Source organism: Argiope bruennichi, chromosome 6 (genome assembly GCF_947563725.1).
Source record: "Argiope bruennichi chromosome 6, qqArgBrue1.1, whole genome shotgun sequence".
NCBI classification, from domain to species: Eukaryota; Metazoa; Arthropoda; class Arachnida; order Araneae; family Araneidae; genus Argiope; species Argiope bruennichi.
In genome coordinates, this window is record NC_079156.1 from 132220982 (window position 1) to 132281929 (window position 60948).

General features: G+C 28.8%; 3 protein-coding genes across 3 annotated transcripts; 2 read left to right on the plus strand and 1 right to left on the minus strand.

The window, feature by feature from the left end:
* The first annotated feature begins 6190 nt into the window (after positions 1 to 6190).
* On the plus strand, positions 6191 to 31891 carry LOC129972070 (myosin-14-like). The gene is made up of 10 exons (XM_056086051.1): positions 6191 to 6226; positions 8227 to 8483; positions 15485 to 15756; positions 17316 to 17469; positions 18056 to 18323; positions 19669 to 19785; positions 20421 to 20585; positions 24749 to 24873; positions 27267 to 27367; positions 28413 to 31891. The coding sequence occupies exons 1-10, from the start codon at positions 6191 to 6193 to the stop codon at positions 28427 to 28429; spliced, it is 1512 nt and encodes a 503-aa protein (XP_055942026.1). The 3' UTR covers positions 28430 to 31891.
* A 148-nt stretch (positions 31892 to 32039) lies between these two features.
* Positions 32040 to 59354, minus strand: LOC129972685 (zinc finger CCCH-type with G patch domain-containing protein-like). The gene is made up of 14 exons (XM_056086906.1): positions 59030 to 59354; positions 52778 to 52880; positions 50411 to 50487; positions 48196 to 48420; positions 47374 to 47468; positions 46476 to 46538; positions 43194 to 43351; positions 41908 to 42086; positions 40920 to 40963; positions 40770 to 40834; positions 38310 to 38486; positions 36039 to 36148; positions 34339 to 34421; positions 32040 to 32182 (listed from the first exon to the last, which is right to left on the minus strand). Exons 1-14 carry the CDS (start codon positions 59075 to 59077, stop codon positions 32044 to 32046), a joined length of 1566 nt encoding a protein of 521 aa, XP_055942881.1. The 5' UTR covers positions 59078 to 59354; the 3' UTR covers positions 32040 to 32043.
* Positions 59355 to 59703: 349 nt separating this feature from the next.
* LOC129972401 (homologous-pairing protein 2 homolog) lies at positions 59704 to 60626 on the plus strand. Its single transcript, XM_056086525.1, has one exon. It carries the CDS (start codon positions 59864 to 59866, stop codon positions 60485 to 60487), a length of 624 nt encoding a protein of 207 aa, XP_055942500.1. The 5' UTR covers positions 59704 to 59863; the 3' UTR covers positions 60488 to 60626.
* Positions 60627 to 60948: the final 322 nt, after the last annotated feature.

Below are 60948 nucleotides of genomic sequence, written 5' to 3' on the forward strand. Positions count from 1 at the left end.
AAGAACAAAAAAGATTATACAAATTCAACACAACACATTTAAATCATAATACACAAATGCTCTCATGAAAATACCTTGGATTCCTGGCGTATATTGTTTTGTATTTTAGAACAATTAAAATGTCAGCCTTGAATATAAATGAATAAACACATAATTATGATCATCCATGCGACACTCAACGTAATTTTACTTTTGTCACAATACGCAGTATCACTGGGTGTCGTATTAATTTACCATTAGTCATGCAGTGAGTGCAACGGAAATCTAAACACTTTTTAATAGTTCTAGGCTGAAAATAATTCCTTCTTTATATTCAAATTCAAAAAATAACCCTGTCAAAAGAGCACTTTGGCGTAGATAAATTAAGGGACCGAGTTGGTCTATCTTGTTATTCGTATTTCATTTCTCGTAACCTTGCAATTGTTGTCCTTCTACAACAATTTCGTTTTTCTTTTTCTTCTCTATTTCAATGTCACCTGTAGTGGTCTGAGATCTGTAGAAAGATTTGGTTTTGTTGGATAATGAATCAGATTAATTCATCTGCTCTGCATGAATTCTTCAGGATATCTTGCCCATGACCTTTCGAAATTTTGATGCGTCAAATAAGTACGTTTTGTGTTTAATGAGTGGAAAACTATCGTAATTTTATTGTTGCATTTGATGTAACAATAATATTATTTTTGAAATAATTCAACAATATTATTAATTATTGAAATTAAGAATGAAACATTAGTAATTGAAATTAATGCAATGATAAACGTTAAGTAATAATGGTATTTAGGCCGTGGCATATAATTTTAAATATACGTACTGGCTCATGAAAGTCAAAATATAAATCCCAATTTTTGAATATGTTTGAAGATTTATTTGATATAATTTGTCTGCTAAATTTCTAATGGCACGATGCTAAAATGTGAAGTGATAAGGAGGAACAGGAGATGCATCTTTATGGCGGGCAACAAAATGAGTTATTTTATTTTTTAATTTTAATTACTTTAAAACATTTTATTCATTTCATACATTTTAATTACTTATTTATTACATACATTTCTAACTACTACATTCTTATATTTTTCTACAATTTTGATAATACTTCTTTTCACATTTAGAAATAGTTTGCATTTTCTTTCATTCATCTTTTGGAATTTCATGAGCTGATATAATTTCATTTTAGAGCTAAAAATGAATAGTGTCGCGTTTCTTATTTCTTTTTGAAATTCATAATCAATTTCAAATTTTTTTGTCAAAGATTCTTCATTTGAATAACATTTTAACTAACAAAAGTCCTGGTTACCAACTTCATATATTTAAAAGATAAGTAATGAAAAACAAGCAATGTACTTTTATTCTTGATATATATTGAGATTTTAAACTATTTCTTTCTGAACTTTTATTCCCTACATTTTCAGTTTTCTTAAATGTCTCTGAATTTCATTCTGCCTTGTTTCCAGCCCAGGTAATTTTGAATGATTATTAGAATTATTCCATTTTGTAATACTAATAAATATTTTTAAACGCATTTCATAAATTTGAGTTCAATGGTTTTGATAAAATTTTCTGATCTCAAAGTACTTGAAAAAAAAGTATAAATGAGAACGGGAGGACAGTTGAAAATATTTTTTAATAAGTTTCACTTAGATGAGCAAATATATTTATATACAAACACCTTTTTTAAAAAATTAAATTCATAGATGATTCAGAGCTATCCAAATAAATAAAATTATCCTTATATTTTGCGAAATATTTTTTTTTTCTTCTAAAATATATTTTTGAGGGGGAAATTTCAAAATGTCTCATCAGATCTTTAAAAGTTCTTCTTCCTTATCTTCCAAAAGAACGTGATGAAATCAAACATTTGATATGCCCAATCATTACTACTTTTATTATCTTGCATTTTTAGATCAGAATTTAATTATTCTCTTTTTATTGAATTCCTTTTGTTAATACATCTCTTAATAAAAAATGTAATTACCTTCTTTTCAGGATACAAAAAGAATACAAAGTTTGGTGCAACATATACTACTCTCATTATCTTGCAGAATTAAAAAATAAAATAATAAATAATTTTGTTTATTGATTGTTACAATATTTTTCACGAGTAATTTGGATTAATCATTCAGATTATATTAACTATAATGCTGTCAAAACACTACGTTGCGTTCGCTATTATTTAGTTACTAGCATATTTGTATCTTACTTCATTAATTTCCTTCGATCCGAAATCCCAATTTAATTAATTTACGTTTTTCTACCGATCTAACAATAAGATATATAATATTTAACTGAAAACATTTATATAAAGATATAAGCTATTCAGATCAATCAGAAAAATGTTTCAAGGAAATCAAAAATTTTCTTGAGGGAGTTACTATGGAAACAAAGAGCAATCAAACACTGAAAACCAATTTCCTTCTTCGTTCTGAATTCTTTCCCAAAGAAGATCTTGGAAAAGATAGTCTTCGTTTAAATTCGTTTAACAAAATATTCGTTTAAAAGTATTGGATTTAGACTTTTAACTCTATTGATTCACTATTAACTGTACAATAATACCTTTGGTATTTAGTCAGTGAGCAGTCCGTTTGTCTTGAAACAGTTAAACTGATAGGATTCAAAACAATCTTTCTCTGGCGACTGTGCGCGAAAATATCTAGGTAAGTATCATTGTTTTTTAAAGAAATTATATATTGATATTTAAGAACAATAAGGAAACAGAAAATAATTGCTGTAAAATTTTACATGTATGTAACAAATTTTACATGATTACATATAATATTACAATTTTAAAATCGGCTGCATTTGATTTGGTTTTAAATATATATGCAGCATGAAAAGTTTTTGTCGTATATTGAAAGTATTTTTTTCGCTTAAAACTCGGATTTTTTTTTCGAGTATGGTTTAGAGTCTTATCCCCTTTTTTCAATGTTAGCATGATACTTAAGAGAAAAGCTTAATGTTTTTAAATTTGAATTATGTACCAAATATTGTTGGTTTCTTATGTCAAAATAAAAAGGCGAGTATAAATGTAAAATTAAATCGTTCTTCTTCCTTATGTAATGTTGATGGTTACTTATATGGAATTTCTGTGATGGCAAATTTTTTTTTCGAAGTCTGCAAGTTGAAATGTCAGATTAATCTTAATTTATATCAGGGTTCAAATTAGAAAGATGTTAAGATGTGATATTTTTTATTTTGAAATAAAAATTATGCTTCTAAAATGTATACAATTAATACAATTTTCATTATGTGAATTTTTTATATTTCATCATTTGCATTAGCAGAAAATAATGAAATTTCCGCTGATATAAACAAATCCAAAGTAAAAACTGCCAAGAGTAACCCGACAGTTTAGAGGTTATTTCCATTCTTTAAAAATGTTTTAAGCGAGTGTTAGTTGAAGCAAATGAATTTTTAACAAATATATTTATTAACTTTGACAATTTCAATAGTAGCAACTTCAGCAATATAGAACAACACCAGTTCTCATTCATATTCTATTAAAAATTCATGTATTATATTTGTATGCAATTTTGTCAAAATTTACTAACTAGCTACAATATTTTTTTTAAATTCATTCCTAATCATAACCTATAACTGCAACATTCCCAAATCAAAATTTGCTGCCATTTCGCGAAATTTCATTTAGAATCAAAGTTAAAAGATTCTCAAGTAATATTCGCTGCAACCTAAAACCGGTAAAAAAAATTTGATCCGTGTATATATTGGAATAATGTATAAGAAGGTAAGAAAAGAAACGGTATCATCGGAGTTTCAAAGATAAGTAGAGTTACCAGCCTTAGTGAAGAAATTCAGAAATTGGAACTTTTCCGATCTCTGCCTTGATTTTAATGGATTCATTTTGATCCATCAATTAAAACACTGATTTGATTCAATCTTTTAATTTATTGATTTATTAATCAGATAGATGATTGATTCATTGATTAATCAGATAGATGATTGATTCATTGATTGATCAGATAGATGATTGATTGATTGGTTGATCAGATAGATTAATGATTGATTGGTAACGAATAAACAAACAGATAGATAAGATTTTAGGAATCTTTTCCTCAGAGGGGAAAAAATGAGAAGTTTGAATTATTTTTTAAAGCAACTAGATCAGGATTAAATAGATATTAAATTAAAAATAAAATTGTTGTTAAATTGTATAAAATTGTAAAATCTGATACTGAATTTAAAAGTATAAGGTTAGTAGAACAGCACTGCTCGTTTCGGAATTGGCAAATCCTTATTGAACAATTTACGTTTCGTTTATGCATGTCACTTTAATCCTTATCACTTCAGTCAACTGTTAATTATTTTTATCATGAACTATTTAAATTTCTAGATGCATTTATTACACTTTCATCTAACTAAACTCAGTGGCACGACAGCCCATGTGGACTAAGGCCTACAGTGCCCATATCTGCTTTCTTGACCGCTGGCTCTGGGGAGTCCCGGTTTGGTAGGCAGCCTAACGCGGAACCACCAGTGCTTAGTTCCCAAGTATGCTTGGTCCTCAGTTTATCGACCCACTGAAGAAATGAAAGGCTGAGACGCTTTCTTCTAATAATTTGTTATTTACCATGGTTTATATTTTTAACTTATAGTAATGATTTCTATGAATTTACTGTTTTGTAAGTCCTTATAGCTTTTTTTTAACTAATAAATCTTTCACGAATGGATACGCGACGTGACAATGTTTTAAAATACGAAATTTTAACAAACACAAAACTACATTTTTATCCATTTCTTAACATTAATTATGATAAAATAAATGACTTTATGATCTATTTTTAATTAGTTGTTAGATTTGTAAACTTTTGTTAAGAAAGGCGTTCCCTTTTTTGTTTCCTTGCATATAACATGCAAGAAAAAAAGTCACAAAATTCGACCTGGAGACTTTGGATGACTTCCATTAAGTCTCGAAAATTCTTTTTGGAATGTTCTGAATCTTTTATAGTCATAACAACTCATGAATACAACAAACTTGACATTGGTACAAAAAATTACAGACTTCTGTCCAATTTCGAATGAAATTTGTGCATGGAAATTGTATCTGCCCCTCCATCTACGCCCATGTGTGTACGATATTTCAAAAACGCAAATAACTAGGTGGATGAAATTAAGATATATCATTAGAATGTAGTATAGAAGCAATCCAAGCAAATAGCTTTGAGTAGAATTTTATATTTTAAACCAACGCTTTGAGCAGAATTCTTATCTTTGGATCAGTATTTTAAAGATACGCTTTATTCGATCATAGTAGATAACAAGCAAAATAAATTTAATTTCAAGGACATCATCGAAATTAGAAGTTCACTACCCTTGATGAAATAGGATCTAGGCAAAAGGTCAACTCTTTCCTTATTTGACCTTCAACTACTTTATAAAATGTGGTCAAAAGTCAATCGTGCCCATTTCAGCAAAGATGAGCCACTTTCAGAAACCAGATCGGCCTTGCAGATAGCTGCTCCTCAATCGGAAATTTAACTAGAATCAGATGTTGGAAAAAAGAGAGATAGAATGCAGTTATCATTAGCTAACTATAATCAATCATGCTCTAAGTTGAAGGGAAGTTACTCAAGAATTTTCCCATCTGAATAGTTACGTTATAGTGATATCTCCAATAGCATTATATAGATCTCCAGGTGCAAACAATCCAGAGGAGAATTCAAGTATTTTAAAATTCCATCTTTTGTGTCTGTAGTAAAAAGCAATTAACAATTATTTAAAGAATAGCAAATAACATGAACGCGCAGATGAAATCCTATGAAATACTTCGAATAATCTAAAATTGATTATTTAAAGAGGCCATTCAGGAAACATTATCAATTTTATTTTGTCTAAAAAGCAAGATTTTTAAACCTTGTGATGCATACACTTGCAATACTTGCTTACTCCAAAAAACTATATTGCTATCCTAAAATTAGTAATAAATAATAATAAAAATTCAACAATTAAAGAAAATTCAGTTTGAAACAGTTATTTAAGTCCACAAACGACATCCTGGATTCACAACGAGACAGAATTCATTGTTCTCATCCAGCTTTATGTAAAGAGGAGTCAGCTTGACTGTTTGCCAGAATCTTGTAGCTTTTTGATTTTATTTCACTTCGCATTTCTTATTTGCCATATATATTTAATTTCAAGAGAAATCATGTAAACTATAAGGTGTCTGAAGGTTATAAAGATGGCGCTGTTAATGCAGCCACTTGGAGGTTTGAACGTTAGTCAATGTGATGCATAACATTGCGCAAATCTGAATTAGTCCTAAAAGAAGCCTGCAAAGGAGGAAGTCTACGATTGCTTGTCTTTCAGAATAGTCTTTCTTATTTTGATCGCGTAAAAATTGCCTTTTACCGAATAATTTTTGAAATGAAGAAACGTAATGAAGAATTGAAGATGATAGGACTTTTAATGCCCTTTAATAATATGTGAAGAATTTGCTCAATGTATTTAAGATTCTTGCATTAATTAAGAGAGAACCTAACTGTAGTGAAATGACGGCCTATTTGGCATTATACTTGCATGTTTTTATTCCTACAAAATTCAAGAACTTTTTATTTAAATCTAAATCATTTCCCTACTCTATTTCATTTCCTGTTTTTTTTTTAGGGGAAAGAGTGTAAAGGTTTAAAATTTTTTGAATTTTGAAAAAAATTTAGGAAAGTTTTTGATTTATTTCAGAATTTTTTATTTTCATTTCAAATCGAAATAATTTATTTATCATCAAAAAGCGATGGAATTGTGCTTTTATATTGTTTTTTTTCCTGCTTAATTCGGAGAAAACTTTATAATGAATTTACTAATGAAAAGGCGAAAAGGATCTAATCACTTTCATCTGCCCCATAACTTTAAAAAAAGAAGGTGTTCCGCGGAATTTTAAATTTGGAAGAGAAAATAAAAAAATGAAAGTGAAGATTCTTTTTAAATAAAACTAACTTCCGCATGTTTCTGATTTTTTAAAATTAATATAATCACTACAATCTTGGTTTGAAATAAGAGCAACAGTATTTAATGCCTTGTAAGTTTTCATTTTCGTTCAATGAAAACATCGAAAGGAATGGGGACTTTAGAATGAGAAGAAATATTATCCTGCTTCCAAATGAAATAACTGTTTAATGAGTAACAGGACAACAACTAAATTCTGACACCGATTTTAGCTGTATTTTTTTACTGCTTTATTTGTATTTTCACCATAATTAATTTTAAAAAAATTTATAAATATTTAAATAATTTTAAATAAATATTTACGTAGTTTAACATTAACTGCTCTTTTCTTTTGAGCCAATACTTTAAGAGAAATATTTTCATAAACTTAACATTTAAAAAAAAAAAGCAAAGAACTTTTCGCCATAAAATTGTTTAATGTCTAGCATTGCGATAATATACATTTTTTGATTTTTTTACATGATAATATATTAATAATTTTATATATCTATTGCCATATTTTTGTTAAACTTCTTTACCTAAAATCATTTTCTTTAAAGATTATGCTGATTATTTGTACAAATAATAACAAAAAAAATCCATTTTTGAAGTTGCAACCTTTCAAAAATGATAATATAATATTTAATTATAATTTAATTTTAATTTGCTTTTGCTTTTAATTTTTAATAAATTAGCTTTTTTAACAATCCTTAGATTCCTCTTTAACAATATATTGGGTGTTTGCTTTTGTCTTTAAAATCACCAACTCATCGCTATTGTGCCTAACCTATTATTTTGCAACCAAAAATATTATTCTTTTAACTCGAGTATTTTTTTTAAAAAATGTTAAAAATCATAAATAAAAATATATGATGAGAAAAATTCCCTTGCAAAAATGCGATTTATTCAAAAGTTGTTCATATATACAAAATATAAATCTTTAATATATACAATATATATATTAAAGTTATTTATTTATATATATATATATATATATATATATATATATATATATATATATATATATATATATATATATATATATATATATATATATATATATATATATATATATATATATATATATATATATATATATATATATATATATATATATATATATATATATATATATGTATGTATGTATAGTGTGTGTGTGTGTGTTACTCCATTAATAAGCGGGACAATGAATCAAGCGGAGCAATGAAGCAGTCTGAAACGTTTGTAAAATAATTTGTTTACGTTCACTCTTGCCATTCAGCAATAAGTAAGTAATAAGAGCCATTTTTGTTTTAGACGATGGAATCCAAGGAAACTCCAAAAGATGAAGAAATACAACCCAAAAGTCGTACGAGCAAAAGGGCTGGTCGTATGAAGAGCCTTTCTGTTCAGCAGAAGAGCAGCTCGGAACAAAAGAGCCTGGAAGGCACCGGCACCCTCAAATCAGAATGGTCGAAGAGGGAGAGCACCTTCATCGAATCCGCGGAAGCAGAGGGCAACCCCAGGGACATCCTGAATTCCAGGGTCGAAGAACTGGAACAACAACTCAAAGAGTGAGGGCATTTTCAAAACACCTTCGCAGCAAACTATTTCTATCAACTAACCATTCCCCTAAAAAAAATGGCAATTTCAAAACACTACGGGATGGACAGATTCAAAGGAAAAATTTTCTAATTTGTAAAATTCGGATATAAATAGTTGCTAAGTCGAAATTTTTGAAAAAGATTAAGGGATGTTCTTTTCTGTGCACAAAAACAGTATTGTAATTGTCGAAAAATTCTATCCCTAGATGATGAATATCCATGAGTCCTCAAAGACAAATTGGGGATGGGGATTATGTTCTATTCGTTAATCTTTCTGTCTATCCCTAAACACGATAGCTGAAAAACGAAACGAAACAGATCAATGAATTAAGGATATAATCGTGACACCAAGATTGTTGATAATTGGACTTTGAACCAAACAACAACTATACATTGCTCAGTTTCGTACCAAACATTAAGAAAAATTTGTCTTCCCTTCTACATGACAATGACTCAAGCCGGTAACAAGCTATATAGATGAATTTTTGCATATGATTTTATCATTATAATTGAAGATCTCTATCAAACTTTAAGCCCAATCAGTCAACTGACTGTCTTATAATCTTTCTGTTTGTGCTTATGTGAGCAGGAAAATTCAAAAACACGTCAAGTTAGATAAATTAAATTAAGTATGTGGTCCCAACAACAAAATTGTACTTATGTATCGAATTTCAACCCATTTATTAAAATGGAAGAATTCCGAAACTCATACTCGACATCAAGTACAGTACAGACCCGAGTATCTGATTCGCGACTATCCGGCTTCCGTACTTTAAGGACTTTTTCAAAACCTTAAAACTGTAAGTTTTGACTCTTATCTTAGGGTGACCTTTTCACCCTAAGATTTCAGTCAATTTTCTTAAGAACTAGGCATACGATTTACTTTAACGTTTTGTTTGTTTCCTGCATTTAAATTAGGCATCACAGAATTTATGTTAAAATGTGAGGAGTTTATATGCTTGAACTTACTGTAATAAATTCGTGAAATCTTGCAGTACATTATACAAACATATATAAACTGCCAGTACAGAACATCCTACTTTAATTCGACACGTTACCGGCAACTGTTTGTGATAAATGGAGGGCTCAGTACTCAATAAGAAGTGAGACAACACGTATTATAACAGTGAGTTTGGTGTAAAAACTTTGTCTTCTGGTATGAGTGGGCAAAGAAATGAATTCATAGAACTATGGCCTATCCGGCTGTTTTGTAATCCGGTCTGGGCTTCCGCCATTTTAGATCGGATACTCGGTAGTGTGTTGTATTTAAATTCAAAACATATTCCATCTGGTTATTTCAAACACATATATTAAACTTTCCATTTCATTCACCTAAGTACAAAAAGGAAATCCGAAATCGGTATGCACATGAGCAATGCAGTAGCAAATATGGATTTCTGATATTTTTTTATGCTATACTTTATCATACTCTTACACAAAAAATTCACTTAAAAAAACAATAATAAGAAATTATGATATTTTTTTCAAATATAATAATATAATCTAAGAGTGCACCAAACAATTGCGTGAATAACTATAAAAAATGTAATGGTCAGATCTCCTAGGACTACTTGTATTATTCCAGCCAACAAGTAACAATATTACGTTTCAAACAAATAAACTGATGACGTCACTGCCGAATGCTTATAGTCGACAGTAATGTTTCTTCCTGTACTGTCAAAAAAAGAGGAGAGAAAAAAAAAGAAAATGTCTTATGAGCCTTCATTTGTAGTCAAAAGGGAGCGAGTAATTCGTCCTCTAAAACTCTTCAGCCTTGAATCACAATAGATAGTGTAGAATAATTTTTAAAATGGAGACTCTATTTTTTATACATATGTGGTACAGGAGATAAGATGCACATAATATGTTAGCATTAGCTATATTCCTTTTCTATGCCATAAAAGTTATCACAAAATAACTATGATATAATATATTATGATTTTTTGTTGTTGTTTTTTTATCATTCTGAACAGTTACTTTTTTAAAAAAATTCTTTTATTTAATTTAACTAATTTCGTACTTGTAAAGAAGAATTTTGAAATAGATATTTCACTCACTTCCTGGTGCGTTAAAAGATTCAGATTTTATACACTTGTGTATTCTGAATGAAAATACCCTATTATAATGTCTTTTAGAATATAATTATCAGTTAACGATTAATTAATTAAATTTTGATTCCATAACAGTTCTATAACATACTATCTTGTTGTAGCGCTTTGAAGAATAATAAATCTCAAAACGAAAGAGAATGAAATAGTTAAAATTTAAAAAATTGCCTTTTATTACCTAATAAAAGTTTATTATTGGAAATGTTTTCTAATTAAATTTATTATTAATTCTTTGCTTTCATGGTGATTTCTTTTATACATGTAGATGGTTATTGTAGATATTTCTTCTCTAGTACATTACTTTTGAACGCAATACCAACTTCCAAATATCATTACAAGTTTGGATTTTCTTAATTAAGAGCTTCTTCTCTCAATTTTATTAATGACTGAATAATTAAAACTATTTAGAGAGTTGATATAGAGACTAGTTGAACTATTTAAAATATTGAATGAAATCTAATTGAACTATTTGAATATTTTAATTGAAACTATTTAGAATAATTGAAACTATTTAGATAGTTTTTTTGGTAGTCAATCAGAGTGTTCTTAATAAATTTTGAGAATCTATTTTCATCTTCTAATGCATTCTTTTTAAGAAGGAATATATTAAAAAAGAATATATATTAAGAATACATTAAGAAAAACCATTATATTGAAAAAATATTTTTTAAAAAAAAAATAGCATCATAATCGTCAAAATATTAGATCTCAAGAATTTAATGAATCTCCAGTTTTCAAGTCTCCCCGAATCTGAAAAAAATTATTTTTGAAATTATATCTATCAGCCATTCGATCTTTCTATCTTTCTATGAGTATAGTTACTCAAAAGCTGGATTTCATCAATCTAGCTGGAAAACTGAATTAATGAAATTTGTGGATTGATCTTTACAGCTAAATTTTTATGTATGTATTATTAAGTTGAAAAAGAGAATGGATTTTTCAAAATGATAGAAATCCTTCTTTTTGGTCGTCCCTAAATTAAAAATACAAAGAGATATATAAATGCAATTTGGCATATAGACTCATGTGCATAAATTAAGGATAATTCCGAGTCACTCGGAAATCGAACTCTAAAATACATATATCAGCCGTAAAATGACTAGACACATCTTCAAAAATCATATTCAAATTGCAGGAACCCACCAGATGACGCCGATAGTACCTTATAATGACGAGAGTATCAAAGGGTAATATATAAGGAATACAGGCAAAGAAGTAAAATTGTTCGCAAACGTTTTATAAGCCTTTCAGTGCAATAACCGCATAGTTATGACACAAAGGACACATTTGGATGATTTTTTACGTGGTAGAGGTCCGAGGAACTTGGAATTGCGCAGAGTGCCATCTCCAAGCTTTGGCAACGATTCCAAGATGATGGTAAAGTGAGTAGATGTTACAGCACAGGTCCCCCCCGAGTTACAATGCCGAATGAGGACCGGTATTTGGCAGTTACTTCCAAAAGAAACAGACGAAGCGCAGCATCAGACTTGTCTCGTCAGCGCTCTTCAGCCACTGGTACGGCAGTTTCAAGGCAGACCGTGTACAGACGCTTAGGGCAGATTGGTCTATATTCTCGTAGGCATGTCAGATGTGTTCCACTTACTGCAACTCACTGTCGCCTGCGGTTAACCTGGAGTAGAGAGCATTCATTGTGGACACCCCAAAAGTGGGCTTGTGTGATGTCTTCCGACGAGTCCAGGTTTAGCTTGCAGTCTGATTCTCGCCGAGCTTTCATATGGAGAGCGCCAGGTAACACCAAGCGTACATCATTGATCCGGGTCATCATTGAACATCATTACCGCCAAGAGAACATCATTGAACATCATTACCACCAAGAGAACATCATTGAACATCATTACCACCAAGAGAACATCATTGAACGACACCGTTAAGGTGGTGCAGTATTGCTCGTTTGGGAGGAATTATTCTGGGTTCCAGAACTGACCTGCATGTTCAAATTGGAACCTTGGCAGGCCAAATATATTGGGACGTCATTTTGGACCAACATGTGTGTTTGTTTCGGGGCGCCATGGGCGCAGAATGCGTGTTTATGGATGACAAAGCCCGTCCTCCCCGTGCAAACATCGTAAACGAATGTCTTCGATCTGAGGATATCACCCGTATGGATTGGCCAACATTCTCACCGGACTTGAATCCAGTAGAGCATGGGTGGGACATGCTTAGCCGACTAGGTGCAGCCAGGCAACCACCTCCTATATATCTACCGGAACTTCGGAGAGCATTGCTTGATGAGTGGTGTAATATTCCCCAAGATCAGATCGATAATTTGATACTCAGCATGTCTAGGCGTTGGACGGACTGTATTGCATCGTCTGGGAGACATACTATGTATAACCATCATACCAACCATGTAATATTGGTTTTTGTAAATAGGATTTTTTTGTAATTTGCTCCAGGGAGCAAAAAATCGCAATTTTTATTAATGATATCAAACATATAGCATCTTTTTTGCTCTTTACATTTTGTTTAATAATTAGGCTTTACAAATAAGTCACATTTGTTTTGCTTCTAACTCCTTCTTTTCCTGAATTTGCATTATCCTTAATTTACGGACAAGAGTATAGTTTGATCAAAACAAATCTAAAATCTCATTCAACTGACTGGTTGTCTGGATGTCTATTCGTATATGATTTTCAGAAGAACAGTAGTTAAAAAGAGAAATTTTATTATATGAAAGAAACGAACTTGATAAATAAAATTGAGAATCTGATCTTTAAACTAAAGTTGTAAATCTATGTCAAATTTTCAATTAAATCTAATTAAGGGAAAGAGATTCAAATATATACTCAATTCTCTAGATTATACTACGAAACTTTTTATAAATTGCACTAGATTGTATTAACCCATAACTGGAGACGGGAGTCAAAATGACTCAAAGTTTTTTTTTAGCTGTGATTAAAGTGTGTTTTATTGTCCTTGAATACAGTCATCTCATCAGTACCTTCAAGTAGTACTTTTAGCAGTATATTGGCAGAAGTCCAAGTTTGAACGCATGCCCATAACTGAGTTATTCTTTTTTAAAGTTTTCTTGCTATTTACGGAATCATTGACTCCACATCTCTGAAACTGTGAGAGGAAAAATACATATAACGCACCAGTTAATTTCTACATATTTCGCATTGCAATCTGTATTGTATTCTTAATTTTTATTAGTTAAATCCTAACTTTAGTGTCATCCCGTAATAATTAAACGAAGTAAGTACTCATCAAAAGATTATTTAGGTTTTTCTTATAATATTTCTTATAATTTTTCTTAATATACTTTTCTTTAATAATAATATATTTTTTAATATTTTTGGTAATTACATGATTTTTAGAGTATATTGTGTTTTGAAAATAAATTCCAATGCTGTTTATAAAAGACAAAAAAGAAAAATTACGAGGAAATCTTTTTGACTCCATGTCTCTGACCGCGTGAGGAAATTCCTGTCTCCATTTACAGGTTAAAAAAATGTCGAAGGTCAAAAATTCTCTCCAATTCAAACATTCGGTATCGGCACATCAATCAAATGAGCATTTCAAGTAAGCTGAAATATTAACAACGATCATGTGATTAAAGTTATTAATTCTTTGAAAATTGCGTCTTTCATTCTCCATTGCGTTCCTAAACCAGCAACTGCGCAACCGTATAGCTTATTTCAAACTAAAAATTACAAATTCTTATTTTTCTCTTACAGAGCTGATTTTATTTTCTTCTTAAAACAAGAAGGAGCCAGATACAATCTAAGTCCCTTTGTGAAGTCGCTAAGGCGCATTAAACGTTGGTATCTGAAAGTTAAACCTCACTTTTGAAAGTCAAAGCTGCATCATAAATTCCGATTACACATTTCATTTTTGATATCAAATGACTAATGATTCATCTTTGGATAAGACGAAGGAAAATCCAAAAACTCGTTTTTCTTGCTCTTCCTATAAAGTATATGAAAAAAGAAGTTGGAAAACAGAATTCAGCGAACTTGTATAGCTATGGATAAGAAGCCTTTGGATAAATTTTTCCATTTTTTTTTTTTTTTCTGAAGATAAAGAGTTTGATTTTAAGTTCAATGATAAAGAATTTTGAATTCGTACACTGTCTTTGGCAGTGCAACGAATTTATTTAAATATATTTATCCAATTCAATATATTTAAAAGCGATACCAAATTTTTAATAGATTCAAATTTTTGAAGATTACATCACTCTCTTGCTAAATATTTTAAACTAAATGTGTATTTTTAATTTTTTTCAATAACAAATCTTTTAAAAGCATTACCCCACTCTCATATCCATTTCGGTTGCACACGTATTTCAGAATTAGAATGAAAATATTTTTCTTAATCCTAAATACCCATATAGTAAGAAACTATAGAACAGTGAAGTATTAATAATGCACAAAAAGAGATTTAATTAAATATATTTAGTTGCGCAATCTTAATAAAATGCTCTGAATCAAGTTCTGTGTGAGATTTTAATTTCAGTCTTTTGGGGAAAATGCCCCCAAAACGCAAAAATTCGCCAAGAATAACACGATATATTCAGTAAAAATGCTAAATTAACGCCAAAGGTAAATATTTGGTAACTATTGCACACCAATGCCATGAGAGGAGTTATCTGGGATAACACCTTTATTAGAGAATATGAAAGAAAGTTTTAGGGAGACCATTCACGCTGGTTGATTATCATGTTCAGAGACAGACATGGGGGCAAAACGGTCTTTTAACCCTCAGGAACGTTTGAATAGAGGAGGAACTATTTTTTTTTAAGATTCAAACAAAAAAAATTTCCAAATACATATTTACTCTATATAACAAAGTATGTGAGAAAATGAATATGACGCTGTAGAGGTTTTTCCCTTCCTGTTGCAGAACAGAGGAACGGTATAAACAGCTGACAGAAGAAACTCGTTGCGCCAAAGAACTGTATGAGGCTGAGAAAGGGGAGTGCGAAGATGTAGTTTTCGTGGCCAGGAGGAACGTGAAGAGGCTGGTGAACCAAATCCTCGAGCGGCAGCAGCGCAAGAGGGAGCTCGCCCTCAGCATAGAAAAAGCCGATCAGGACGCCAAGACGGAGGAGCGACAAAGGAGCCAGCAGAGGGCATTAGAAGAGGAAACCCTCACTAGGAACGTGGTTTTATTGCGTAAGCGTTCCCTTTCTGTTGTATACTCCAGCGTTACTTACTTTATGGGTTTCAATCCCAAATAACATCCTTTACATTAATTTTAAGGCTGCAGAAACGCAGGCAATGAGATGGGTGGACTATTTATTTCTTCAACATGAGCAAACAAAGATAGCTCAAAGGCTATCTTTAATTGGAATATTTTAAAAACCCTTTGAAAAAAACCACCTTATAAAGTGAATTGAACTTGGCATGATGAGGCAAATGGGTTGAAAATGTGTTATCATGATGTTTAGTGTACAGTTACATGCAGTAAGTAAAGGACAGTAAAGACATAGTTCATGACTTAATCATTATCTGGTGGCAACAAAACGACTACTAATCTTTACTGAAATATCAGGAAGTTCCATTTGTGTGCAAGAAAATCATGCTGATATATTCCCACATATAATTAAGACACCAGTTGGTGGTAACCTCCTCTCCCCCCCCTAAAAAAACTGACTTTTACTGTCTGCTGTCAGTAAGATCAAACTCGACTCATTTTATGATGTACAATAAATTATCTTTATTTATCATTAATTAATGCTTCCAATTAATAATTACTAATCAATATTTTACTATCCTGTTTATCCTTAAGATTAAGTATTGTATATATTTAAAGTCTCAAAGAATCTAATAATCAAACATAGATGGCCATTGCAAAAATTTTTATAACAGAAAGAACACCGAGAATGGAAAGAGTTCAAAAAAATCTTGATGGAATTTATAAGAAGTCTCGTTGTTTGGTTAATTAGACGTGCTAAAGAATTTGCTATTCCCAGATAGATTTCACATTTGATATTTAGACAATATTAACCTTGTTGGCAAGTTCAGTAATATGGAAGCACAACTTACTCATCACATAAGCAATTCATTTGTTAATGCATATAACATAGCAATGAAAATCACTTTCATGGAACTTAGCTAATTAAAAGGTGAAAAACTATAATTCAGTAAAAAAAATTAATCAAAAATACAATCATTAGGAAATTTAATTAAAAATAATTTTTTTCTGACCCAAACTAATAAAAGATACAATGTATTTAGAGAGCGCTAATGCTGCTACCACTAAAACACAGATGAACTTAACCAAATTACAAATAAATATTAATGCAAAAAGAATCAAAAAGAAAGAAAGAAAGAATTCGGCCTGGACTTTTTCAAGGGTCACCTTCAGGCAGGGATTCAAACTAGGGATTTTTTCTGTGAGGGGTCTGATTTTCGTCCAAAAATATTGACCCCTCGTGACCCGAAAATACCTAGAAATTGAGGCCTTAGAGATAAAACCAGTATCACAAAAATAAAAAACAATAAATGATACAATATCAAGTAAATTATTACTTCCAAATTCAAGCAAAACCACAATAGAACGAACACAAACTACAAAAGACCACTCAATCATAAAACCAACAAATATCATTAAAATATGAATGAGACCTGCCTGAGGGTGACCCTTGAGAAAGTCTTCAGACCGGATTCATCATTTGGATAATTCAGTAAACATTCTATTGTAATAAGAATTGTTTTTGCTTTTTTTCAAGAGACAAAATTGCTTATTCTGGAAGGAAAACGTTACGAGAGAGACCGTCTTGTCAAGAAAATACAAGAAGCAGAGAAAGAAGTGAGTGCCTTAGACAAAAGGCATGAGGAGGCGATGCTAAAAGCCCGAGAAGAAATGAGGGCCAAATATGAAAGGTAAGCATTAAAAATGCATTGGTTCCATTAAAAAGTTTAAAATTTCCTTTTTTGTTATTGTAGTTATTAACTAAGTAAAAGCGTGACATGGTTTATAAATCTTATTTAATGATTGCTTGATGAAAACAATTGATTGAAAGATACTGCTCAGTCGTCCTTGTCATCTTATCCAAATTCTAAACTAAGAGGTGCGTCTTAAACCACTTTTTTATAACTTAAAAAAGAGAGGCGTTAACCATAGACATCCATACCAACCTACCCGAAGGCACACGGATAAATCTAAATTACCTTATGCCACGACAGTATTAGCGGGAACTAAGGTCGAGTCCTCAGACCTATCACTGGCCATGGTAAAAGATCTGCCGTCGGAGGCACGTCCCTTCATCATAGGGGAAACACCATTTCTAGGTGGCCAGAACCAACCACCTTACCAGAGCCACTTCATCCCCAAGTCTGAGGTGCCCCCGGTGGGAGAAATGGAGCACTTTCGATGGGGGGACAGATAAATAATTTCTTGTTTGTTTGCTGTGTAAATTGGGTGATCCCCAAACAATTTAATGAATCACGTATTTTCTGCTTCAAACAGGTTACATGCCACTCTGGTACCTTGCGTTCGTGCATTGTCTGAAAGCGTGTGGGAACTGTCGCGCGCCCAGCAGTTCGCGTCCCTCAGCGAGCGCCAGAGGAGCATTGTGGAGACACAGGGGCGTTACCGAAAAGTAGTGCAGCTCTCCCTGCAGCTACGGGACAAAAAGAAGAAATTACGAGAGCAGAGAGACGCCCTGCACAGAGAGATGCAAGTGGAAGTGTCACTAGCAAAAGCCCTTGCAGCTAGAGCTGAAGTAGCTAGACAGGTAAGTCATTTTTGCATCTTATAGTTATTATTTCATAATTAATTAAAAGTATGGAGTGCTAATATGGTGACAAATTCAGGGAATTGTAAGTAGACAATACATGATTTTTTTTTAAATCTTTACTTGCATAAAAAATAAGGTAGCATTTCTTATATATCTAAAAATAAAGTACGCTTAAACACCTCAAATGTTTCGACTGATCCAGGATTTGATGTTGTAATAATCTAAAATACTGGTATTTTTCATGATATATTTTACTTTACAATAATGAAGTCAAAAATTCCCAATATTTAATTTTTGCAATAAAAAGGAAGATAATATTTTTCAATTCGCGATGTGCATATATCACTTTGAGAAATTTTAAAAATAAGGTATTTATTCAACTGATAATTTAATTTACTTTAATTTATGCATGGTAAAATGTTTTGTTGAATGAATTATTTTTGAAGTATTGACAAAAAAAAAGAGGAAAAGTCCAGAAATATAAAGGTTTTGAGGGATACTCCACCTACAACATAAATAGCAAATTGGTGCAAACTTCAAATAATTATACTCACATGTAATTAAAGCAATTAAAACAGTTTTCATAATGTTGCTATTTTTTTTATCTTGCGTAACTATTTCTTGCACAAGATGTCTTACACTTGAAAAATAATAAGTTTCGATGGAATCATTTAAAATTTAATTTTAATCATATATGGAGAATGGTCTCGGTATTTGGTTAAATCTATAAAACAAGTAAAACCACCATTGTGTAAATGATATACTTTAAAAATTTCGGTCAATTTTTCTTCTCAAATTCTGTCAATAAGCATATGTAACTCAAAATGTTGAAAATTGGTTTTAGACTGAAAATGACATTTCTTTGTTAAAGCAATACGGAATTTCATATAAGCGTCATCGACAATTTTTTTAACATAACGAAAAGCTCATAATCGTTCGATCGGATATAAAAATAGATTATAATGTGGCATTTTAATCATGACCAAATCTTAATTTTGTTTTGATTTTTCGTGCTTTTTTTAAGGGTTTCGTTAAGCAAGCAAATTTAGAAGATTATAAATGACATATTGTCAGATATCTTCAAGAAAGTATGGAAGGAATTTGAATAGTATGTTAACTAAATAAGTGAAATGGGCAGAAAATGCAAAATTTAGCTAACATGTCGAAATTTGATGATACTCTAAGCATTTTCAAATTGGCAAATATGTATATGTTAATTTTTGATATTTATTATTTGAAAACGACAAAAAAATTTTCAATGCACCTTATTTAAGATTATAAAATGAAATTAGGTCTTGCATGGAATCTTTTCAATGAATTTGTAAAATATTTTTCTTTTAAGGAAATTTTGACAGCTGTTGGCAAAATGCATCATGAAACAATAGAAGAAGATGACAGAGAGCCTGTAGTTAACCGACGAGAAGAATTCGAAGCCCTCATCAAAGAACTGGAAAATGAAGTAAGAAACAATTTATACCTGACGAAGGAAATGTTTGTATCAAAGATTATGTTGATAGTCCAGAAGAAGTTAAAAGATAGTGTTGGGATGATTGCTGTATCACCATTAGCAATCTCATCTGTCCGATCATATCATCCGTTTTTTCCTCCTAGATCGAGAGAGTAATTCGGTTGTTGTTGTTTTTGTGCGTGCGTATGTCTAATTCTCATAATTTTCCAGAAATCAATTTCGATTAAAAAAAAAGAGGCTTGATTTATTTCAAGTGTAGTTTAGTTATATTAACGTCCCGTTTTAAAGCAGCACTTGGGCTGTTTTGGGACGGACTAATTTTGAACCCTGACCAGATAATGAGGACGACACCCGAGCGGGAACACCTTCTGCAAGCTTCAATATCACATTAGCGAGAGGATGTTTGACCTGGACGGATTTAAAGTGCACCAAACCCGCTTAGACGTCAATTCTTCGGTGGAATGGGGTCTCGAACCTGAAACCCACCGGTTCCGAAGCCAAAATCTTACCAACAGGTCACCGTGGCCTTGATTTATTTCAAAATACACTGCCAGTATTTACAGATATGTTATTTAAAAGCAATGCATAAAATTTCAAACATGCTCTTTCCTTTTTTTTTCTTGCAGGTATTTCACAAAAAAGATATAAAGAAAGAGCTGAAATTGATCGCAAAGGACCAGGTAAAATACAAAAGGACTCTGGACGAGGAAGAAAAGAAAAAGAAAATGCTGCGAGAGAAACTGCTCAGCATGGCGCAGGTGGCAGAGATGGTACTTGGTAGAAAAGCCAAGGTAACTTGGTTTACTTTGCCATATATGTAGTATAGAGAAAATACAGTAATCAAAAGTTCAAACTCCAGATTTTCGCTATATCCGCATTTTAGACCTCCCAGAATTCAAAAAACACTTTTTTTGAAAATGTCCGTCTGTCTGTCTGTGACAAAGATAACTCAAAATTATTTTCAGCAAGACGGTTTAAATTTAGTATGCCGACCTTTATGGCAAAGACGGTCTTTACACAACTTTGTATATTTCTATCAAATTTTGATAAAAATCTGTTCAGAGAAAGTCCGTTTGTCTGACTGGTACGAATATCATTTAACACGATAACTACAAAACGAAGGGAGCTAGAGGAATAAAATTCGGTTCACTTATTTCACATCCATACTGTAAACACCTGTCACATTTTGAGCAAAATCCAACTATGGGTTGACCGTTTGTCGGTTTGTATTTCCAGAAACGTATAAACGCGATACTTCAAAAGCTCACTGATTTAAATATATTAAATTTGGTATGGAATTTTGTGGCTACAAGTGCAGCTTTGTACCAAATTTTGTTTTCAATCAGTTGACAAAAACATCTCTAAACTACAAATTCATTTTTTCGGTACTATTAATACATGTCAGGGATTAATCGCCAAATAATTCTCCAAGGAGAGCGAGATAAATTCATTAAAAATGCTAAATTTCAGCGAAAAGTTAATATTTTGTAAGTATGGTAGAGTATTGCTATATAAGGCATGACAAGTTTATTAAAGAATATGCGGGAAAGTTTTGAGGAGATCACTTCCACTGGCTTTAAACCAGTCACCTCTACTAAAAAAATGAATGGAGACCAAGAACTCCATCACGGTAAATCCGATCAATTTTTATCTTTTACTTCCTCGTATACGAAGAGCAGAGGAAATAGTGTAATCGTCAAAAAAATTCGAACTCTAGATTATGACGTATCTCCACGTTTTAGATCTACCCGTGTTCGAAAAACACATTTTTTGGCATTACGTCTGTCTGTGAAAAAGGTAACTCAAAAATACTTTGAGCTAAACGGATGAAATTCGGCATAGTGTCTTTACATCATATTTGTTGATTTCTTTCAACTTCTGAGCAAAACCCATTGAGAGTAAGTCTGCTGATTCGGCTGTTCGAATACAAGTTAACACGATAATTACAGAAAAAAAGGAAGCTAGATGGATAAAATTCAGTACACAGACTTCAATCTATAGTGCAGACACCTATCCTATTTTGAGTCAAAGTCAACAAGGGACTGACTGTCTGTGGGTGGTCTGGACCTTTAGGATGATGTAATCGTGAGAACTCAAAAACACAGTGACTTAAATATGAGAAATTTGGTTTATGATTGTGTGACTACAAATGTCGTTCTAAGTCAAACTTTTGTTTCAATAGGTTGTGAAAAACATGTCTCAAACAGAATTTCGATTTTAGGATGCTATTAACTGCATGCCAGGAATTAAATTTCAAAATACTTGCCAAGGATTACGTAATAGATTCGGTAAAAATATTAAAGTCACACCAAAGGTAAATATTTTGTAGCTATTGTACGCCAATGCAATGCAACGCATAGGTATTCTGGGATTACACCTTTATGACAGAGAATGCGAAGAAATTTTAAGAAGACCACTTCGACTGGTTTGAATATAAATTGCATGTAAGATGTCCGAGAGTCTCAATTACAAACTTTCAGTGCAAGAGCAATTGAATATGAGCAAACTTGCAGGTGTAAGAGCAATTTGAATATGAATTGCATTCATTTTAGCAGTAGAACATGAGTTTGAAAGTATAATAACCAACCTTTATAGCGTGTTGTTTGCAAGTAAATTCATTATAAAAAGGAACATACCAGATAAAACGTACAGCATAAATGTTTAAAAAAAAAACATAGTTTATATTATTGAAGGAAGCCATCGCTCCAGTATAATGTTTTAAATTCTCCCAACAATATTAGAACTGTGAGCAAGCAACTTTGCTTTCTACAAACAGCTATTGTACGTCAAGGCAATGCAAGGCGTACTCTGGGATTACACCTTTATCAGAGAGAATGCGAGGAAATTTTAAAAAGTCCACTTCCACTGATTTGAATATGAATTCCATGTAAGATATCCGAAAATCTCAATTACAAACTTTAAGTGTAAATCAAGTATGCAGATGCAAGAGCAATTTGAGTATGAATTGCATTCATTTTAACAGTAGAACAGGGGATAGAAAGTATAAAAAGTAGTATAAAAATATAAGAACCTGTTTGCAAGTGAATTGATTAAAAAAGGAACACACCAAATAAAACGTACAGCATAAATGTTAATAATAATAAAAATTAAAAAGTTCATATTATTGAAGGAAGGCATCGCTCCAGTATAATGTTTTAAATTCTCCCAACAATATTAGACCTGTGAGCAAGCAACTTTGCTTTCTTGGTTTGCCAGGCATGACACCTTCCTCGAGCCGATTTTGCCGAACTTCCGTTTTATTAAACTTTTATCCTTTTTAAAATTCTTCTTGTCCCTTTTTTTATATATTGATTTATTCACAGCTCATCTCCAAATTCTTCATTTTTGTTATGTATTTTAAAGTTTTAATTTTCATCTACAATCACTGTCTTAACTGTAACTGCAGCTGTTTGGTATTATTCTCTCAACATTACAAGATTTACAGTTTAAGAACTTCAAGTTCATGGGCTCCGCAATGAATCCCCCAGATCGGCAACCAATTCATGATATTATTACAGAGCTTACTGATAAGTCTGTAAAATCAACATGTTCAATCGTAGTACGTGTATAGTATAACTCAATCAACAGGCCTAAGTAACAAACCACGACTTTTATTAACATGAAGACACCGACAAAAAAATAAACAGCCGGGACGCACACAAGTAATATACAGCAGCCCAGAAGTAGTAATCGGAGCTAACAACAATTACAACACACAAAGCGGCCAAACAGAATTCACCGGAAGGAAGGAATATACGTACCTACTCTCTATGGTCTCTCCAAACCTCTGCAATTCTCCACTGTCTCCTTACTTTATCTGTATTCAACTGCTGACTCACTACTACATGATTGGCTATTCTACACACTACTCGATGCTGTTTCTATAATAATTTCCAGGATTCGGCACACAGCTCAATTCACCAATCACTTAAGCTCCACCCCATGCTTACGTTTCGCTGGATTGATCCAACTATTCCACCATTAACTCGCTATATGACTCCAAAACCTCTACAACGACTCTATACCCGACTGTCTTCGGCTTGGACTACCGGTATTTTATAGCTCCAGGAACAGGGTAGAGAATGAATGAGAGAATGTTCTGGGACAATCAAGAAAATCTCGGTTTCTATTCGTAGTTATTATCTATTTTGTCACCAAAGTTTCTAAATTCGTCACCAAATCGCCAAATATTCGCCAAGCCCTGGGATCATTTATCCGGCATGCGATCAGCATCCAACAGAGTTGATCGTAAAACGGTCTTTCCAGTAATTGAACTAATCGTGCTGGGAAACAACAATACAGTTTTGTAACAATATATTAGTTTCCGAGATGATGCGCACGTTCAGATTTCCGTATTTTTCACTCTCACTGGTAAATGTTGTTGTTGCAGTTTTCTCACCAATTTCGAACCTTTCTAACATTCAATATTTTCTTTTTACAGAAAACTGTAAGATTCTGGAGTTTTCCTTTCTTTCACTTGAAGGAAAATATATTTCCTTTTTTCACCCATCATAACATAGTATCAAAATAGTATATCCTTTAAATCTATTAAATCTATATCCTTTAAATCTATTAAATCTATATCCTTTAAATCTATTAAATCTATATCCTTTAAATCTAGGCTAACGATTCTAATTCTTCATAACCACGACAATTATTAGTCGAACTGCAATCGCTACTGCAGTTCGACTAATCATTTAGCAGTAAAATTACATATTATCTTAACAAATAGTTCTTACTCTGGGAATAAGGCTTATAATGCAAGTACCTTAAAAAATTTATAGCTGAAAAAAAAAGAGAGATTTGATTTGTGGAAATGTAATATTTGTCACTCATGAAATAAATAATTTTAACAGACCTGAATAAACTTATATCGTGCCACTCTGAAACATTAAATAAATAACCAATGAAAAAAAAAGAACAAACGATTATTTAGTTTTTCCACATATTTTAGACCCGAGAGTCAACAATTTCCTCCTCGACCACTTCAGAACAGTCGGAATTCCTGGAGAAGATGTCCACCATTCTCCTGGAGACAACAAAGGCGGAGGGTGAGCCAGAATCCGAGAGAGATTTCAGGTGAGTAGCTCGAAAACATGAAATTATTAAAGTATCAGAAGAAATGAAATAACGTTTTAAAACGTTTTAATGAAAAGGAAATAACACTGAGTTATTCGATGCTTCGCTTCAAAGGTTCTCAACCTGTAGCATGATTTCCTTATCTGATAATAAACAACCTAAAACATAAAGAATTAAAACAAAAATAATAAGTTATAATATTGTGTTGCTGTTATTTATGGAAGTGTTGCCTCTTCCCAAGGATCCAGGAGGAAAATTTAGAGAATGATTCGTCATCTCGAAGACAATCAAGATCTGTTCAGATTTAAAAAACTCTCTTTCCAAGAGTAGTAATATATACATTTATATTTACATCCCACTATTTTTGTATTCGTAGCACTTATTTGTATTTGTATTTTGTTTTCATTTTTGTATGTGTCCTGCTCTTTTTTTATATCTGACCTCATTTCTAGCAGCCTTAGTTTGCAAACAATTTTATTATTATTATTATTATTTCCTGAATTTTGTTATCACAAACAAACTATGTCTCTTTACGTAAAATAGAATAAGTTTTCGGTTTCCTGTTGATATTTTGTTTACAAAACCACTACCATTTCTCATTTGAATTTTTACCAGCTCATTGACCTCGGTTTTGTTTACCTAATGTTAAAATCCCCTTATCAAATTTTAATGTCAGGCATCGAACAATTTGAGTGATAATCACAGCGATGGATAGTACAGGAGCGTCTTCCGATGTCTTTCCCACTTTATTTTCATCACACTGTTTAAATAAGCAGTAGGTTATAGCTGCAGGGTCAAAAAGGATAAAAAGAAAATTATACAACTTTGAAAGCTGTGAAAGAAGATGATGAACGTTCCGTTAAAGAAAAATCATTGAATGCATTTCATGAATATATAACTTGCTGAAATATCATATTCGTCTTGCGCGGTTATTAACAACAAGTATTGAAATGAAAATGCAGTTCCAGAAAGCGATTGAATCTATTTTTATTTGCAATTTTATTACATTTATTGCATTTGTCTTTATTTCGATGAAACTCAATTCTTTGAAGTAAACTCAAAGACTGCATTGCAATTGTCTTTCATTTAGATAGTTGATTACCGTGACGAGTAATTATTAGTTTTAAATTATAAATGAATGCGAAATTATTTCGTTGTTTCCGTACGTTTTGACTTGGTATCAATACTATAATAAAAATGGAATAAAATATGAAATAAAAAATTAATCATATTAATATTATTTGATTAATTCGATTCATTTGTCTTTTAATTTAATTTAAGCCTTTATCATTATTAATAAAAACTTCTTCGAGTGGAGGTATTATTGGCTAGGAAGGGGATAGGCGAAGTACATAACAGTACTTGATTCTCAAAAATAAAGATTTATCATGGCATGGATAAGGTTGGTATATTATATTTTGCGACCTCTATTCTATTTTATTTACAGAAGGGAAGAATTCATTTCATCCAAGATTCTTTCTCATTATTTTTAGCTGTCACTTTATTTTATTTTTTCTTTATTGTATATAAAGAATGCGAAAAGAATGTAATTTATTCGTAAGAAAATCTGTCCGCTAGGTATTGATTAATCTCCCCAATTTAAACCTCTTTTAATTCTAAACACATTTTTAAAATTTTGCTTATAAACACAAAAATAGAGAAATGGAATGAAATTGACAAATCATATTTCATATTAAAGTCTTTTATTCTGTGCTGGTACACCAAATGAGGTGTGACTTTTATACCAAAGCGGAATCTGTTAAAACGAAGCTTATCTCTCTATTTATGAGTGTGATATCACAATAATTCAAAACGCAACGAATGAACAGGTAGAAATTTGAACATATAATCTATTTATCCCAATTGCAGGTCTATTAAATTTTGAAAAAGAAAAACACCTATGCTTTATGTTCCGAAATTTTATTACATCAGCAAAGAATTGACTGTCTTTCGATCTATTTATTTATGCGCATGAAACAACAATAATTTAATAAGAAAAGCGCAGAGTTAGATGAATGAATTTTGGAAATATATTAGTATGTGTCAAATTTTGTACAAAATTATAGATCACCAAAATTATAGAGATGTATCAAATTTTGTATCAAAAAGACTCAAAGTGCCTACTCGATTTTCCTCTCTATATGAAGAAATTAAACACAGAATGAGACATAATGCTTCCACTTGCGCTATCCCTGCTTATCCATCCCTCCCTCCAACCTTTAAGTGTGTCATCCAACCTCCTGAGCAGCTACCAGGTTGCAATAAATTCGTTAAAAGTATCCGAAAACAAGGCACCTTTTTATAATATTTTTTTAACTAAATTGAAAGTTGAACAAAATGTCTTCACATGTGCAAACAAACATCTTTATATGATATAATTGTTAATCTTACAGAGGCGAACGTGGAGTTCCATACATAAAGGGTCTCCTAGGTCTGGTTCCAAGAGACAGCCCCAGAGAATTCCATGAAGGTTCGGTTAGGACCGGATCTATTCGTAAGTAAGATTTCCACTATGTTATACTGAATGAAACATAAGATTAGGGATCTGTATGTTGCAATGAATAATTGCCTAGTCTCAGGGTTTAAAACCGAGATTACGAGTCTTTGAAAAAGATTAAAGTACGAATAAAATGTCTGTAGAACTTTTCTTTATAAGCATTCATTTTACTCTCTTGTATTCGAAATAGAAAGTTATGTCATTATTAATATATATATATATATATATATATATATATATATATATATATATATATATATATATATTATTATTATTATTAATATTAGAAATGTTCTGGAAATTTTCGCCGAGTCATCAAAAAGGACATTTAATCAGAAAAAAGAAAATATTAAAAAAATCAAGTAGGTTTCGAACAGAAAGTTTAATCGAGTCCAAAAATAGACTTAATCGTCGCCAAATTAATAATAGTTATGACTTGCCAAAGAAAATTAATATCTTTATCTTCCAAAACAATTATCATACAAAAACATGCTTTATAACATCTTAAGACTCAAAAAATATTTTTTTAATGATATCAAGTTCATTTCCATAGAATTTCGCCCTTAATTTTAATATTATTTTTATTCAATTTAATGCATTATGTGGAACAATGTTTTAAAATGCTATGATTGAAACTCATCCATCAAAACATTCAACTGTGTGTTTTTGCCAATCATTAATTCCGTAATAGGATTTTCATTTATTTTATTTTGCAATTTATAAAACTTTTTAATTTGCAGTAAGCTGATTCAATTGAATTCATATATTTCAATCATATCGAATAACACAGTCATTTTAAAAAATACATTCTATAAATTATGTGACAATCTAACAAGATAATCTGAGCTAACAAAATAGTCGCCAAAGACGGCTTTCTGTATTTTAAAATTCTCCAAGTTTAAAAAGAATATTTTAGAATTTTTTGAACTCATGAAATATGAAATCTTTACTTTACATATACTTAGAGAGTTTCACTTTGTTTTTGCTTTTAATTCTAAAAGCGTTTCTGTGAAAAATAATAATATTCTTTTTCTTCCATCAGTAACATCAGGATTGTAGTCTGGTTTAGTCAACAGAAGTATCCAGGCAATCAACAGATGTCTTCTCCGGCAGAAAAAAAAATGAAAAATCCATTCATCCTTCACCTTTGGAATTTAGAACATTCATTCTTTTTTTACTTGTAGCGCACTCTACCTATTCATTGAATGAGTTAGGTTTTAAGACCTGAAATGAAAAATATTGTAAAATTGTCAGCACATTATTACCCCCCCCCATCAAATAATGCTTTTCATGCTTCAGGTCGGATGTTTCCATAGGAAGGAGGATCGAACAGAAAGGATCGATTCAAAAGAAGGATCGTCAATTGGAATGCATAAAAATTCATCAAATAACTGCTTTTCCGTGACGCATGGCTTCCACGACTAGAGAGACTAGTCTCCTCGAAATTTTCCCACACACTCTAATAAAGATATTATCTCCGTCCTTCCTATAAAATAGTGCACCTCGGGCATGACCGTGAAAATCATGAGAACTCAAATTTTTTATTTCACATACCTGTACATGAAGGTTTTGTACTTCATAGTATAAAGAAAAAGACCGAGTTAGGCACCTTTTTATCTACCAAAATTTGATACAAAACTAAAATTCCAGAAATGAGATCGCATTGACAAATGACATTTATCTAGAGTTGTTTTTTGGAGTTATCGTGTTTGCATAGAAATGAATGCACAAATCAACAAATAGACATTCCTTTCAAGGATTTGTTTCAAAATTTGATAACAATCTGCAATTTAAATGTTGAAATTGAGAACTAAATTTGATACATCTAGCTATGCGTTTTGTAGATAGTGCACTTGCAATTGGATACACAGATGATCTTCCATGCATGGATTTCGTTGAAATTTGATAGAAATCTGTATTCAGTCCACATTCCAAATTTCGCCCATCTAGCTCAAATTGTTTTTGAATTAAGTTCACAGACAAATGTGATGCCACAAATGTGTTTTCCGGTTTCAGGAAAGTCAGGAAAAAAAAAAAGATATTCTGTAATATATAAAAGATATTCTGTAATTAAAGATATAATAAAAGATATTCTGTACAGATATTCTGTAATTTCTACTTATTAGAAACAGGAAGCTTTGAATAGGAAAATATTAAACATTACCGCTGCCTACAGAGGATGTATTACAGTTTCGAGTCAATAATGCAAGGTAGTCAAAAATATTATCGTGATATTTTATGACATTTACAAAATATTGGGAATATTAAACAATATGGTAAAAATATTGTAAGATAAGTTTGCGCTGCCAGAGAAAAAGTAGCATACAGAAAAGCAAATGTCCCTTTCATTAACTAGAGTTTAATTGCATAACTTCATCCACTATTCCCATAACGAAAGAATCCCGATCTGGTGATCAGCGTGGTTGCACTGACAAACTGCTCCGTAATTTCTAATTATTTCAATAAAACTTATTTCCAATGCACAACATGACATCATACTTTATTAGCATGATTTCCCCTCCCCCCCCCCAAAAAAAAGTTATGTCTTACAACAGTATGGTTGTCTGGACAAGTTTTATGTATTTCATGTGATGATTCTTGGCTCTGTTTATATTAATAGAACATTAAATTGTTGAGTAGATGAACTGTCTTAGCTAAAGTCAAAGATCACACTTGCTAATCTCAACTAGAGACTTTTTTCGAGGAACCAAACCTTACATCTGTTTTTATCTACAAGACGAAAGGACTCGAATCTTTCAGATTTCTAAAGATACAGAAATTATTAGAACATTCTAGAACAAACGAGAAATAACAGAAAGTAAATCAATATAAAAAATATGCAAATTTTTAGGCAATTTGTCTGTAGTCAGATACGAACTTGAGAATTGTCGCTTTCAATTCATAGCATTTTATCACTGAGCCATTTAGTCCCCACCATGTTAGAACAAGTTTCGTTAGAATATTTATTATGTGTATCAAATTCTTGTGTCACACTTGCTTTCTTTTTTTCGTATATCTATTTAACTCAATTAAATACAGTTATATCTCACTTAGTGAGCATTTCCCATAATGAAGAATTCGCATAAAGGACAAAAAAAATGTATAAAAATTGACTCTCTAAAACGAGCGATGTATCGCAGAATGATAACAAGAAGACATGATGACGTCACATGTAGGATTGAATTGTATCTCGGTTATCAAAATGCTTGTTTTAAGAAACACTTTATTTCTTTATGGAAGAAGCTTTGGCCAAACAGCATTGTCGAATGGGAGGTTTCAGCATGTGTCTGAGAAATTTTAATCAACAATATTTTCTCTGGGCATGATTATGCGATTAGAGGTGAAAAACAACAACAATGAGCTGGTGGAAGAACATAATCAGAACTAAGGAAGAGCATATGGAATTGCATTCTGCATCACAATAAAAAGTTGTGAATGAAATTAGGCCAAGAGGAGGGAAAATAATAACTTTAACACAGCAAAAGCCTTTCAGTGAAATAAGGGAATTGCTGAAAACGTGCAAAATTATTGCATCGTTCAGTGAGAAGCATCATCCTATCAGATAATAATGAGTCCAATTTTCACAAAATTTTGAAGTGTAGTTCAAGACAAATGCCTGTAGACAATTTTCTTGTAAAAGAAAACACACATTATACACAATAAACTATACACCCTTGGTTTCAGAATCCCAAGACTAACAGTTTTTGACAATTTCACTTCACTAAGAGGTGGTACTCAGAAACGTATGCAGTTATTACATTTCCTAATTCCTCAATTAATCTGAGTTCACCCTATTTCTAAATGTAAACATCTCCTCCTTACATCTTTCCTCAAACTCCCTTTTTGACGAAATAAGCACCTCCTGAAGTATTTGCAAAAATGTTCTGAATCTGAGAATGAGCAGTAATTATAAAGTTATTTGAGTATATTTTTCGGAATGGAATGAATCATTTTATTTTATATTCATTCCTAAAGAAGAAAAAAAAAAACATTTTTGCAAAAAGAATATTTCAATACAATTAAAATTCAGAAACAAATTATGCTAGTTAAGTGAAGTTCCATTGCTTTTCATAAAGTTTCATATAAAATACTGCATATCTTTTTCATCACAAAAGAGATTTATTGTACAGAAAATTTCAACAATTTTATTCAATGCAGAAACCTTAGAAATAAAATGTGCAACTTTCAAAACATTTTAAGGATATAAGATTATTGTATCTGGCATATATTTGTGTGCATTTTGATGCCTGTTACATTGATAAGTAAATAGTTCGTATCATTATATGTGCTCAGAAATAATATGTGCTCATACAATAATATGAGCATATATCATTATATGTGCTCATATTATTGTATATGGCATATTTGTGTGCATTTTGATGCCTGTTACACAGATGAGTAAATAGTTCATATCATTATATGTGCTCAGAAATGAAATTACTGATGTAATAATTAAGGACCTGAACAATTGTATTTGTTTGTTCATGCTTCATCTTGTATTAACAAAAGTGAAATATCAATTTCAATGTGAAGTATTGATGAATCATTAACTGAATAAATTGATATTTCTGAAAAATAACAATCAAATTTGTTTAAAGTATTAAAAAAATGAATCAAATGATATTATATAAATAACATTTTATTATTTACAAAATTTTACAATTCAGCTTTTATTAAAACATTGCTATTTTACTGTGATTTTTCTTCTTATTTATTTCGTCACTAATTCTTCTCTCTTTTGCTTCTAAACTTTTAAGCAAATTGTTCTGTGCAACCACCTTTTGCTTAATGAGAGCACAAGCTGCTTCATTTCTGAAAGAAATCAAAATACACATTTCAGGTCTTTAACTCATATTTGTTTAAATTTTTAATACAAAAGATTTTTTCCCATTAATATTTTTAGAATAGTGGCTTTATCAGATGCTAATAACTCAAATTGTACTGATTAACTTAAGTGAGAAAAACATTTCTTAAAATATAATCAACTAAAAGAAAAAGTCAAATTCAATAACTATATTGTACATAATATATAAAATTAAGAAACTTATTTTATTATGAAAAAAAGAATATGCATTTTTTATTATTATTATTTCCATCAAAATAACTATCTTGAACAACTGTAGGATTTTTTTTTTGCCATTATTTATTATAAAGATGTAAATGTAACTAAAATGTAATTAATAGAATAGAATAAAGAATAAAGAGAATGTAACTAAAGAATTATTTCCCTTTAAGCAAATAATCCATTCGAAGAAAGTCATATAGGACAAGGTCAGTGAGTAGGGTGTTTGTGAAAGTATTAGAATGTAATGCTTTGACAATTAATATGTTTCAAGAGATTGGTTAATTAAAAGCTTATTGTACTTATGTGCATGTGATAATGAATTAAGTTGATACATCACACATATCTGAAATTGACAAATCCTGTTCTGACTCGACAGTCATATGAACACTTTGCTTGTTCTATGAGAAATGGCAAAATGCATATACATTTGGAAAATATATAAAAAGACACATGATCTTTTGAATATATTATTATATTTAGTTACTTAGTAATACTATTCCAAAATTAATAAGAAATTAATGTATTTATTCTATCAATTTTAAGAAATAAAAGGAATATATAGATTACAATATTCTAAAAAGCTATTTAAAAAAACTTTAATTTTCCAATTTCTTTATAGATTTTTCTCCACAAGCTAAAGTTTCCCCCCCCCCTCTATTTCAACTTCATTACCATCACAATAATTTTAAAAGTTAGTAAATAACTGAGACATTTAAAATAAAAATTTGAAACCCAATGCCCATCTAGATACCTTTAATTTAAAGGTATCAAAGATATATTCATATATATATAAACACAAACAAAGATCACTGAGTAACATCATAAAAAAAATTATATACACTAGAACATGATTGCAAAAATATTCCAAAGGAATTCAAAGTAGCATGGATTACAACAATGTAATTTAGAAATACTGTGGAAAAATTATGAATTTTCAAATTGAGAAGACATTTTTTTTTTTACAATTTATTATTTCAATTTGAAGTATTGTATGAACGTATTTTAAGAGAGAAGAATAAAAACAATTTATGGATGGATCACAAATAAAAATTCAATGTTTTTTATTATCTTGAAAATAATTCATCACAAACATATCTTTATACTGTGGGCAAATACTTTACAAAGTTTTTAATACAAGGCTTTAAAAAAAAACACACACATATCAAAGCAATTAATAAACTGCAACATCAGATTAAGGGTACCCAACAAAAAAAAATCAGCATATGCACTTCCAGAAATAATATTAATACAACGACCAAAGGAGCAAAAATAATATAAATAATAAAATAACATTTGGAAATCTAATCTGAAAATGAACAATAAGCAGCCAGAATTCCTTACAAACATGTGTAAATAAAATAAGAATTTGATAAAAAATAAAATAACTAATTGATAACAAAATAATTATGTGACAAAATAAAAACCTCATGGTAAGGATTTAGACACTAAAATAATTTAATCCCATTTTAAGACATAAATTATAAGCAAAATTGATTGTGCGTTAATGTAAGGCAAATTATATTTTGCTGAATAATTCTAAGTTAATAATTATTTTGATTAGATAACGTCTAGATCTTAGATAAATACTTTTAAGGTGGATGTTTTTTTTTTTTTTTTTTTTTAACAGGATTTTACAAAAATATTAGTTTTTTAGGCTTGAACATGATGAACAGAAAAAGTCAACTCCATTATTTGGAGAGTTAAATCCTCCTAAGGTAAATTTTGACTACATTAAACAAAACATTTGTATTGGTTAGTATTTAAGTGCAAAGCACATTATGACTGTTAGTTAATATATCACTTCCACTAATCTTCCTATTTAGACAAGTAATGAAAACACAACAGACTAAACAAAATTCTAACTTTTATGATAGATTATTTTAGCAGTTGTTATAAGACATACCTTTCAGAATTCCTATTTACAGATTGTAACAATCGACCAATTTCTTTCTTGGTTTTCTTGATAGCTTCTCCCACAGAATACATCTAAAAATCATCAAAAGAAAACATTACATTACATCAATTATTAAATGTTAATAAATTATATATGCAATCATTTTTTTAAAAAAAGAAGTCATTTTATTGATGCGTTCTTATAGAATGTTAATAATAATAAATTCAATACAATACAATAATAATAATAATAAAGGCAATTATAGCTAGTATAGTATCATTGAAAAAATAAGTAAATGTCACCTAGCAAAGATTTAAAATTATAAAAATATTATACACCCAGGGAGATAAAAAAGTAAATCTGTGCAATTTTTTGCTGCATATATTATGGTTGGTTTTTGCTTAGCAATTGATCTTATTACAGATTTGATTGAGGAGTTTACAATTTACAAAAATAATTACATCCCTATACAGAATAAATTTTTGTAAGCAGGGAAGAATTTTGTGCTGACCTTGCATTTTTTGTGAATAAAGCTGTTTAAAAATTCTCTTCTCTACCTCTGAAAAATTAATTGAAGTATTGCTAATAATAGTTATTGAAATAATCAATTTTAATAATTTGTTGACTTTTTAGAGAAAAAAAATCTTATTTCTAATTGGGGGGGGGGGAGAGAGAGAGAGAGAGAAATAATTTCTGTATTATGAGGAAATTATGTATTAATTTAACATCCACTACATTATATCAACTTATGAAAGAATTCCATTAAAACTGTTGACTTATTTTTGTCTAAATATTATTTATAATTTCAAATTAGCATGTTCTTTAATCATATACCTACGTTAAAAGATAATAAATGATAATGAATATTGATAATAATGATGGTTCTTTGGGGTTGGAATCATTTTCATTTTCATCAATACATATTAAAAAAAAAATTGTCCACAAATTATAAATATGCATACTTAATAACTCAAACAATTCATATCTATCTATCTATCCTTATTCCACGTGAACCATTCAACATTATCTGCAACAGAAATTATTTTTGCTAGTTTCTTCATTTTTTTTTTTTTTTTTTTTTTTTTTTTTGCTTCACATTAGGAAGAAGCATTAATATATATATATATATTCCATTTGAAGGTACTGATTTGGTTTTGTATTAAATAAAATTAAGAAATTATATTAATTTTTCAATCAAATATGTGGAACTACTAGCTATTTTTATTTTTTTCATATCTTTCATATATAATAGACTTTATTAATATTTTTTATCTATATTAATCACATTTGAATACTGCAGAGTTCATCTTTTTTATAACTCAAGAACCAATATCATATGAATATAGTTGTCAATTCAAAATGTTCATAATTTGAAGCTCCTACCATTTTACGTAATAAAAAAGGGCTAGATATGAAATCAGTAATATCAAAATGGATGCAATAATAAATAAAATAACTAGAAATATGATGCAATCAGAATATACGTCATCTCACAATGGAACCTAAAATTATGATGTTGCCATCACAGCTTTCCAAAAATATAATATTAGCAATTACAAGGCCCGACTGTATTTGCACTCAGCACTTTCATTGCATGGCTACTTAATATTGCAAAATTTAAATAATCAGATATAAATATAAATTAATATCTAATGGTTTTAAAATAATTTCTGATCACTAGCTTACAACTTTAAAAATATATTACATACCTCAAAATTCAGATCTTTTGCTTGAGATTTAGTTGATGTATCAAAACTGTTTGAAGCTTCAGTTGATGTTCTCTTTCCTAAAATATCTCCATTTTTAACACAGAAACGATCTGAAAGATAAAAAAGAAGAAAAAAATCTTGATTCAAATCTATTTTTTAATTCAACCACAGAAACAGCTTTTGAAACATTCAGTAATGAGTAATGATGATCATCATCCTGTGGCTTTTAAAATAAAAATAACAAAAGAGTGAAAAAGATTTCAAAAGTCAATAAAACTTATCTTTTTAATTTTATCAAACTGTTCACTACAATTGTAAGCATAATTTAATATACTTTTCATGTACAAGATCATCAAAAAGAGAATGCAAGAATTATGCAAGTTTATTACATAAAATCATAAATGTATGGAAATATTTCTTTTGTTAAAATACAGCGAAAAAAGGTAACCCATAAACTGAAAATCTGCAACCTGTAGCTAGAAATAAGTTTTATAAGTTTTTTTTAAAAGGCAAGATTAAATGTTTCTTCATTTTGCCCTGTGAGTTCATGAAGTTTTACATGTGTTCTCCAACTCATGAATAGGGCAGGATATCCCAATTCCAGAAACCCTACTACATGAAACCCTAATTTTACTTCTCTGAACATTACACAATGAAGAAATTATTAATATCACCCACATAAAACATTGAATCATAGCTGCAAATGAAACAGTAACTCCAGAAATGCTTCACAAAACATAGGGAGAAAGGTGGGACATGTATATTGAGTATATATGTATATTGAGTGACTAATGATGAACAAATGAAAGCATACTGAACTACCAGAACTGGATAAAAATCTACAGGCTTTTCTTAACATTTTAGTACACATTTGATATGTATTTTGTCTATTGCACATTTATATATGTTTTGCATAATACAATTATATACTCCCAGCAGTCTTCTTAATCACTTTTTATATTCAAGAAATATTAAGCAATTTTATAGAATACCCTTTATTAAGAAAAAGAAAGAAGGAAAGAAAAGAACAAAAATTTCAAATATATGATTCATGCATTCATTTCATAATTTAAATCTGCAGTAAATTTAAGTTAAAATCATTGAACAGCCATTAGAGAAAATACTCCCAACTGTCAACTTTAATTTTCTTTAAAGAAAACACATTACAATTGAAAATAAAAGTTATAATTGCTTGCTGATTTATCCTTTTCAAACAAAGAATGGTACAATTTTTTGTAAAAGAAATGGATATTTTATTTTCTATCATTTATTAATTCCCTAATATTGTTACAATTCAGAAGTCAGAAGTAATCATATTATAAAGAGATATTGATATTTAAGTCTTAATTAACAGATCAGTATTATATTCGATTACATCAATGCCAAAAATATATTAAATTTATTCTTATTCATAGTATAGCAAAATTTATTATATCCAATCTTTCTGATGAAATTATTATTATTTATAAAGTTGTTACATATTCATTTTCTTGTATACAAAAAATGCTAACAAAAAAAACTAATAATGAATAAAACATAATAATAATAACACTATTAATCCACAATTGAAGGTCAAATAAAATTTCAAATTTTTAATTTATCATCTAACCATCACTAAAATAATATGAGATATTTGTTTTTTGATTACTTGTTTTGCTAAATAAGATGAAAATAAATGAGAAATGGTGGTTCTTTTAGCAGATATTTTGATTTCAATGAAATAGAAACTTAATAAAAAATGTCCAATCCTTTGAGACTTTGAAAAATCCAGTACTTTTCATTTAAACTTTCACATTCTTATAGATGTAATTTTTTTGTATATAATAAAAGTTTTTATTTTAATTAAAACACTGCCAGTAATTAAATTATAATTTATTTCACTATCTTGAGGCAGGAATAGATTTATAGAGATGGATGTATGGATAAAACTTTTGAATATGAGCAACAGCATCATGAATATGTATCTTTGAATTAATAAAAGCAATATCTAAAACTTATATTATACACAAAATGCGATACTACGAATTTTTTAAATAGGTGAGATTAAAATAAATTTAAGCAAAATTGAAATTTTGTGTTTCTTTTTTCATTTAATTAAGGCTCAACTAATTTGCAGTAGGAAGAGATATTAATTAAATGGAGCCAAATTAAAAGGAATATTTTCATATATAAAATAAATTAAAGGGTTATTTTTTCAAATAGCAAATTTGAGAAAAAAATTTAAAATTTAAAAATATCCTTGTCAGAAAGAGTTTAATAGCAAATGCATACCACTTTTCCCAGAAAGATTTTTGTTGAGAAAATCAAATACAGAACCATCAGAGTTTATTCGTGATTCTGCTAGCTTATTTCTTTGTTCTTCTTTCTTCTGTTCTGAACTAAACCTTTCTTCCACAGATTGCAAGTTGGCCATCTCACGCATCTCAGCACATTTATCTAAAGATTTGCCTGAAAAAAGCAACATTTAACATGGAATATACATTGTTATTTTTTAAAAAATATTTCTACAGATGATTTGATTTTTTAACTTATTTTTAAAATTGTTTATTTCTGAAAGGATTTAATGAACAGCAGATACTTTACTTATTTAATGATCATATATGTTATACAAAGGGAAAATATAAGCCTGACAATATTTTAATTTAGCATTTTAATGCAAAAAGTTATTTGCTATTTAGAAATTTAATTTGTCATGACAATGCAAAATTATATATTTATAGAAATTAATCAGATTATTTTTCAAGTCATTTATGATTATCATCATCGTTATTTTATACTATTTATATAGCTGTACAAAGTTATAACCAGTTGAAATTAAAAATAAATTGCTTGGCATAATATTTTTATTCTATTCAATTTTGAAACAAAAAAAATTGGAAAAAGAAGAAATTTTTAAACATGGAATGTCAGGAATGCTAAATAACTAGATATATTTTAAACTGGTTACATTATATTTTTTAACCTTCTGATAAATAAAAAGGAGAAAATTCATCATTTATTCAAATGGATACTATACTACTCGTCAAGTATGAAAAAAGACTTGAAATTACAGACAAATATTTTCTTTAAGACTATATAATAATTCATTTTGCTAATAAATGATAATATATATATTTTTTAAAAACTAATGAATGAATAATAAAATTTTTAGCGATCATCAAATTTTTGTAAATAATATTTTTATGGACAAACGGTTATATTTCTCTTTCAATACATTCTACAGTTAATAATTCAAAACATTTAACATTTTAAAGAATATAAAAATATAAATTCTTAAAAATACAGAAAATATTCATAGTGCTTTATAATTTATTGGTAGCAAAATAAAATTCAATTTTCAGTTTAATGTATTCAATTTTTCTTAATTAGCTGCATTTCAGTTTGACATCAAAATGAAAATATTAGCTGAAACATATTAAATATACATTTATCTTGATAAAACAGGCTTAAAAAGAAAATCTGAATTAAGTCAGTTCTTCAAGAGTTTATTTTTAGTGATTGAAATATTAAGTTTAATTTGATACAAAATATGAAAAGAAAAAAAAAAGACAAGCATAAAAAATAAAATTAATTTTTACTGAAAGTTATATACAAACATGATTATTTTTCATCAGAATAGCCATTAAGAATCAAACATTTTGGTGGACAATTTTTTTTTTATCTCATCTTCAAAGAACATTGTTGCCAGTGATGCAAAATGTACCTTTAAGGTTCCTTTAAAGTTCCTTATTGTCTCAAAATTCTTCTTTTAAGAAAAGAATATAGAGCAGGAATGTTTAAATATTCACCCTCTAAGTCATTAATTGGATATGCTGATCAGTCAGTTCATTGCCTGAGATTCCAGATTCCCTTTTTTTTTTTTTTTTTTTTTGGAATGAAATGATCATCTTCTTGTTGAAAAAGATTTTCCAATACATGCCTTGTGCCCTTGTTCCTCTTTACAGAGCATCTGATTTAGAATTGAATGATTTTCAGCTCTTTCCTGAAATGAAGAACTGGCTAGGATGCCAAAATAATAATTTCAAACTAATGAGAAGCTCAAAAAAAAAAAAAAGTTAAGGCCCATTTCATATTATTGGCAACAATATTTTTTGAAGAAGAATAGGAAAACTGATTCACTGAAATGATGTATGCCTGAATCATCACAGTGATTATGTGAAATATAATATAGTAACATAGTAACTATGGTTGTATATAACTTTAAGTTATAATTTCCTTTTATTCTCTATTCTGTCTTTTATATATGGTCGAATAGAGCTTTAAAAAATGGCCCTTATAAAACATATAATCTAAAAATAAAATTTCTTTCCCAAATAACTATATTCTAGTTGTTCTCAAACCGACTAGACAAGACAATAATTTATTTATTAACACATTATGCAACACATTAATCATTGGTAACTGACACTAAACTTTCCATTCAAGCTGTGCCATTCACTGATGACTGACATTAAATTTTCCATACAGACCCTTTCCGTCACCAGTGACTGACAGTATAAGATACAGTATTAAAAATAAAACATTCTATAAATAAATTAATAAATGCACCTAAATTTGTTCTTATCAAAATATTTTAAAGGGTTTCATTAGAAAACTGTAAACATCTCATGTTTAAGATTAATTTAAATACAAAGGACATCAGTATATATTGTGTTCCAAACAGGAAGGAAAGCTACAACAGTGTGGTACTTAATGTGTCAATCTCAAGAAATTTTTAACTATTACAGTTACCTTTAGGTAACACGATAGCCTCTACTGGATCAATTCTTCCATTGGAATCTTTACCAAGGCCCTGGCTGCAAACGATACCATTATAAGAAAGAATATTTTTAATGCAAGAAAACTTATAAATAATAATTTAGACAGAAAAGATATTCTTACCCCCACACATAGCCCATTTTCGCCATGAGTTTAGATCCGATACCCTAAAACAAGAAATATTTTTCAAATTGCATTAATATTCATAAGATACTTTAAATTACAATAACAAGGAAATGAATAAATAAATATAAATTAAATACAACAGACTTAAATATATATAATCTATCTAACAACAATTATTTTGCACAGTAAAAATCAATGATTGGAGGATTATTAATCACAAGGGCTCAAAAATTGTTATTACACTGACTGACAAATCTATACAAAAATGATTTAGTTTCAGAACACTGCAATTTATAGAAAACAACTCTTTAAAGATTATAATAAAATTTTTAATATCTATCATGCCAAAAAGCATATGCAACATGATTTTGTATGTGTGTGTGTGTGTGTGTACAAATGCAAATGTAAGTATTCTTTTAAAGTGCATCCATTTATGCATATTTTAGAATATTTTATCTTCACTATCTTTGCCCACTTATACATATATTTCCTTCCATATTTTATGTATTTACAAAATACAAATCCTTAAGTAACATTTTATTATTATTTTGTGAGAATAGGGGGAAGAAATGTTTTGCCATAGCATCATTTCTTCTAATTCTAAATATAGTAAAATTTCAGGCAAAAAAAAAAAAAAAAAAACATTATGGTGGGGGAGGCATATTTGCATATCTTACTTTTTTTAAGTGAAACATGCATCAATAAAAATTTTAATCAGTAATCTGCAGTCAATTTACTACTGCAACTGCATAGCAAACTATACATTTGAAACAATAACAATAATTGCAATTATATATTGAATTATTAATTGTCCTAATATAGTCACAATGAACTAAAGAGAAAACATGTATAATAGCAGAAAAAAATACCTGAATACTGAAATATTTGAAACTAATCTAAAAATATATGCATGCTATTTTAAGATAAAAATAAAAACAAAGGTTAATACATAGAATAACACACAAAAATTATACAAAAAACAAACTTTAGTATGTTGCTCCCAAGAACCAATAGTAGATGCAGCAGGAACTGCTTGATAGTTTATTTCATTAGAAGACTTGGATGGATCCAAAATTTCTTCAGCAAAAGTTGTATCCTCATATGAGTTATCATTACTACTGTCATCGCCGCCGTCATCATCATCATCAGATAACGTTAAATCACCTACAAAGCAATAAAGTAACAAAATCTACAATTTTCTGGTATTAAATGCGATTGTTCACCAAGCTTTTAAAACAAACTGAACAAAATAACTTTTCTGCTCATATTCAATCAACGTGTTAAACTGTCCACAATAATGAATACATTTTATAAGAAATTTTCTTAAAACATCATAGGTAAAAATATTTGTTTGATCATTAAGGTTTGATTATAAACTTAAGAATCAAATAAACTACTCCAAAAACTAATTTTGCAGACAAAAAAATTATTAAATAAAGTTACTTGTCACTTAAAGCAAAATTTCTAAAACAAAGCTATATATATATAATTAAAGCACATGACGTTATTTTTAGTCATTCAATTTTCATACAAAAGATTTAAATATGATTATTCAAAATAATATAAAATGGCAACTCTATTACTACTTTTCAACAAATCATATATTTGTGAAACTAAATTTTCAACCTTCTCTTACTTAAAGTCAAACATGACTTTTGCTTGAAATAAATTATAATGTATTGATGAAAGCAGTAAGAAAAAAAGATCAATACTAGTTACAAAGAAACAGGATCATTCATCATATTATTTATTATTGTAGTATTATTAGACTTATTATTAATAATAATAAATGATTATTATTATTTGTTAATAATAACTATTTATTACAATATTAGGCATATTTATTTTATTATAACATAAAAGCTTAATTTATAAATACAATTGGGTGGCATAAATTTAAAATATTTTATTCTTTGATTATAAGCAAGTAAAAATGTACCAACGTTAAGAAAAAGTTTTTATGATGTAACATGCACTTTTTCTCCTTTTTTATAAGGTATAAAATATTCAAAGTTTGAAAAGCCCTGGCTTTAAAAAGAAATTTGGCTTCAATAAGAAAACTCAACTGAAGAGAACTGGAAGCAAAAAATAAAAAGAAAAATTATAAAACTGTAAAATTTAATTCTTATTGAACAGATTAAATATTACAGCAATTTTGTTTTTAACTGACAATGTTTTTAATATATTTATCTAAAAAAAAACTGTATCAATAAACAAAAAACAGGATATATAACTGAATTAAAAAAAAATGAAATTATCAAAAGTACCTACCTAGAGGGAGAATTTCATGGGCTTCTAGAGTCTCAGTACTGCCTGAATTGACATACTTAACAAAATATCTTTGATCTTCTAAACAATTCTCCACAATGGCTGTATACCACAAACCATCTCTATATTTGGCTAAGCATTTTGAATCCCTTTGAACGTTGCTATAATAACAAAGAAAGAAAAAAAAAATAATTCAGAATCTACTTAACATTGTAAAATATACTATGTAATAGTTATATACCATCAGTATTTTCAAGTAAAAAAAAATCACATCCTAATCATGCACTTGATTAACAGTAGTAAAAACAAATGAGGAAATAGCTACAGATGTAAAATAGCTTTGAAATAATAAAATTCTAGAAATATATAAAAATAATTTTTTTTCCCCACTTGGAATCCAAAATCAACAATCCAAAACCAGGTAGTTAGTAATACAAAAATTAATCATAATAAGGGAAATAAATCTTAATATATTTTTTTCCTCTGAATGTTATTGATATATAATTATTATAAAACTCCGGAGACAATTTACTAAACAAATCAATAAAAAATATAAATAAATAAAAACACCAGAAATTGGAGAAAAATTGAAAATAAACTGAAACGGAAGCTAACTGATTTCTTTTGTTCTGTTTATAATATTAATAGCAGGTTTTGTTTTAGTTTAATAGATTAATTTGTTAGCATTCTGTTCCAAACCTACAAAAGGATTATTCAGAGGTTTACTACAGAAAAAGTTTAAAAATTCATCAAAAAAATTATTAATCTTCTTTTTAATGTAAATTTTATAGCCAGTTTGACATTCCTGCATTTGTTTCTAATTTTGAAACTAAATCATTTATCTTTTTATGTTGTTGATTATTTACTATTTTTGTAACAAATTTCCTTTTAGTTTTTTAAATGTATATCATATACATAATTAGCTACTTCCATAAAAATAGTTCTCAATTCATAATTATATACAAGGTGTATTACAATCATATTTGTGAGAACATTTGTGACCCAATGAGAATCTCATTGGGTCAGTGAAATTAGACCTAACGAGTTACTGAAGTTATACAAATTTTTTGAAGAAATATTTAATTCAAACAGAAACATAATTTTTTACTCCTGAGAATAGTCTCCAAAAATTTCAGTCAAATACAAAGGGGTTTTTTTCACACAATTTTTCTACCTTTCAAATTGTGTGTATGTGCCAAAAATTTAAATTCTACTCAAAATTCAGCAACAAAAGTTATTTAAACCTCAGTAATTTCTACTTTTAAAGCATTTAAGTATATAATATCACACTTTATGCCCCTTTATATATACTCACTTCACATATTTAAAAAAATAAAAATATTTGTAAGAAAACAGGTTAACTGACTATTTTTTTTTTAATGATTAATAAAATAAATGTTCTAAATGAAGGTGCATTTTTCTAATAAGAAAATGTCTACTTTTTTCTCAGTTTACTACAGAACACAAATCTTTTGAAAATTATATTATAATAATATTAGTACCCTTTAATTTACAAATTAATTTATATTCTTCTTCAAACTATAAAACATTTTCATAAATATTTAATTTGTTAATGTTTTTATATAATCTAGTTATATACTATAGGGGAGATTTTGACTTGGTGGCATTTTTGGTAACTTGATGACCACAATTGGTAACAAATGCTTGTCTGAAAAACAAAAAAAGTCAAAGCAGAGTATTTTAGATGCAAAGACCTTTACGGATACGGACCTTTTTAAAATCTTTCACCACACCAGACTATAACCGGAATGCAATTGTTCTACTGTTCAGCTTTAGAGTTAGTTGAGCTATTTACCCTTTTGTGACAGGCATGTCATATATGCATCACCTACGCACGTCTCTCGCAGCCGGGCGCACTACCGTGTATTTCTGAAAATTAAATTCATAACGGTGACGCATATGTGCATTTTAAACTGGAAAAAATTTTAATTGCCACTAGATGTCTCCCTGAGTCCATTGCTTTTGAAATAAACATAGTTTTAGTATCCTGACCTTCAGTTCATTCATATTCAACATGACTTTGGTATTTTACTCATCAGCTGTTGCAGGGAAAGGGGGGATAAGAGTAGTGTAATTAAACTGAGATGGGTTGTGTATCTTTCCACTCGATAAAATCATTTGCATTTTTGATCTCCCTCCGAATTCTTTTTTCTTTTTTGTTGTTGTTATTATTACTGTATAACTATAGTCTTTTAGGGTTTTACAACAGTTCTGTTTGTTCTGCATAGCTAAATTTTATATTTCATGCACTTCTCTTTTCATTATGGAAAGCCTTGGTTTGGGTTCATCATAGCAAGAAAATTCAATTTGTCAGAGGAAGAATGTGCTTGCATTATGAATGAACTAATACTCTAAAAAGGTAGCAAAAATGACAATGTTTGAATTCAAACTTTATTTTTTGTGATTTTTTTTTTTTTTTTTTTTAAATTAGGCTTTGCGAAACAAAACCCAAATCCTGTGGGATGATTCCTTTCACATACACTCCAACCTGTGTGTGCATTTAGGATATCTGCCTCCTGGCCTAAAAGTATTAAACATGCAAAACCTTGCAATCTCTACTATTCATGAAATCATTTAGTTATACTTTGAAGTCTATTGTAATTGAGTTTGAGTTATAAAAACATTGATTTTAATCCAGGGAACTTACATAATTATGCCTCCTTTCACAAGTTAAAGACAATATGTGATATTGCAATACTTTATAGCTCAGTTTATGAGTTGGAAATGTTAAAGTTACACTATTTCTGTTTTAAAACAACAATAGATTATAAGTGTTATATACCAGGAACAGGAAGTTATGGATCATGCTTCTAGTTTACAACCAAATAGGAAAACATAAGTCAAGAAATGTCTTCCTGTGCCTTTTTACTTTCAGATTTCATAATATTTCCAGGGAACTAATAGTTCAAAATATTTACTAAAAGAAATATCTTCAAAATCTTCTAAATAACTAATGTAATTAAATTTCATTACAATAATTGTTAATAAATGTTTCATTTTCTAATTTTTTATCCTATTTCAAAATTGCTGAAAAATTCTGCTAACAGAAACAAGGCATATGGAGACATCTTTTTTTAACCAAAAACTTTTAAAAATTACTTTATTTAGGTATTTTTAATAACATTTCTATTGATTTTTCATATTTTAGAATATTTCTATAATCAATATTACCACATTATCCAAATTATTGATATCCAAATACTAATGTGTATATTCTCATATGAAAAATTGAAGAAAAATGTAATAAGGAAAAAGAATAATCACCTGTAGTCAGGTAAAATATATTCCTCAAGGTCAGAGAATTTAACACCATAACCATGAGAATATCTAAATAAAACCATATAAAATATTAATTCAAATACATTCAATAAAAATATTAGTAAATAATTCATTTTTATGTTACAAGTACTCAAGTTAACATTAACAAAGAATTTAAACTGGTTATTATTAGCCTCAGATGTATTATGGAAATTTGAAGAATGGGATCCTTACCTCCTTTTATTATAACTTTAAAATACATGGTAAAAAAAAATACTTCAGAGAACCAAAATTAATGGCAGCTACTGCTTTCAGGAAAAAATAAAACAATAAAATTTATACTTTTCTTTGTGTACTAAACAGCATTAACTTGATGTCACAAATTTTCAAAAATTTAAACTGTCTAAGTGTGTAATTGATATTAATGACATTGCTTAAAATTAGATTGTTGCACTACTATTAGTGACAAATTAATACTCTAGAATAATTCAAGTAAGTATATATTAATGCGTCATGCAAAATTCTATAGGGAAAAAGACTCTTTCTAGTTTTAAAATATTTATTCATATAATTGTGTTTTCTTGCACAATTAGAAATTGGTGACCTCTATATAATGAAATCCATCAAGGAAAAAAAAAATGACAAATACATACAATTCAAAGCAATTCTCTATGAAACATAAACAAATAATTTTTTTAAAAAAATTATTAAAAATAAAACCGCTCTAATACTGTATACATATTTTTTTTTTTTTTTTTGAAGAAGAAGAAGAAATAAAGAATATGATAAATTAACATTTATTTTAGACAAAATCAATTTTAAATTGATCACAAAGTAAATTTATTGACTAGTAAAACTGCATTATAATCAGAAATTTGATAACAATAATAACAGTTACACTAACCTACATTTGTTATCTGAAAATTTACAATGTCCATCCAAGAAAAAAGGGCATGGTTTCATTTGATCACAAAGAGGATTGCAAAACATGACTTTTACCTGAGAATAAAATTGTATTACAAACATTTCATAAAACATTCCTAAGGAAAAATACTACAAGTAATGAAGCAAAATTTTAATTCAAATTACAATAGTGTATTTATACATTATTTAATATTACAATACCTAATCTGATTACCTTATATTTGGCTTAAAGTACGGAGCTAGACATATTAAAAATATATATTGAAATGTCACCCTCCCTTTCCTTCAGTTATTAAATAGATTACATCTAAAGGGATTATTGATTGAAATATTGTATTTTCTTTTTTTGCATGACAGTTTTTTTTTTTTTTTTTGTAATGCTTTTTATCTTTAATGTATGCAAATAATAAATAAAGAAATTCATTCATTTTTTTAAAAGAAGTCATTGAGAACAGGACATATTTAGAACTTTTAATTGCTATGAAAAATACAATATCATTAAAATGAAACTAAATCAGAGAGAAAAACCACTCTTCCCAAAAAACTTATAATTTTTTTTCTTTAAATCGATTATTCCTTGACACCATAAAAATATAATTTTAATACCTATAGTAAAGATATGAAAAATTTTATTTTGTTTATCCCTTAAATTTGCATACTTATCCCTCATAAACTGAATTCATTAGAAAACAAAATTGTAAATTTCTCAATATAAAAAATATTCAATGGTTGAGGACCAGATAACAGACAGCTACTTAAGCTACAACACATAACAAAAGATAAAAAAGACTTTTTTTTTTACCATAACATCTTGTAAATTATGTACTGTCTGATCCTCCAAATCTGTGGAGAATATGATAGCATTATGAAATCCTCTTTCTCCCCACTCCTGGGCAAATGGAGCTCTGCATTTATTGCCTTCCATAGAAGATAAAACAGAATAAAATTCTTCGTGAATGGCCTCCTCATCTGTTCCAGTATCATCATTCACGGTAGGTTTGTCTCCTTCTAATTCTTTAATTTCTTGCTGTAAAAAGAGATTACAACAATTAATATGTATATACATAATTTATGAGGATTTTTATTAAACTCAACTCACTTCATTGTTTTGCTTATTCTACCTTTATTTTAATTTTTAAAATGAATTGGCAAATTTTATATGGAAACTTCATTTTAAAAGAAATTAAAGAATAAGAATTAATAACAAATTTGAAAAAATACCTTATTTTTAATTATTATTGATTTGAATGCAGTAAAAGATAACGAAAACTGACAGTACAGTCATTACTGAACAGGTATATCATGAATATTAGTTAAATATTCTTCATCAATTTAAAGGCATTGAACAGAATTTAGTTTTAACACATTCTTCATAATAAAAAACATCCCAATGTATTACTTTAAATATATAATTCTAATGTATTTAAAGTAAATGAGCAGAATTTAGTTTAACACAGTCTTCACAGTGCAATTTTGAGGATTTGCTAAATGCAAATATATAAGTGTAACAAAGTAAGTAATAACAAATAGTAACTGTGATTACTCTAGAAAATTTTCAGACCAAAAAAAGAAATAAAGTAAGTACATTCTGCATATATCTATTAACATGTCCAGCTTATTTAAACTGATAAATAAGTCAAATTCTAAAGCACAATGAACACTGGCAAAGAAGAAACATCTTGTCCATAGTGAGAAATGGTTATCAAATCCTTATCATTACAGATGGTTATCAAAATAATGGAAACACCACAAAAGAATACAAAAATCTTTATTAGTAGGACATAAGGCCACATTTGGCATGCAATACAACTTGGATTTCCGTGGAAATCAAATCATACAAATAGGAATAGTTTGTAGAGGAATATTGTATAATTCTTCTTGTAGATATTGTGAAAGTTCCAGGAGATATCTGTGGAAGACACCGATTCTGGATTGAACACTCTAAAACAGAACTTATCAGTTTGATTATATTGATGTCGGGGGACAGTCCAAGCCAAAGTAGATGTTTCACTTCATTCCCATGTTCATCAAATCAAGCATGCATGAATAGGAACATTATCATCCTGGAAAATTCCATCTCCGGCAGGAAACAAAGTGTGTATTATAGGTTGGATCTGATCAGCTGAAACTGCTCCCCGCAACCTTTCATTTTAGGTTTACAACTGGAATGACGAAAACCCATAACATAGTTGTCCATACAATGGGAGATACAACTCCTTGCCTGATAGTTGGAAAGAGACAATTATAATCATATACTTGTGCAGGTATCTTCCAAACATGTACTCATCCAGTTGTGAGGAAATGTATGAAACATGATTCATATGACCATACAATTGTCTTCAACTTAATGATCAAGCAGGCGTTGTAATTATGGCACCAATGTAGACAACGTTTGGCATTAACATCTGTGACAAGTGACTTAGGAATTGCTGATCAGTGATAAATGATCTGTTTATGAAAGTGCTTCCTAAATGTAACATGACATGAGAAATATCCGGATGCTCATTGAGTTCTGTGGACATTTTGGCAGCCATTCTTTCCTTTTTAGACATTACAATTCACTTCAATACTTGCTGGTCTTTTCCACTCAGCTTATCCTTCCATCCAAAATTTTGCTTTGTCGAACTTGTCTTGGTATGCTGTGTGTATGCTCTCATAACTTTAAACTCGGTACTTTTAAAAACGGCTAAGAGAACAGTGTCAATTCTATTTGTCCATTCACTTATGGAATGAATGAAAGGGAGTGTTATCCTAAATCTTTTTCTTTCATATTTTAAAATATTATCCTATAAACATATATAGAAATAAAGTAAATTTACAGTAAATTTTACAAAAAAAGTTTTTGAAAATGTTTAAATAGTTTATATTTTTGAGGAAATATCAAAAATTTAATAAAAAACATTCTAAACCTTTAAAGGGCTGATAAATAATCCTCCATAATACATCAAATAAAGAAGAAAAAAGAATACAAAGCACAATATGCAAAATAATCACTTAAAAATTATAACTATTCTTACTTGAAATTTTAGAAATTCATCAGCAATGTTGTCAGTTTTTGAATCATCAATATTTGTTTCTAAATCATCTGGTTTACCTAATTTAACATATTACAAAATGCATATTATGAAATGTAATCATACTATGAAAAACAATATTATTGTTAATAAATTTAGTAAATAAAATTCCACAGAATTTTAATTAAAAGGCATGTAGCAAATCATTTTAATGTTGCATTGTCCAATGTTTCAATTACATTAAATTACTTTTCATTATTATGACTATCACTAACTTGATTTGCAGGCTAACCAGATTTAGGCTGCATTATAATTTATTATAAATTCACAGAGCAGTGCTTGGAGATTTTATTCCATTTTATTAAAAATATTTCCTTGTTTATTCAATATTTTCATGTTTTTCCCTCTCAACCATTTGGGGACTTACACCCTATAAGCAACAAGTCAGTAACAATTAAAAATAAGTAAAGAAAGACAATTTGCTTTATATCAGTTTCTTTTCTTTCTAAATTTGTTCCTGCTGCAATAAAGATGCATCTTTTCCTTTAACAATGGTCATAAGTACAAATCAGAATTTAAATCCTGAATCATTAAACTAACTTTGTCAAATCTTGCATCTTGACAGGAATTAAAATAGAATAATAAGCAAATATAATCTTAATTAGAAATAAAAACAAGTCATTGTATTATCATTCCAGAATCCATGTTTTTTCAATTATAAAAGAACAATTTACATTACACATTGCTAAGATTTTTTTAAATAAAAATTTAGATGAAAAAATATTTTTTTAAATAAACAATGTTTTATAATAACTGCTACATTATATTTGTTGCACAGACAAAAAAATTAATGATGAAATTATTATCTTACTTTCATAAAATAGTGCACATTTTAAATATAATTTGACAAACTATTATCTTCTTTAGTTCATAAAAATAAACATAAAAAGGAAAAATGAATTGTTTTTTTTTTAATTATAAAAAAAGATTCCTTTATTGACAACTAAAATTAATAAAAAGCAGATTTCACAACAGAAATTTTCCATGAAATCAGTTGCTGTCAAGCCGAATGAAATTTATATTTTATTTTAAATTAAACAGACAAAGTTTAAATTATTTAAAAATATAAAGAAATTTCAATAAATATGGAGCCCATTAAATTTATGACTACTGTTTTGAAATCTATTATCCTTACACACAATTGGTTCTGTTAAGTTTATTTTTAAATTAAGAGAAATAATTCTTATATATTAGAGCAGCCCTTAGATATAGGTTATTTTTTGAAATATAAATTTTACTGGTCCCAGTACCTAATCCTGTTCTATTTAACAAAAAAAAAAAAAAAAAACAGGCAAAACAAAAATTTTCATAAATTGGGGCAACTACTAGATGGCACTCATATGCCTTGAATTTGAACCAATTCTTAAAATATGAAAAACTTAAAAATACAATGGCTTTTTTTAAATAACGCAACAATTTCTATAAGATAAATATATTTTTATTTAGAACAATAATTAATTATAAAATCAAAACATAATAAGAATGAATAAACATTCAACATTATTTTTCCCTAGGAGAGGAGGATTTAGTAGCAAAGGAATATTCTTGATGGTCTTTAGTATGGTCAAAGTGATATTCTTTATGGCCTCTTTGCACAAAAAGAGACACCATGGGAAAAGGAATTTAAGGTCATATCAATTAAAATTTTTAAAGAATACTTTTAGCAGGAATGAAAATCACCAATAATACAAATCTGCCAAAAAAAAAATTAATTTTATATCAAAATTGACTTTTTGGGTGAAAATTCAAAAACTTCATGGCTCCCATGGATTAGCTTGTGGTTACCCAAATGAGTTAAAATGTTTCACATGTTGGTTTTCTGTTGATTGAAACAAGATAGGAGGATTGGAGCTATACCTTTTAGAAAATTGAAAAATAATGGCACAATATTTTTTTCATGTTTGTACTTGCTGTTAACAACAATTATTATCTCAAAAATCCCTATGCATTGAAACAGCTAAATATGAAATATCCAAGCAGTCAATTTTAAAATTAATAATTGGATTATTCGTGTTATCGTTTACAGGGAAATAAATATATAAAGTATATAGATAAATATACTATTACAAATCTTGACAGAAACTAAATATGCAGGCTTACAGCTAAGTGATTACTGATTTAAAAACTGATGAAAATATCAAGTTTCATTTAAAAGTGAATTGTCTATTGCTTCATCTTTCAATCTTTATGAAAATAAATGGTAATTAAGATTATAAAATGTGTAACAAACATTATTTTTTTCAATTCATATCACATATTTTAAACATATTCAGGATGAAAATTTTGAAAAGTAAAAAGTCATAAAGTCACCTTGCAAAAGAGATATAACTTCTGTTAATTTTGCCTTTAAATCTAAAAGGTCAGCTTGATTATCTGCACTTGCATTTTTAAGAGCTTGTTCCACAGATGAGAGCTAAAAAAAAAACATATATATATATATATATATATATATATATATATATATATATATCAATAATTATTTGTGAAAAAATTAAACAATGCATGTTAAACATCCGTTTTTCCATAAATATGCAAATTGCACTGAGGAGACAATTTTAGCTGAAATAACAAATATAACAGAAATTTCTCATTCAAAATACAGAAAGTTGCACAAGATTAAATGAAAATCTGTAAAATAATATATTCTATAACTCTCTAACTGCATAATACATTCAATAACTCTCTAACTGCACAATTATTTTGCTTTAAAAGATTTAAGGGACAAAATTTAGCTTTGAAAATGAATAAATTAAAAAAATTTCAATTTAATAAAAAATTTTAAGAAAATTTTATCCCTAGAAATTTAAGAAAATATGCAGATGAATATGAATTATCTACTTATAAACAAATATTAACATTTGTAAAAGTCAGTTCAGAAGCTAAGATAGTTAAACCATGAATTATGCTATGAATAACTTTTAACATTGAAGTCTGTACTGTAAAAATGAAATATTTAACTATAAAATATCTAGTCTAAATATCATATTATCATTTTAAAAGATTCTTTATTACTGTATAGTAAAACCATAAAAAAAACTGCAACTTTAATTAATTTATTCTTGAATATTATTTCTTAAAATTTACAGATCTATACAGTCTGAATGTTTATAATAAACCAATATAAGAGTTAACCGATTAAATATAAGGTTCAATAAATAAAATAACTACTACCTAACTGAAATCAAACATTTCCACTCAATGATCGGTTCAATTGGTGACCCAGTCCATTCCATGTAAAAATGCCCCACACCAACATGGAGCCATCAACAACTTGTACAGAAACTTGTTGAAAACTTGGGTCCATGACTTAGTGGGGTCTGCTACCATTAACTATTATTAACTGAAATCGTAATTCATCTAACCAATCCATTGTTTTCCGTCAGCTAGGGTCCAATTAATATAGTCATGTGTTCAGGACAGATGCAGGCAATGCCTAACAGATAACTCTACTATATGTCACAAAATGATTCTTAGTGGTTATTTCATGCAGAGTTGCTTGTCTGTTAACACTGACAATTCTATGGACAATGCAAGTCATTAAATACAAGCAGTCGACCACTGTATTGTCCATGATGGAAGGCTATGCTTGAAATTAGATTTTCTTGGCCTACTCTTGACACTGTGGCTCTCAGAATGTTGAATTCCCAAATGATTTCCAAAATGGAATGTCCCATGCATGTAACTCCAAATGCCATTCTGCGATCAAAGTCATTAATACCTGTTGTGTGGCACAATTATGTCAGCTCATGTAACAAGTGAAAGCCCTGATAATATACTACCTATTTATATATTTTGTACATGATACTATAGCTATCTATATATTTGCATATTTCTATCCCATGACTTTTGTCCCCTCAACTCAATGAAATGTAGCCAGTGTCGGCCTTCTCTATAAAGGGGCCTGGGTACAAAAGAACTATTTAGGGCCTAAATTTTTTGTAAAGTAAAAAAAAAAACTACAAACATGAACATATATTACTATTGCAAATTTATTTAATGCATAATTTTATTTTTGCTATTAATAATTTCGAAAAAATTATTTTTTTTAGATTATAATTTATTTTTTTTCAATTTCCTTTTCAACGCTTAATATAGCAAGTACATTTAAGACTTCTGTACTCAAAGCTTGATCGAAGACAATTCTTTATTAATTTTTAATTTTCTGAAAGGATACTTAGTACTCTCTCTAATAACTGAAATAATTAATTTACAAAAATATGAATTAATTTGAAATACGCTTATATCTATCTTTTATTTGAGCAATAACGATATCAATTACACTGTTAAAAAATAGCATCTAAATTCCTCAATTGGATTTAATTTGCTATTTCTTGATATAATCTTTTTCAGAAAAATGTTTTGAAATATTCAAATGACACACTATCACTTTCGCTTCTTCTAAAAATGTATTAAATTTTGGATTTCAGTTTTAACTTTATTGACTAAAATTAAATCAACCAAGAACAATTGCTTTTGATTGAAATAATTTATCGATATTAATAAATTTGGACAATACTGGAATCCATACCATTAAACAGAAAATCGATGGTACTTCTGATTTGAATCTCACAGACTTTCAGCTTAGTATTTGCATCAATTAAGTTTTTTAGGACATTGCAAATTTGTTCAAACTGTGTATACACTGTTTTTATTGAATCTGTTTTGACTTCCCAATGAGTGTCGTATAACTATTTAGAGTAATATTTTTGTAGAATTTCCCCACTTTTTATAGTTACAGAAAATAAGCAATATAAATGTTACAATATCCATAAAAACTGTAATATGCTTATTTGGAAGAGGCATTACAAATTAATAAATTAAAAGAATGTAATTGGGAAGGCATATAAATTGCACTAGGGCTCAGAGCAATTATTCTAGATTGTATTCCTTATATTTTTCTTTCATGTTGTTACCATTGTCATATGCCTGGTCTCTACAATTCATATTTAAATCAAACTTACTTAAACTTTTCAATAGATTTTTTTAATCCTTCTCCAGTCATATCAGTTATTTCTATAAACCCTGTAAATGACTCATTTATAGTTAACCTTTTTCTTTAAAATTTGTATACCTAATTGAAATTTGACTGAATTTGAAAATCTGAAAATTGACTGAAATTTGTTCCTTATGGGAAATATCAAGAGTACATTTAGATACTATAGTGCAAAGATGTTTTACACTGTCTTTAATTTTATCAATTCATTTTCTAAAGCAGAAATAATTTGTTCTTGTGGTCTATGTGTTAAATGATGCTCAATTTTACTTTTTGAATTTTTTATCCTATTTATATGATCAATTTGCACAGAATCGTATTTACTTAACAATTCGATTAAATAAATAAAAATTTCCCATTATTAGGGATTCATATTATTTCTTCGGTTCCTCGAAGTAGAAAATTATTACATGCTAAAATTAGAATCAATCACATTCTTTGAAATAGTTAAGTCTTACCATTTGTTTATTTATAATAACTTGATTTGTTTTATCAATAGTCGAACATAAATTTAGTCGCCTTAGTAATTCTATCTAAACAATAAATGAATTAAAGTGGCCAATACAACACTCATGATCTTGAATTATATTTGACAGCTATCTCCAGTTATTATAATCTATAATAAATCGTGTAGATTGTTCATTTCCACATTTTTTCGAAAACAGTAAACAATAAAATGAAAATACCAAGCCTTGCCTTTTTGAATACATTAACCAGCTTCGAAGCTAAGTTACACCATTTGGCATTTTTTAAAAATAATATGTAGTAGAAAATTATCTATCTTTAGGATTCTTTGCAAAACATCCTTTATGTTATACAGGTCCGGTTTTAACACAACATTCTAAACTTATTCGTTTCAATAGTATTTAGCCATAAATATAGATCACTTACATTCACTTGATGAAATATGTTATCGTCAATTTCATTATTATTTTCCGATTCAATCATATTCGTTTAAATATACTATTCTTCAATGAATTTTAGTTTCTGCATTTCCTTTACAAGATTGTATAGTTTGTGTGGATCTTTTTTCTCCAGTTGAATAGTAACTTCAGAAGTCAAAGCAATTTCAATGTTAGGAAAACTTTGTAGACAAGAAAATAGATCTACTGGTGATTTCTTCAAGTTTAGCATTTTTCTCCCCTCTTTTCTGCTAATTTTCTTTTTTGACAATCAGTAGTGAATGATCTTGCCATGGACATGATTAGATGTAGCAATATTAAACATTTTATAGTATGAATTTTCGAACACTATATGCAGTCTTACTTAATAGCTGAGGTAAATTATTGTCTTAGGTTTGTAATATGTTGTATACTTGCATTAGACAATAATATATCTGTATAATTAAAAACCCAACAATTTTTTAAGTTAAATTTCTTCTTCTCTTCTTTCCATTCCACAATTACAGTTCAGAATATTATTTTAGTTCTGGATCATTTTGGCGCAGTCAATGATCAATATCCAGAGCCCTGGTCCATAGCCTCCACTGCAGTCCCCCAGAAGGCCGGACTTGAATCTAGACATCATAACTAATAATGTACTCCTACAATTATATATATATATATATATATATAATTTGATAATTGTGTATTAAATAATCTATCCTGCATAACTGGTAAACACACATACATTCATCTTTATTATTAGCAGCGATAATATAGGCATCATAACTAATTTGTGTGCTTGTACAATTAAATATATAACACTAGCAAAATGGCATTTCCTGTACATGTATAATTATAATTGCATTTTGATCAATTGTTCAAAATAAAAGTATTCTTTATATTTTATTGTTTCATAAATTAACTCTGTAGTATTAGCAATAATCCCATATTCGTCAAAAAATAAGATAAAAATTTGATATATAAATTTTTTTAATAGCTTCAATTTATAAACCAGAAATCATTACAATAATTTTCAGTATTCCTTCTTTCTTGAGGTATTTTCTGCTAACTCTAATACACAACATTATACACAGCTCACAAAATATTCAGGCCAGAGCCAGAAGATTTTTATTCAAAGAAAAAAAGAGTATCTGTATTTGTTGAAAGGTAATATTGAAATAAAGACCTATTCGTTGAAAGGCAATAAGGCCATAATGGAAATATGCAATTAGATGATATGCAAAAACTGCAAGCAAATATTTTACATCCTTACTCATCTTCTTCCCCCCTCCCAACTTACTTCTGCTTCTGTAAAATATACAATCATAGCAACAAGTGCTCCTACTTATCAGCATTAAAAAAGTAGATACAAAAACTATCAAAATAATATGAAAAATGAGATTTTTTCTATATGACCAGGTCCCACAATTGTAGATATACATAGTAGCATTGGTAAAAATAATAATTTAAAATGAAAAATAAAAATGTATGTACTATTCACATATTTTCAGGAAAAGTAAAAAATATCAAACTTATAAATAAGAAAATCAAAATATTACATTCAATTAAGTTGCCATAATTTTAGAGTTAAAAGAAAATCAAAAAATTTTAAGGTATAATTTGAGAGTTTGAACTTCTTTAATTTTAAAATTAGCTCTCATAGAAATGCATGAAACTTTATCTTATATATATTTCATCTATATCTAAAGAAGGTATAAAAGGTATTTTAAAATGCACATTTTCATGCAACTATTACTAAATATATTTTTTGTTTATGCAAAAAAAAATTAATAAATGCCATGTTATTTCCAAACTTTAAAACTATAATACATTAGTTAAGTTATGCAATATGCAGCTTCAAATAAGCTAGCTTTATTAAAAGAGAAAATTCACAACTCAAATCAAAATTCTGATAGTCACCACTATGTATAAAAAATATTTTTAGTAATGTTATCAAATGTCAAAAAATCGAAGATACTTAATCTGTTAAAAAATAATTATCATGATAAATTTTATTTTTACAAAATGTGATGATCATGGATTAAAAACAAATATATATTCTTAACTGAAACAAATCAAATTCCCAACTCTCATGTGAGAAAGAAAAGATGTACAAATATTAATTTAAATTAGTTTCTGTAAAGGATATATATAAATAGTATTCTCAGTACATAAAAATATCAGTACATAACAATAAATGGATAATGATATTAAATGATTAAATAACAGAAAATTAAACTTGATTAAATTACAGAAAAAAATCTTTAAAAAAATTGATAATTATTTTCAAAAAAACTGATACATGAATGGTAAAATGTTTAGCTTCAATTACACAGTAGCAAATCAAGATTACTCATCCAATAGACCTTACAATTTATCCAAGTAAAACAAGATGAAAACATTGTATGATATCATACAAAGATATTGTAATTCAGTAATCTAGTTACATTTAGCGGCAAGCATCACAATTATCATAAAATAAATATTGCAATCCTTTGAATAAACTAAAATAAAATACCGCTTTTTTCGGGCTAAGATGTTGTAGTAGTGGGATCCTTACATTGGTTTTCAACACTACAGCGATTATTCAATTCATAAATACAGTCCAAACCATCAAATTATTTTCAATATATTATACACTAATTAACAAAAATATTAAAACAATTATTAGAAAAATAAAAGTACCTGAAGTTTATATTCGGTTAAGGGGTCGTCAGAAGATCCGTCCATCATAAAGTAAAAAAATGAATATCCCAGTAGACTAAATTTTATTATTTAATTTTAAAATAGAAATGAATATCAAATCTGCACTCTTTGCAGAAAAATATTCAACAGTTAAAACAAAAAGAACGAAAGAATACGCTGTCCATTTAAATATTATCGATCAAGAAGAAAGTCCGGCTGGATATTTGTTTTGACTGCAAACCTTTTATTGTACGGGATTGTCACATATTTTCTGTATTTATTTTTGCGCACATTCAGTTATTCCTGACAAAACTAACCAAGAAATGTATTCGTTTTTAAAATTTTCATTCGTGAAGTAGGAAATGTGATTCAGTTTTCAGAAAAAAAAATGTAAGCGCAAAATCAAAAATGATTATTCTCTAATGAATCAAAAATGCATTATAGAATTATAAAAATTATAGAAATGCGGTCATTTCTCCTCTTCATAAAATTTCAATTGATAAACATAAAAACTCTATCTTATTATTTACAATATAAAAGAATTTAAAGTTTCAAAAATAAAACAAGATATCAGTTGACTTTAATGAGAATTAGTAAGTTTCCGTCACTTTACTTTCTAATGTAACGGTAACTCATCTTTTAGTTGATTGCAATGACCAATCATAAAACGATTGCAGAAGATGCTTCATCCAATAGGAAATGTAGGAAGTTCGCGGGTATCTTAGCTGAATGTAATGTTTACCACAGAAAAGGAGAAATACAAGACGTATAAATTCGTTTTCTCTGTGATGTTTACCTTTTTCAGTGTTATGTTATTGGCTGTACTTTGTTACAATGAGTAAAAATAATACAACAAAACAGATATTTGACTATTTAAAAGATCAAAATCGCCCATACAGTGTAATTGATATACATAATAATCTACATAAAGAACATGGCAAAACAACTGTTATGAAAACCTTAGAACTTCTCGTTACTGAAGGTAAAGTTATTGAGAAAACTTATGGAAAGCAAAAAATTTATTTCGTGAATCAAAATGAATTCCCAAATTCTGATAATGCAGATCTGCATAAGATGGATGCTGAAATTAACAACCTTACCCATACTCTGAATGAAATTCAGCAACAAATCAAAAATACGGAAAATGAATTAAACACACTGGATAAAAGCCTAACAACCGAAGAAGCAGAATCTGAATTGTTGGTTTTGAAAAATGAAATTCCAAAATTGAAATCGAAATTACAAGATTTGGAATCGAATGCTGGAAGAGTAAAGCCTGAAGAAAAGGATAAGCTATATGAAACAAGAAAAAAATATTGTAAAGAATGGCAGAAACGAAAACGCTTGGCAAATGATATGCTAGATGCTATTTTAGAAGGCTATCCCAAAACTAAAAAACATCTCTTAGAAGAAATAGGTATTGAGGGTGATGGAGATTTAAAAGTCTTCTCTTATTAAAGTATTATTGAATATTTACTTTCTGAAAATATGTATTCTGTTGTTTCTTTCTATTTTGAAAAAGTATTGAAATAAAACTATTGTGTATTTATGTAGATTTAAAATTACCTTTCAATAAAATGATATTGAGTGTTTATATTCTGAAAATATATATTTGATTTGTTCTTTTTGTTTCCGTGAGTACATTGGCAGAGTGCTTTTATTATTTGAAAAAATATTTAGGCTTTACTGTTGTAAACTGTACCAATTTACTAATCAGAACCTTTTATTTTCAATCAATAGATTTTCTAAGTATTTTAATGCCTATACGTTTAAAGGTAGAAAAATGGATAAATTAAATCATTTCATAATGAAATTCATTTTGTGTACTATGCTTAAGAGAAGAATTTTACTATAAAGAAGTACATGTTCAAATTTGATTTTTTTTTTTTTTCTTTAAGTAAGTTTGTATTTAAGTTATA

What these genes read in the sequence shown, in the direction of transcription:
- LOC129972685 (XM_056086906.1), bottom strand. Translation starts at nt 59,077, where the DNA reads ATGATGGACGGATCTTCTGACGACCCCTTAACCGAATATAAACTTCAG. An exon ending in TTTTCAGATAACAAATGTAG is followed by an intron (nt 46,539 to 47,373) that starts GTTAGTGTAACT and finishes GGTTTTATTTAG; the next exon opens with ATATTCTCATGGTTATGGTG. An exon ending in CTTGGGAGCAACATACTAAA is followed by an intron (nt 40,964 to 41,907) that starts GTTTGTTTTTTG and finishes TTCTTGTTTTAG; the next exon opens with GGTATCGGATCTAAACTCAT.
- LOC129972401 (XM_056086525.1), top strand. Translation starts at nt 59,864, where the DNA reads ATGAGTAAAAATAATACAACAAAACAGATATTTGACTATTTAAAAGAT.
- LOC129972070 (XM_056086051.1), top strand. Translation starts at nt 6,191, where the DNA reads ATGGCGCTGTTAATGCAGCCACTTGGAGGTTTGAAC. An exon ending in AGCCACTTGGAGGTTTGAAC is followed by an intron (nt 6,227 to 8,226) that starts GTTAGTCAATGT and finishes TTTTTGTTTTAG; the next exon opens with ACGATGGAATCCAAGGAAAC. An exon ending in GAATCCGAGAGAGATTTCAG is followed by an intron (nt 24,874 to 27,266) that starts GTGAGTAGCTCG and finishes TTAATCTTACAG; the next exon opens with AGGCGAACGTGGAGTTCCAT.